Source organism: Lupinus angustifolius, chromosome LG01 (assembly GCF_001865875.1).
Source record: "Lupinus angustifolius cultivar Tanjil chromosome LG01, LupAngTanjil_v1.0, whole genome shotgun sequence".
Lineage (NCBI taxonomy): Eukaryota > Viridiplantae > Streptophyta > Magnoliopsida > Fabales > Fabaceae > Lupinus > Lupinus angustifolius.
Genome location: NC_032009.1, coordinates 24,349,879 through 24,421,967, shown reverse-complemented (window position 1 = coordinate 24,421,967; position 72,089 = coordinate 24,349,879). Strand labels below are relative to the sequence as shown.

General features: G+C 33.2%; 5 protein-coding genes across 5 annotated transcripts; 4 read left to right on the top strand and 1 right to left on the bottom strand.

Moving 5' to 3' along the window:
* LOC109357765 (proline transporter 2-like) lies at positions 18,061-22,572 on the top strand. The gene is made up of 8 exons (XM_019601810.1): positions 18,061-18,265; positions 18,725-18,949; positions 19,106-19,200; positions 20,171-20,357; positions 20,875-20,999; positions 21,250-21,465; positions 21,821-22,051; positions 22,308-22,572. The coding sequence occupies exons 1-8, from the start codon at positions 18,145-18,147 to the stop codon at positions 22,455-22,457; spliced, it is 1,350 nt and encodes a 449-aa protein (XP_019457355.1). The 5' UTR covers positions 18,061-18,144; the 3' UTR covers positions 22,458-22,572.
* LOC109363473 (uncharacterized mitochondrial protein AtMg00810-like) lies at positions 23,330-23,722 on the bottom strand. The gene has a single exon (XM_019609773.1). The coding sequence runs from the start codon at positions 23,720-23,722 to the stop codon at positions 23,330-23,332; it is 393 nt and encodes a 130-aa protein (XP_019465318.1).
* LOC109357755 (serine/threonine-protein kinase AFC2-like) lies at positions 30,986-34,578 on the top strand. The gene is made up of 11 exons (XM_019601799.1): positions 30,986-31,204; positions 31,886-32,078; positions 32,361-32,541; positions 32,623-32,671; positions 32,763-32,877; positions 33,098-33,189; positions 33,316-33,466; positions 33,587-33,651; positions 33,735-33,832; positions 33,920-34,022; positions 34,133-34,578. Exons 1-11 carry the CDS (start codon positions 31,106-31,108, stop codon positions 34,274-34,276), a joined length of 1,290 nt encoding a protein of 429 aa, XP_019457344.1. The 5' UTR covers positions 30,986-31,105; the 3' UTR covers positions 34,277-34,578.
* On the top strand, positions 39,249-39,632 carry LOC109363378 (putative protein FAR1-RELATED SEQUENCE 10). The gene has a single exon (XM_019609665.1). It carries the CDS (start codon positions 39,249-39,251, stop codon positions 39,630-39,632), a length of 384 nt encoding a protein of 127 aa, XP_019465210.1.
* Positions 40,170-41,679, top strand: LOC109342787 (protein FAR1-RELATED SEQUENCE 5-like). Its single transcript, XM_019580785.1, has 2 exons — positions 40,170-40,575; positions 40,680-41,679. The coding sequence occupies exons 1-2, from the start codon at positions 40,203-40,205 to the stop codon at positions 41,633-41,635; spliced, it is 1,329 nt and encodes a 442-aa protein (XP_019436330.1). The 5' UTR covers positions 40,170-40,202; the 3' UTR covers positions 41,636-41,679.

Below are 72,089 nucleotides of genomic sequence, written 5' to 3'. Positions count from 1 at the left end.
TTTTTTATTCACATATTTCATCCATTCACTCATGCATAAAAAAAATCATCCATTCATTCATGTAAAATAATACATACCTTCATTAACCCATTTCATTACTCACTTATGCATTAAAAAAGAAAAAAAATATATTATTTAAACACTCATTAACTCATGCCTTCATATGTTCATTAAAAAGAGTACATTGATCACACATTCATTTACTCATGCAATCGAAAAGAAAAATTCATTCATTCATTCAATCATACATTCAAAAATAAATAAATAAATCGAATGACTTATGCATTCATTCATCACGTTAAAAAATAACAATCTTCATTAATTGACTTATACATTCATTCATTCATCCAATCTATACATATATTATTCATATACTCTTCTACTTATTCATTTATTAATTCATGCATACATGCATTTAAAAATAAATAAATAAATTATACATTTATTCATACATTCATTTAAAAAAAATACAATAATCATACAATCATGTATATTTTATTCATTCACTCAATCATTCTAAAAAATTCATTCATGCATTCAGGAAGAAAAGTATCACTCATTGGCTTATGCCTACATTCTTGCATAAAAAATTATTTAGCATTCATTCACTCATGTATACATGGAATTTAAAAAATAAACACATTACTCACTTATGCATACATCAAAAAAATAAAAAATAAATCATTCAAAATATTCTATTTGAAGCATTACTATATCTTACATTTTAATTTCATTCCATTCATTGTCGCAAACCTTCTCATCTCATCATAAAAAGAAAAACATATTTCGTACATCTTCACATAGTCTTCATTTATTCAAAGTCATATACATCATAAATTATATTTTCTAAGAGTCTCATGCACTAAAAAAAGAAAATTATATGCATTTCATGCATCATTTTGAGTTATAGGTTGCATTTCAATCCATGTAACATGAAAAAAAAAGAGGTTCACTTCATGCATATCATGCATCAATAAGAAATCATTTTTCTGCATACATTTCATGATCCCAATGCTAAGGACACATATCAATTGAAGACTGGTTTTGAGGACAACACTGTTAGACTCGACTGAAAGTAATCAATATTGAAACTAAAAACATTCAAGAAGATAGAGAACTCCTAGTTTGTGGTTGAGTCCATACTCAATAGTACATTATCTTCAACCCAACAAAGTTGGAGACCAATTTGAAAAATTCTCCTCACTTGAGGACCACAGTCAATGTTAAATCATTCAAGCATTCACTCAGAAAGATTTACTTTCAAATGCATATCTTTTTAACAAGTATATATTAATGCATTGATCATGAAATTTTCAACATCTCTTACATCACCCTAATATTCCACACTACACTCTACCAATCATATTTTCCCGAAAAAGAGAACACATAACCCAAATAAAATTAACTTATGCATTAATATGAGATATTTGATTAAAAAATTATTCAAAAATAAAATAGAGGATGATGCAAATGTAAGAAGCAAAAATGATGTTCATCTTCAAGCAAATTTTTCTAATAACACAAGACATTTTTTGCAAATTTTTCAACAATTCCAACATTCTCAAAAAAAGTTTCATCCATACCCAACAATTCCAAAAGATGCCATAAAGAAAGCAATTCCAAAAAAAGTTATACTGTAAATACACCTGAAACACTGCAAACATTGAAACACAATGTGAGAATGACTTTTGTTTGAGGAAACATGTGGGGAGAGAGAAAGTGCAAAGCTTAGAGATCTAGTATGGATGAGAGCATTTTTGGCTCTATGTATTCATTTTGACAGCAACCCAAAACCATGGATTCTGCATACTTTTTCTTGTCATCACATTGACTTCCCTCTGTCCAATCACAAGGTGAAACACGTCCCAGTTACAATGCACCCAACTGCACTAGATCTACCCTCCTTCTTCTGGTGCATTATTCCCTATGGACGCGCCTACAACTTGTTCGGTGCACCCTTTCTTTGAACCAGTCCCATAACAACACATGTCTCGGTCAACACTGCATCATTTTCAAACCATTAAGGACCAAACACATGACTTTTCACATCTACATTTGTTTTTACTCGATCATTGCTCTTAACAGGTTTTATTTTTTCTCTTTTTGCATTATGTTTCTATTTACATGTTATAAAATCAACATCATTTAACAAATAAAAACGTAACTTATTTAATATCAAACAGAGACTCGATCACAAAATAAAAATAAATAAATAATTTCTTTTATGGAATAAATAACTAATAGAACCTCAAATAGAAAAAAAAAAATATAACCAAATAACCATAACTTTTTTACTGTACTTAAAATTATCATTTCTAAAAAAATTATTTTTGTATAAATACATATACTGAAGAATATTAATTATAAATGCTTATGCTATAATTTTGGGAGTTAATCAAAGATGGAGAGAATGTCGCCTCATAGGCCTCTTTCTCATCAAATCATCTTCGAAATGTCGCGCTACGTCGCTTCTTTTCAACCGATTAAATCTCAAAATTGATTAAATTCTATTTTCTTAATTAAATAGATGACAAAATTAATCAAAGAAAAACTTTTTTTCACCAATAAATAAACATGCAAAATAAACATTTTTGACTAAAAAATATATTTTTCTTAATTAAAATACACTCAACCAACAAACCTTTTTCTACCTAAAGAACTATGTAAGCCTTGATTCCCTTAATAGGGATATGTAGGACCAATGTCAATCTTGTCATATACGATAATACAAATAAATAAATTTGTTCCTTTTAATAATTAATTAATTAACCAGATAATGTAATAATAAAAAATAATAATAATAAAGTGATATATTTTAGTGAAGGGATACCGCTTAAGGCAGGCGGGTAGAGTGCTAATACATTCCCTACCTTGTAACCGACTCTCGGACCTGGATATCAAAAGTCCAAAAGCCCAAGGTAATTGGGCTTAAAAAAATTTCTACATTTTTAACTATAAAATGTAGTGGTGACTCTAATAAAGTCGTACAACCGAAAATTGGGGCGCGACAAAAGTAATGACACCTTTTTGATCGAAAATATTAGTGATTCTCTAATTTTTTCATCATATATACATGATTAATAATATAGTTACATATACCATTTATATGTCAAATTATATATTCATAATAGTAAATAATATTGAAAAGACTTTATCTAAAATAAGTATGCATTATATTTAATTGAGTTTAGAGTCGAGTTCATGTTTAAATACTGATTGAATCTATATTTAAGGTTGGGTTAGCTTTGGATCTAGGGTCATGTCCGAGTTCAAAATAATAACTCGACCAACATTTAGAGCCGGATAAGGACAAATCTTAACCCGTCCCAACCTCACCAATGCTTACCCCTATTATCACCTACAAAAAACAAATAAACTAACTATCTTTTCTCCTATTTGTTGACACCCAACCTCCCTAAAAAAAATAAGTTCTTCTTAATTATTGGATATCATTTATAATTCATGATTAATTATCATTTACTTGTAAATATAGATAATATTATGCATATGATTGGTGAATAATGTTTTAATTGTTAATTGTATATAAATTTTCATACTAACACTCTATACACATTTAACTCCTAGCATACTTTTTTTGCTTTATCTCACCAAATGATGCTATTCAAGCTCAAATAAAGCTATTTACTTAAAAATTATCTAAACACCCTGTCACTGAATCATAACTTGCATGAGCAACATTCCCTCTATCACTAGCTTCAAAGGTTAAAGGTTGGAGAGGAGAAAAAAATCAGTTTCTGCCTGGATTTGTACGATGGGTATATTACCACAAGAAAATGGGTTTTAGACAGAAGGGAAAAGGAGTAGGGGAGAAAAAAAATGGCATTTGTAATATACTTTTTTGTAGGGCATTTTTTTACTAAGTTAAGTGTATGAAACATAAGAGTGTGATATAAGGTGGTTCGATGTTGAAGATGAAGGACTTAAAGAATAGAATGAAGTTGTGAGTTTGAGTCTGATCAGCAAAAAAAATGGAGTTATAAGATGATTTGATAGTTATAGGGAATGAGGTTGAGGATTCGAGTCTAACTCACAACAAAAATACTAACATGCTAACAATCGTCGATTAAAAAAAGTGTATGAAAAATAAGAGTGTAAGGTAAATCATGTGATAAGTGTATAATGGCATGAATAAGATAAAATACTAGATATTCTATGAATATAGATGTTATAATTTGAAGGAAATAAAATCTTAATTAAGTCAAAATTAATTCCCACATGGTTGTTTTTGTGACATATTCTTATTCGTAAAACATATATCATTGAGTGCTGTCAATATGAGCTTGAGTCAGACCAGGAAGAAAATCATGTTATATCTAGTGAGAGTACATGACTGACTTGTTGCCATTGATGAACCTGAGATCATCTTTAATACCTGAGAGTCTTGTACTTGATCTAAATTATGATATACAATGCCAAAAAAGTTTAAGCATCCAAGTTTAATATTATTTATAAATTAAATAAATTATAAACTTAAAAACTTTATTATTTCCCTCATATTTCAATATTGATAGCCTTTTATCTTTAACTCCTACAAATAACATTCTCCTTTTGTTAAAAAAATGCAGGTGTTTAATTTGTAGCACCAATTCATGAGGCCTTGGACACTAAATTCCTTGACATTAACAAGGGCATGCATAAAGGGAAAATTTTGAAACGCTTATTTCTCCTACGAGCGATCTTTTTTGCAGGGAACACACTTGTCGCTACAGCATTTCCTTTTATGAGTGATTTTGTAAATTTGCTAGGCTCATTTTCACTTGTTCCTCTCACCTTCACGTTCCCAAGCATCGTCTTCATTAAGGTATTTTTGACAATTACACACTACACAAATCAAAACTTTATCTAACAAACATTATACATGACATGTTTGTTTATTCTTTTCCTTAGGTTAAGGGAAAAACAGTGAGAACAATGAAGAAGGTGTGACACTGGGTCAACATTGTTTTTTCTTCTATGCTTCCGGTAGCAACCACAATTTCTGCAGTTCAATTGATCGTTAACAACATACAAAAGTATCACTTCTTTGCAGATGCATGATTGCTACAAGAATTTCATCCACCACATGCAAGATCACGTGTCATGTAATGCTCTATGTTGTTTCAATAAGGGGGAATGAAAGGATATATAAGAGTGAATATTTTTTAATATCATATATGACACTATACTATTGAGCTGGATATGGTTGGGAATACCAACTTGAAATATGTAATCTTCTTCCCATACTTTTAGGTACATAGTAATAAATTTTTAAAGTCTAATATGTGAAAATCACAAAAATGTTAATGCTTTATTTTTGTCAGTATTCCAAATGTGAATGAAAAAGTCTCACATTGGGCAAAAATGGATGAATTAAAGAGCATACGAGTGGATGGACTCATAGACCTAATGCCTTAAGGTTTTGGGTCAATATGTGATGTCAAATCCACTTATATGCTTATTTCATTTAGCTCATGGAGGAATGTTGTAACTCATGGATGAAAATCTACCAACAAGTGGTATCAGAGCCGATGGTTCGACGACTCAACGGAGTATTGAAGCAACAAGTGGTCGGTAGATCCATGCGGGATCCTTGTGTCGAAAGTCTACTTGACGAGAGGTCAAGACGACGTGTTCCGTTGATGAAAGGATAAGCCAACAGTGGGTATTCTAAGTGTGAATGAAGAAGTCTCACATTGGGCAAAAATGGATGAATAAAAGAGCATATAAGTGGATGAACCCGTAGATCTAATGCTTTAGGATTTTGAGTCAAGATGTGGCCCACTTATATGCTTCTTTTACTTGGCCCATGAATAAAGATCTCCCAACAATTTTTAATATTTTGGATAAGGAATAAATGTTATTTTAGTATTGTGTCATACGTACATGTTAAAAAAACTAACAACCCAGGTTGAATATAAGAATAATTGACTGAAATATTAAAAAAAATTTGCCTGTTCTAATATAAAAATACGTTAGTTACGATTCTATCCATCTACCTAAACCCCACCCTTTTTTAGTCAACCAGTAGAAGCAAGAATTGAATCTTTTCATGGTTATAAGCGATTCCAGTTTAAACCATAAAACCGATAGAATCGAACCGAACCAAACAGCAAAATGTGGTTCAGTTCAGTTTTACGGTCCGGTTCGATTATTTTTTAAGGAATTGTTTATGTTCGGTTCGGTTTATGGTTTTAGAAATTTAGGAACCTTTGGAACCGAACTAAACCTCATATTAAAGAAATATATACTAGGGATTAAGGAATAATGTTTTATTATTGTTTAAATTCTTCAACCAATTTTCTAGCTTAAATTATCAATTTTTGTATGAATTGTAGTGTTATATATGTTACTAAATTGTTATTAAGTTAATATTATATATGTTATTAGTTACTAAACTGTTTCCTAGTGTCTTATGATTTGGAACATATTTTTCAATTTATGTGATAATGAGTTTGAAACTAACATATAACATATATTGTTATACATGTATTGTTACATGTGTTACTAATTATGAAATGTAAAGTTATAAATGTAACTATTATATATTTTACTAATTGATATATATGTTACTAATCATGAATTGTATTGTTATATCTGATTTATAATTTTTTATAATAATAGTAGTAATGTTTATCCTTTTATGGATAAACAATATCTCTTGTAATATATTTTGAATTTGATGCATGATTTTTTATAAAAAAAGTAAATGGAAAAACCGTGGAACCGAACCGAACCATTCAAGAGCGGTTCGGTTCGGTTCTTATAGTTAAATTTGCGATTAATTGAGCAGAACCATATGTTTTTTATCAGTTCGGTCACTAAAATATACCAAAAATCGAACTGAACCGAATTTTTACACCCTATTCATGGTTATTAGTAAGAAAAATATATACACAATATGAGTTTTATATACGATTATTGTATCATCTAATATTTATTTTTAATTATAACAAATTCTTCATAAAAAGTAATACAAATGAATGATAAATGATGTAACAAATATATATAGATCTTTAAACTATATTATATTCTATTCCAAATCTAGATTTGGTCCAACAATTTTTATTATTTTGGATAAGGAATAAATGTTATTTTAGTATTGTGTCATACGTACATGTTAAAAAAACTAACAACCCATGTTGAATATAAGAATAATTGACTGAAATATTAATTTTTTTTTACTGTTCTAATATAAAAATGCGTTAGTTACGATTCTATCCATCTACCTAAACCCCACCCTTTTTTTTAACCGGTAGAAGCAAGAATTGAATCTTTTCATGGTTACTAGTAAGAAAAATATATACGCAATATGAGTTTTATATACGGTTATTGTATTATCTAATATTTATTTTTAATTATCATAAATTTTTCACAAAAAGTAATACAAATAAATGATAAATGATATAACAAATATATATAAATCTTTAAACTATATTATATTCTATTCCAAATCTAGATTTGGTCATATTAAATCTTACAAGCTCAATTGCAGGTAGAAAAATAAGTCAAGCAATCGCATCTCAAGTTGCTTCTTTTTTATCTTTTCTAGATTTTAGTAATGTTGCATACCTCATGCGATAAATTAAAAGAACTCCACGAAATCAACTCTTACGTAATAAAATAAAATATACTAGTATGCAATCAAGCAACTAAAACAACTACCAACGGGCGTTGGTTCAAGTGATACATGCTTGATTCCCCTTAAGCAAGAACCTGGGTTCGAGTCTTGTGGATGAAAAAAATGCCCGTTGGGAAAGTTAGCCCCACTTACCTGTGGATGTTCCCAGCTCGGACAGGATTGCCTGTGGGAAACCAAAAAAAAGCAACTAAAACAACTCGTCGAAATCAACTCTTATGTAATAAATTAAAGTGATCAGTGTTGAATATGAGTCATTCTTGGCAATCTCTTTCAGTCTTTCTCCTATATATGGTACGTGTAATCATTTATTAAGTATATTTTCAAATATATTTTTGTGTATTTCAATTAATATAATTATTTCCCTTTTCATATAAATATTTACAGTTACTCGTATTAATTTTACTATTGTATACCAAGTATTGTTAAAAGTGTAATTCAAAATCTAGTTAAGTAGGTTAAGAGTTTCTATACATAACAAATCCTGACTATCACTTTATAGCCAACACCAATAAAAAATATTGATATTCATTCCTCTCAATTACAATTCCCTCTCTAATCTTCTCTGCATAATTCTAACACATTCTCCATTGTCTTCATTTTCTATTTTCATTCTTGTTCATTCCATTCACAATTCAATTTCTTTGTTCCAACAAAATTGGTATCAGAGCAAGGTTAAAAGATCCAAGAATACACCTTCATTATCATCAATCATCTTAGAAAATAATGGGACAAAACAAAGGTAATTTCTTAGCAAATCTTCCAGTTCTTGATGGCAAGAATTGGAACCGGTGGAGAGTGAAAATGAAGGTACTAATAGGGTATCAAGATGTAGATGAAATTGTTGAACAAGGTTTTTCAACCCTTGCTGAAGGTGCAACGGAAGAACAAAGGAAGGTGCACAATGAGAACAAGAAGAAGGATTGCAAGGCAATGTTCCTCCTACATTAGTGTGTGGGTGAAACACGCTTTGAAAAGATCTCTGGTGTTGCAAATTCGAAGGAGGCATGTCAGATTCTTGAAGTATACAATCAAGGAGCAGAACAATTGAAGAATGTGAGATTACAAACATGGAGAAGACAATATGAATTGATGCAAATGGATACAAATGAGAAGGTGGCTTAATTCTTTAATAGAGTTGTCACTCATGCAAATGCAATGAAAGCTTGTAGAGATAAGATTTTTGATCAATCCATTGTTGAGAATAACCTTCGCACCTTAACTCCAAACTTTGACCACATTGTAGTGGCAATTGAGGAATCCAAAAGACTAGAAGAAATGAAGGTGGAAGATCTTCAAGTTCTCTTGAGGCACATGAGCAAAGGCTCATGGAAAGATCCACATAAAGACCTGTTGAGCAGGCTTTACAAGCTCACACAAGTAGAAGGAGCTTTGGTGGAAGAAATGGATTTCGAGGAAGAGGTAGATGAAGAGATTTCAAAGGTGGAAATTTCAAGAACCTTCAACAAAAAGATCAAGAAAGAATGGACACTGATAGATCATAAGGCTCAATCAAGAGAGGGGGATTCAATCAATGGAGAGGAGGTAGAAGTGCAGTGGATATGAAGAAGATAAAGTGCTTCAATTTTGGCAAAACTGACCACTTCTCAAATGAATGGAAAGCCTCTCCTAGTCAAGGTGATAACAGAAGTAGACAACACAATGAAGCACACATGGCAAAATAAGTAGTTGAGACAGAAAATGATGATCAACCTCTCTTGCTCATGATGGTTACAAGCCAAGTTAACAAGAACAGTGATATATGGTACATAGATTCGGGTTTCTCAAACCATATGACTGGACACAGAGATTGGTTGGTTAATTTTGATGAAAGGAGAAAGATCAGTATTAGATTTGATGACAATAGGGTCATCCAAGCTGAAGGCACTCGTGATGTTCTGATCAAGAGAAAGGATGGCAAGTATGTCATGATCACTGATGTGTTGTATGTGCCAAATATGATAAGCAACTTGATCAGCATGTGGCCTCAAACAGAACATTACAAATCAGTTTGGCAACTGTGGGGTCTCAGTGCATATCTGCTATGATATTATTTGAGGATTCTTGGCTTTGACATCTAAGATTTAGGCACTTGAACTTCAGAAATTTCAGTATGTTGAGAACCCGAGACATGGTTCTAGGATTTCCCTAAATACAACTTCCAAGGAAGGTGTGTGACAATTGCTATAAAACTTCCAAAGTATTTTGTCTTCAGCTCGTACACTACCTCAAGGTGTGTGACAATTGCTATACAACATCCAAAGAAATGTTCCATAAAGACTCAGAGACTTTCACCTCTACTCTGATGGGGCTATCAATACAGATGGAGACTTGGTTCAACACATGGCTCAACTAGCTGATGCTGAGCCAGTAAGCTTTGAAGAAGCAATCTCTAGCAATGTTTAGAGAGATGTTATGCTAAAAGAGATCAAGTAAATAGAGAAGAATGACACGTGAGAATTGGTGACCCTGGCAGATAAGAAAACTCCTATAGATGTCAAATGGATCTTCAAGGTCAAGTTAAAACTTGATGGCTCTATAGCAAAGCACAGAGCAATGCTTGTGGCCAAAGGGTTTATGCAAAATGAAGGACTTGACTACTTTGAGGTTTTTTCACATTAGCTAGATTGGAAACTGTGAGAGTTATGGTGGCCTTGGCTAGTTGGAAGAAATGGAGATTGTGCCAATTAGATGTCAAGTCAGCCTTTCTCAATGGTCCACCAGAGGAAGTGGTGTTTGTGTCTCAACCCCTTGGTTTCATCAGTAAAGGAAATGAGGATAAAGTGGTAAGACTCAAGAAAGCACTCTATAGATTAGAACAAACACCTAGAGCATGAAACAAGAAGATTGACAAGTTTCTACGTGACTCTGGTTTTCAGAAATGCTCAGTTGAGTATGGTGTGTACATCAAGCCTATAGACCGAAATCACGGTGCTTTTTTCATCTGCCTATATGTGGATGATCTTCTAATCACAAGTAGAAACTCTAGAGGAATTGAAGAGTTGAAGGAAAGCCTAAAGGGTGAGTTTGAAATGACAGATTTAAGAAGATTGTCATACTTCCTTGATCTGGAATTTCAACACATCAAAAGAGTGTTATTCATGAACCAAAAGAAGTACCTACTTTATGTGTTGAACAAGTTCAATATGATGAATTGTAATGCCTCAGAAACTCCAGCAGAGATGAATATGAAATTAGATAATTGTGAGGGAGAAGCAGTCGTGGATGCAGCACTGTTTAGACAATTTGTGGGAAGTTTGAGATACAGTTTCCACTCTAGACCAGAAATCTCTTTCAGTGTAGGTGTTATTAGTAGGTTCATGAGTGATCCAAGACACTCTCACATGATTGCATCCAAAATAATTCTGAGATACCTAAGGGGAACACTTGATTTTGGCATTGTTTTTCCTCATCAAAAAAGAAGATTAGTTCACAACTTATGGCCTATTTTGACTCTGATTGGTGTGGAGATATACTAGATAGAAAGAGAACAATGGGGTATGTGTTCATGATTGCATGTGCTCCTGTCTCTTGGTGTTGTGTTCACAGAAGCAAATGATAGTGACATTGTCAACTTGTGAAATTGAGTACATAGCAACTTGTTCAACACCTTGCCAAGCAATTTGGTTATTCTCATTGCTTCTAGAACTTGGTATTGAAAATGGAGAAGTAATTGAATTATTGATAGACAACAAATCAACAATTGATTTAGCCAAGAATCCAGTCTCATATGGCAGAACCAAGCATATTGAAACAAGATTCCATTACTTAAGGCAATAGGTTGCATAAGGAAGAATCAAGCTCATACATTGCAAGAGTGAGCTTCAATTGGCAGAAATAATGACTAAGCCATTGAAGATAGATAGGTTTAAAGACTTGAGAAAGAGGATAGGAATTCAAGGCTTGATGCATGAGTAGATTCAGTTGTTTTGAGTAGTTAAATGTTTAGGACTTTGATGTTGTTTGTAGATTTTGAATCATGTGGGGTGCTGAAAGTGTCATTCGAAATCTAGTAAAGTTGGTTAAGGATTTCTATAAATAGCAAATCCTAACTATCACTTTGTAACCAATACACAATAATAAAAAATCATTGATATTCATTCCTTTCAACTACAATTCTCGGTCTGGATAATCTTCTGTGCGTAATTCTAACACATTCTCCATTGTCTTCATTTTTTACTTTCATTCATTCTTGTTCATTCCTGTTCATTCCATTCCCAATTCAATTTCTTTGTTCCAACAAATATGTAAAGTATTTTCTATCATTTTACCACTATCCATCTACAAATTTTAAATATAATAATACAGATTAAAAATAGCTGTTTAAAGTCTAGAAAGATATGATATACATCCTAGAATTATTACGAAATGTCACATTTGTGAAAGAATAAACTCTTTTGTAAATTATAGTGCTTACTCTTGAATAAAAAAACAGCTCAGTTGATAAATTGATGCAGCTATGAAACATAAAATTTAAGCCTCTAAATTTATCTAATGACAATTTAGAATTTCTCTAGGTCCATTATGCTCCACCTTCACATCAACCATATCTAATAAAAGTAGTATAATCATAGATTCTCAACTCATTGGCAGTTCTAAAGAATATGTTTGTCACAGTGTTTTTAATAATACTATATATATATATATATATGGGAATGAAGTATTTCCTGATATAAGGACCTCCTGCAAGTGAAATCATGACATGTGTCATGTTTCATCATTTTCTATAAAAATATTTTAAAAAATAAATACAATAACACACATGTCACGTTTTTACTGGCTATAGGAGATAAGTTATTTCCTAATATGAGAAGATACATTATTCTATATCTATATATATATATATATCATTTTATTCCCTTTTTATATAACACATAACAATCTCTATAAAAGTGTCATTTATTTTTCCGTGTACTTCTTAAAGGCTTGAACTTTTTAGCTTTAGATAAAATAAAAGTGTCATTTATTTTTCCGTGTACTTCTTAAAGGCTTGAACTTTTTAGCTTTAGATAAAACAGTAGTAGTCGTCCTTAAACAATGAAATTAATTTAATGATTTATTGTCTTAAACACTATCAACTAATTAAAATTGTTTCAATACTTAATGAGGGTGAAATTGTGTTGTAGAATATAATTTTTAAAAAGTACGTTTTATTAATAAACTTAATCCACGTGACTCATAATTGTAAAGACAAAAAAACTTCTATAATTTTTTTTCCTTTAAAATATTTAGTCTATCTACATTAGTATTTTTCATCCAAGTTAATGGCAAGGCTACAAATCAATTTCTACTCGAAAAGGAGAAACTAAATACTAAAATAAAATAAAATACTTGGTTTAAAATCTAAACAATTTAAAAATGTAGTCAAAGTGAAACCAATAATTAAGTGTTCCTTCTTCGATAGCAATAATTTATTTATTCCTATTTTTAGTAGCATCTACTGAAATAACATGAGATCCATCTCCATGTCCATTTTATGTGTGCATATGATATGTTTTTTTAACCTCAAATGTTATATGTAATATTACATCCTTACTTTTTATCAGACTTTATTGAAGTTTTTGTTGAGAATAGGGTAATTTATTTAATTAATTTTGTTAATCAATTAATAGATTATATAATCAAATTAAATAGTCTATTATTTTTGTTATAAAAGACATTGTAGTTGAAATAAAGAATTCAATTTTCTCTCTTCTCACATTTCACTCGATAATCGATTACCTCATATCTTAATCAATTAAATTCTTTCTTTCTTATCTTCCAACAATGGTCAAGTTAAGGTGTAAGAAGCTTCAAGTGGAGAAAGGGGGTGAAAGTGAAGCTGCAAAAAGGATATGGCAACTTCACATGGATTCTTAATGAATCTTCTAAAATTCTTGATGGGAAGAACTATGACCATTGAAGCATTCAAATGAAGGCAATATTTGGGTTTCAAGAATTTCTTGATGTTGTGCAATTTGGGCTGCAAACAATGAAGGAAGACTATGTGGAGTATAGGGAAGCCAAGAAGAGGGATTGCAATGTAATCTTCTTGATTCATCAATGTGTAGACCGTGTCAACTTTGAGAAGATTTCTGCAGCTTCTTGTTCCATGGAAGCATGGGAAAACTTAGAGAAAAGTTACTCAGGTGAGTGAAGGTGAAGAAGGTAAGAGACAATTGTCGCAAATGGATGAGCAAGATACAATTGCATAAAACCTTACAATAATTCGTAGTTTGATCATTCTAATGAAAGGGTGTGGAGAGACACTATCTGAGCAAGGTGTAGTGGAGAAGATACTCAGAACACTCACTCCCAAGTTTGATCATATTGTAGTGACAATAGAGGAGTCAAAAAATCTTGAAAACTTCAAGAATGATTAATTGTAGGACTCTTTGGAAGCACATGAACAAAGATACATTGAAAGGCAATCTGATAGGAAACCTCAGAAGGCCTTGAGTGCTCAATTCAGAAACAAAGGTTCTGCACACAATGTTAAATTAAAAAGGGACAGAGGAAAGTGGCATGGTGACAAGAGAGTTGAGCCTGAAAATTCAAGATCACATGGACCAAGGTTTCAAAGGATTAACTCCATTAATCAAAGTTATGATATTGAGATCAGCAAGGCTAATAAAAGGGGCAATCAATGGAATGGCATGAAGAAAAAGGATAAGAGTAGAATTCAATGCTTCAATTGTAGAAATTGAGGTCATTTTGCCTCAAAATGCAAAGAGAAAAAGGCCACTCATGTTAAAGAAGGAGAGGCTAGACTAGCCAAGGATGAGGACTCAAAAGAAGAGGTGTTGCTACTAGCCAAAAAATATGACTCATATAAAGAGGCTAGTGATTCAGGTGATGCATTTTTTATGGTGATAACTCAGTGTGATCAGAGTTCAAATAGTTGGTATCTTGACATAGGGTGTTCCAATCACATGACAGGGCATAGAGATGGTTTATGAACCTGGACAATTCTATTGAGACAAAGATCAAGTTTGTATATGATAGTGTCATCACTACAAAAGGAGTTGGTAAATAATGATCAAGAAGAATGATGGATCAACCTCCTACATCTCTAATGTGTTGTATGTGCCAAGGATGAATTAGCAATCTGTTAAGCCTAGGCTAATTACTTGAAAATGGATACAACATGAGGTTGGAGGATATGATGCTAAAAGTGTTCAACAAAAGGAGAGTATTGGTCTTGAAGGCTCCTCTCTCCAAAAACAGAACCTTCAAGATTGATATTCAACTTTGAGAACACAAGTGTTTAGACTCCATTGTTGATGACACATGTATTTGGTATCAAAGACTTGGCCACCTCAACTTTAGGAGCTTGGAATTGTTAAGCAAGGATGGAATGGTGACTATACTACCTAGCATTAACACACCAACTGAATTGTGTGAAGATTGTCTCACAAGTAAGAAAACTAGAAACTCATTTAGTTCTCAAGTATCAACCAAGTTCACTAGATCACTTAAAGTGGTGTATACAGATGTGTGTGGAAATTTTGAAGTTCAATCACTTGGAGGGAACAACTACTTTGTGACCTTCAAGGATGACATTGCAAGGAAGCTATAGATCTATTTGATAAAGAAAAAAAGTGAAGTTTTGGGCAAGTTCAAGAGCTATAAGGCACTTGTGGAGAAACAAAGTGGAATGAAACTGAAACTGTTAATGAGTGATGGTGGAGAGGAGTACAATTCTCATGAGTTTCACCACTTTTATAACAAGAGGGCATAACTCATGAGGTAATTACACCATATAGTCCTCAACACAATAGATTAGTTGAAAGGGTTAATAGAACTGTCCTAAATATGACAAGAAGCATGTTGAAGACAAAGAAGCTACCCAAAAGGTTTTCGGCAGAAGCAGTCTCTACACCAGCCTATATCTTGAACTAATGTCCAACTAAAAGGCTAGCAAATACAACCCCAGAAGAAGCTTGGTCAGGGCTTAAGCCAAATGTGAAGCATCTCAAAGTTTTTGCCTCAGTATGCTACAAGCATATACCAGATTCTAGAAGAAAGAAGCTGGACGATAAAGGAAAGAAACTGATCTTCCTGGATTATCACTCAACAAGAGCTTACGAGGTGTTTAATACTGAAACAAACAATAACTCATACAGTAGAGATCTCTAGTTCAATGAGGCCGAATCTTGGGACTTGAATGAACACAATGCAGAATCAAACAGATCAGTCAGGATGGATATTGATAACACATAGAATACATCATAACCTCACACGAACAATGATGTAAATACTGATGTTGGTGAAATACCTCAAAGACAAAGATATATGTCATCAAGGTTTAGAGATTATGAGGTGTTTAATGACTCAATAATCATTCAAGAAGGAGATTTTGCGCATATGGCTCTGCTAGCTGAAATGGAGTCTGCCTCATTTGATTAAGCAATCAAGGATCAGTGTTGGATTGAGGCAATGAAGGAGGAAATCAATTCAATAGAAAAGAATGATACATGGAAACTTACAACACTACCAAAGGGTAAGAAGACAATCTCAGTAAAATGGGTGTACAAGGTGAAATTAAAGCCTCATGGAACAGTTTCAAAGTAGAAGGCCAGATTAGTAGCTAAGGGGTTCTTGTAGAGACTGTGTTTGGATTTTGAGGAAGTCTTGGCTCTAGTGGCAAAGATAGAAACAATAAGACTTGTCATTGCCAATACAAGTTCAAAACGTTGGTCAATTTGTCAAATAGATGTGAAGTCTGCATTCCTGAATGGTCCATTAGACAATGAGGTATTTGTAACACAACCTGCCTTTGAGATTCAAGATCAAGAGAAGAAAGTGTATAGGCTACATACAACACTCTATGGGCTGGAACAAACACCCAGAGCCTGGAACAAAAGAATAGATGGATTCTTGTTGAAACTAGGATTCCTGAGATGTATAAATGAGCATGATATCTATACAAAAGGAGTATCTATTGAAGCATCAATAATTACTTGCTTATATGTAGATGACTTGATAATCACAAGTAGTGACAAAGGTGAGATTGATTGGTTTAAAGCTAAGTTGAAGTTTGAGTTTGAGATCACTGATTTGGGAAGTCCATCATACTTCATAGCGATTGAATTCCTCAGAACATATGCAGAGATTTTGATGCACCAAAAGAAGTACATTTCTAATGTACTTGAGAGGTTCAACATGCTGGAATGCAACCCATCCACAATTCTTGTTGAAACTGGTCAAATTCTAGGCAAGGAAAATCCTAAAGATAAATTAGTTGACTCAACTCTCTATAGGAAAATGATAGGGTCTATAAGATACATTTGCAACTCAAGACCATACTTAGCTTATGGTGTTGGATTGGTTAGTATATATATGGAGCATTCTAGAACTTCACATATGCAGGCAGTAAAGAAGATACTCAGATATCTCAAGGGAAGTATAGACTATGGTGTTATGTTCCCTGTCAACAAAAGTAGAGAACTTAACACAATCTATGGTTATACAAATGCCAATTGGTATGGTGATAAAAATGATAGAAAGAGCACAAGTGAATACTTATTCAAGTTTGGCAATGTATCTGTGAGTTGGTGCTCTAAGAAGCAAAAGGTTGTTGCTCTATCATCATGTGAAACATAATACATTGCAGCCTGTTTGGGAGGACAACAAGCATTATGACTGCAATCATTGCTCATAAAGTTAGGAATGTCAATGGATAAACCAATCTTGTTGCTTGTGGACAACAAATCAGCCATCAATTAGCAAAGAATCTAGTGTCTCATGACAGAAGCAGGCATATAGAAATTAAGTATCATTTCTTAAGGGATCAAGTGGAGAAGAACTGCTTAAAGCTAGAATTTTGCAAAACTAAATAACAACAAGCTGACATACTCACCAAACCACTGAAAAGAGATGATTTTCAAAGGCAGAGAAGAGAACTTGGTGTGATAAGCTTAACTAGTATGAATTAAGGGAGAATGTTGAGAATAATGTTATTCATTTAGCTAATTTTGTTAATCGATTAATAGATTGTATAATTGATTAAATAGTCTGTTATTTCTGTTATAAAAGACACTGTAGCTGAAATAAAAAAGTCGCGGAGTATTTTTTTCAATTTTCTCTCTTCTCACATTTCACTCGATAATTGATTACACATATCTTAATTGATTAAATTCTTTCTTTCTTTTCTTCCAACATTTTTCTGGTTGATTATATTTATAAAACCATTTTAATACTTTGTTTGCTCCAATAATTTCCGGAAAGAGAAATTGATTAATGAAAGACAGATAGTCAATCAAAGATAATTAAAATTGTAAAGTTCTTGTTTTAAAATGCATGTCAATTTCATGTGCAAAATTTTCAATCAAACCGCCATTTCTATTGGTGCCTGATTCAAGACTTGACTGACTTGAATACTTGATAATCTATCTCGGGGTATTGTCTTGTAGTGAACCAGTCAAATACCAAATTATTAGTCCAAGTTCCCTATATAATTTCCAACACACTGAGATATTTGAAGACCATAAAGTTGCTCTTTTCTAGAGACCACTAAGAATTCCACAATGGATGTAGAAGGCAGAGCAACTAATAACAAATCTTCCACTCTTATCTTTGAACAGAATCAACAGAAAGGTGCCCAAAGTGATCATGTTGACCTCCCTTCTGCTCATACTATTGACCATGGTAATACTACATCTACACTCTCATCAGTCCTTTTTTCTTTCAATTTTTTTAGTTCTAATAAACAGTTGAATAGTCAGTCTTGTACATGATTCAAACACTCATATGTTAGTATTTAATAAACACCCTTCTATTATTACTATTTTGTTGGGTGGGGGTTGTGACTACTTGCTACTCAGCTGGAAGGTTTACTTAAAGTGAAGTTGGTTCAGTAGGTATAAAGTTTCACATTGAATATGAAGAGATAACTAAAAGAGTTTATAAGTTGAAAATACCTCTAATGACCTTAAGATTTTGTTTAAAATATCATATTTCATTTATGACTTTCCATTCTTCTTATGCTCACCGATAACAAAACCTTAAGAACTCCCTGGTCATCAAAGTCTTCAATCATCAGATCTCTTTCCACGTACGGGAATTGATATTCTCTTTTTTGTGATGAAATTGGCGACAAATTTGCAGATTCATGGCAACAAGTGGGGTTGTTACTGGTCACAAGCTTCAATTGTGGGTGGGTACTAAGTTTTTCTAATCTGATTATGGTACCACTAGGTTGGAAATGGGGTATCATGTGTCTTATTATTGTGGGACTCTACACCGCCTATGTCAATTGGCTCTTAGCAGCATTTCATGTCATTGGTGACCAGAGATTCATCAGATACAGAGATCTTATGGGATTTGCTTACGGTAAGTTTTTATATTTTTATTGTGTACATGATATATATATGTATATATATGATGTTTGACTTTACTGCAAGATACTTTTAGAATTTCTTTTCTAAGCTTCAATTAGATTCTAACTGAGGGATATTTTTAATTGAACTAATCCTTAATTTCTGAAAGGCAAGAATATGTATCGCATCACATGGACTTTGCAGTTTTTGACCCTTCTTCTCGGAAATATGGGTTTCATCCTAATGGGAGGCAAGGCACTTAAGGTAAGACCAAGAAACTCATCAAAAAGCTTTATATATTTGAGTTTACCGTATCTAAAATTTATTTAGGTTTCTTTATCTTATTAGTTATTATTTGGTCTGATTGAACATTATTTTATTGTTTATGACAACTTTTGCATAAATAATAAATTATTTGGACTAAGTCATATTTAGGGATGGCAAGGGGGCAAAATGGTGCAGGTAGTGCTTTCCCGTACCCAAATCCACAATATTTGCGGGTATCCGTATGAGTAGTGGGTATTTGCGGGTACATAATAAGTTTTTAATTTTAATTATATATTTATATAATTTGTAATAATCATTATGTAAAAATAATTGTTACATGAATAATATGATATTTATATGATAAATTTATGATCATAGTCAAATATGCATAATTTATTATGAACTAATAATAAAGCATATGATGTATAATCTTAAAATAATAAGATATATATATATATATAAAAGTTTAACTAAATATATAAATCTGCGAGTATCCGCATGGCGGGTATCACAAAACTCGCTCTCACCCATAATCTAGTATTGCGGGTACTCGTTGCGGGTATTTTCATGGGTACCAACGGGTCGGATTTTTTTGTCATCCCTACTCATATTTGAGTTTGATCAATCTTTACATCATAAACTTCTACATGGCATTAGAGTATTTCATCCTTAGTGGCCCATTTAGTCACGATTTTGCTGTTGAAAATTCAAAACTTCGATTAGTCATCTCCTTTTACTATGTTATCTTCTAGTTAGTATTTATTCAATTTTTTCAACCTTACAATTCGGTATTACATGCAATATCCACTTTAGTAAGAACACTTTGCTATATATAGAAATAAGAATATATATTTTTAACCATACATGAGTGTAGTCAAAATGAAAAGTTATATATCAATCACACAAACACTAGAAAAAAGTACATGTATTTGAGTTACTTTCAGAATTGAAGTTGTTGCATATGCAGGAAATTAACTCAGAATTTCACGATACTCCCTTAAGGCTGCAATATTACATAGTCATAACAGGAGCTGTTTACTTCTTATTCTCCTTCTCCATCCCAACAATATCTGCTATGAGAAATTGGCTGGGAGCTTCTGCGTTGCTCACTATCTCATACATAATAATGGTGTTGATTGTTTTGGTCAAAGATGGTAAGTAAGTAAGTACATTGTTTATGGTTTTCAAATATAGAGGAATTAATTCTTGCATGAACCTAATATAACCTAAGTTGGGTGTTATAGGATATTCAAATTATTTTAAAAAACTAAATAGTCAATGAATATATAAAATCCGTCAATACCTTCACCATACGTCACACGGTAAAAGGACGTCTGCTATGTGATTGATAACCAATATGATTGATTATATTAATTATTGATGTAATTATTGTTAACCAAGTCAATGTTCGTGAAAGTATATTTTTTAATATAATATTTATGCATTATTAGTTTAAAAATTTATATATCATTAGTGTATCATCTATTATTCATTTGTATTATATTTTTGAAGAGTTGATGCCGATTGAAAATGAATGACAGATTGACAGTATATAAAATTCTTACAGTGCCAATACTTGTATTTTTTCTCTTTTCAGATTCTTATTGATTAACGTAATCATCATAGTCTGTATGATTAAATTATACTCACTGTTTTACTTGTGGTCGGAAGGAAAATCAAATCTGAATAAGGATTTTGATATAAGTGGAAGCCAAGTGAGCAAGGTTTTCAATGCTTTTGGTGCCATCTCTGCAGTCATAGTTAGCAACACTAGTGGCCTACTACCTGAGATACAAGTATGTTACTATCTTCATGCTAGACAAATTAAAATTAACCATTCCATAACTTTCAAAATTTAATGGGTGTGAGTAAAGTTTTTTACATTTCAGTCTGTACATGCTTCACCTATATGATTTTTACTTATAAGTCAATCATGATTAATATATTAGTAATAAAAGATACACGGACAATAGAAAAAACTCCTATATTTTCTTATGATAAATGCTTTGATTTTAATTGATTCTTGTATTTTGTATATGAATGCAGTCCACTCTATGCAAGCCCCCTGTGAAAAACATGAGGAAGGCCCTGTATTCACAATACACACTTGGACTCTTGTTTTACTATGGCGTTACCATAATGGGATATTGGGCTTATGGGTCTATGGTATCTGCATACCTTCCTGAAAACTTAAGTGGGCCCAGATGGATCAACGTTCTCATTAACGCCGTTGTCTTTCTACAGTCCGTAACATCCCAACATGTAAGTGTGACTTTTTTATTAGAAAAATATATATGTTGACAGTATATGAATTTGATGTATTGATACTATATATCTATCATTCATGTTAATTTACACACTTTTTATATAGAATATTTTTATTTTATGAGTAAGTAACTAATCTTTTGAATTATGTAATAGTCTAGTGCAATATAGTGACTTTTTGTGGCATAAGTCTTAAATTTAATAATATTTTTATTAGAAAAAATATGCAGTTTTTTATACGAAAATTTGAATTTGAGTATGACAAAAAAGTGCGTTATATGTCTAACAAATTTGAGGATATTATATCTCTAACAAATTCAAGGATGCCTTTTTTGTCCTTTTAAAATTGCAGATGTTTGTAGCACCAATTCATGAGGCGTTGGACACTAAATTCCTTGACATTAATAAGGGCATGCATTCAGGGGAGAACTTGAAACGCTTATTTCTCTTACGTGCAGTCTTCTTTTCAGGGAACACATTAGTCACTGCAGCATTTCCCTTTATGGGTGACTTTGTAAACTTGTTGGGTTCATTTTCACTCGTTCCTCTAACCTTCATGTTCCCAAGCATGGTCTTCATCAAGGTTATTGTGGCAATAATTTCTCAATACAAAACAAATCTATAATTAACATATCAGAAAAAGATAAGAAGTATATACTAAAGTTTTATACACTATCACTGCATTATTTACCATTTATTTTTAATCAATATTAATTTTTTAATAAAATAATCGAAATGAAGGATGCATGATGCACCAGTTGCATATAAATATTACTTTCACATATTATAGTATAGTTACATTATATGGTTTGTTTTTTGTTGCCTTTGCTTCACTTTAGGTTAAGGGAAAAACAGCTAGACTAGAGAAGAAGGCATGGCACTGGTTCACCATCATATTTTCTTCTCTGCTTACAATTGCAACCACAATTTCAGCATTTCGGTTGATCGTTGACAACATCAAGAAGTATCACATCTTTGCAGATGCATGATTGGTAGCTGCACTCTTCGACCAAATGCTTTTAGGATGTATATTAAAAACAATGTAATACTATTGTACCTCGAAATAAAAAGAGAAAATAATGGATATAGAATTCATATACTATCACCATAACATTTTCTATTTGTGTCTTGACTATTTTTAGTTTACTATATGAATGATGAAATATATTTACTAGTTTTATTAAAAACTTTACCATGACGGTACGTGAATAGTGTGTAAGAAGTTTTGGGTCACACATATAATGTTTAAGTGTAGTTAGGTGTTAAACATGGTATCCCATTTCTATAAAGTGCAAAATTTCAAGGAGAATACTTGAAGATGAAGAAGATATGAATAATATGTTTTTGTTTTCATTGATTAAAAGGAGTGTTATACAATGGCTATTTATAGCAACTTAAGTTAGTTGGGGAAAACAAAATAACAACTAAACCCAACTAACAAGTCAATAATAGAAAGAAAGCAAAGTGGGCCTCTAACAGAAAAACAAAAATTAGGCCCAAACATAAGAGAAGAATTTCAGCTTCTTTGATCTTCATCTCCTTGAGTGTGATTAATTGGATGAATGACTTCTTTTTCTAGTTTTAACAGACCCCCACAAGCTGGGATGTGGATATTAAGCATTACAAGCTTGGAGAGCAAATTATGGAACAAATAGGGAGATAGAGCTTTGGTTAAGATGTTTGCATTTTGAGAGCCAGTAGGAATAGAAAGGAGATGCAGGAAGCCATTCTGAATCTTCTCCCTAACTGTGTGGCAATCAACTTCTATGTGTTTCGTTCTCTCGTGGAATACAGGATTCAAAGCTATGTGGATGGTCGATTGATTATCGCAGTAGAGAGTTATTGGTTGAGGATGATCAATCTACAAATTGTGCATCAAGTAGATTAACCATTGAGCCTCACAAGCACCTAATGCCATTTCCCTATACTCTACTTCTGCTGAGGATCTTGCAACAACTTGTTGTTTCTTGCTTTTCCATGAAATGAGAGAATTGTCTAAGTAAAAACAGTAAGCAAAAACAGACTTTCTAGAGTCAAGACATCCTGCCCAGTCTGAATCTGTATATCCTTTTAGTTTGAAATCAGAAACTGTAGGCATAAAAATACCAACACTGATGGAACCTTTGATATATCGTAAAATCCTTTTGGCTCCCTCAAAGTGTTTATCATTGGGTTTGGATAAAAATTGACTGAGATAGCTAACAGAAAAACTAATATCAGGCCTAGTATGAGTTAAATATAGGAGCTTATCCATGAGTCTCCTATAAATGCTATGATTGGTGAGAGGTGTACCTGATTCAATGCCTATTCCATTGGAGTAGAACTAGGTTTTGATGCAAGCATCCCTATTTCCTCTAAGAGATCAAGAGCATACTTCCTTTGGTAGAATAATATATATGTTGCAGATCTTGCTATCTCGATGCCTAGGAAGTATTTTAACTGTCCTAAATCCTTTATGCTGAACTTTGAGTTGAGGGTTTCCTTGACATTGTTAATTTCAGTCATGCTATTTCCTGTTAGAATGAGGTCATCTACATACACTAATATAGCAGTAAAAGTAGAAGAAGTTGATTTAGTAAATAGAGAATAATTTGCAGAGGATTTGATATAACCTATTTGGAGCAATGTACTGGTTAATTTTTCATGCCACTGTATGCTAGATTCCTTGAGTCCATATAGGGATTTTTGGATCTTACAAACCATTCCAGGGTGATTAACATTAAGACTATGGGGATTTTCATGTAGACATTTTCTTTCAAGTCACCATGTAAGAATGCAGTATTTATATCTAATTGGTGAAGATGTCAATTCTTAGCAGCAACTAGAGCTAAAATGACCCTAATAGTGGTCATCTTGATAACGGGGCTAAAGGTCTCCATGTAGTCAAGGCCTTCTGTTTGGGAAAAGCCTTTGGCAACAAGCCTTGCCTTTTGCCTTTCTATAGACCCATCAGTTTTGTATTTAAGTTTGAAAATTCACTTACATCCTATGGCCTTCTTAGTGTTAGGGAGATTAGTTAAAATCCAAGTGTTGTTGGCTTTAAGAGTATCTAGCTCATCTTGGATAGCTCTTTGCCAACAAACATGCTTGATTGCCTCAACGTAGCTATCTAGTTCAATATTAGAGGATATGCTAAGAGAAAAATGTTTGTGAGTTTTGACAATTGATTATATGATAGACTATTAGATATAGGATACCTTACATTTGAAGATCTTGGTGAGACTAGATGAGAAACAAATGTGGTTAATGCATAGTGATAGTCCTGTAAATATTGAGGTTTATGTTTGGTCCTAAGAGACCTTCTAGGAGTATGATTAGCATTATTATCCTCAGTTTGTATGTCAGTGGCAGTTTCAGGAGAGAAATTAGGTGCAGGATCATGTATATTTTGACTTCCTAATCCTAATCTAATATCAGATGAAGAGGGGATCTCATTGCATATTGGTAAGTTAGGTTGGTTGTTGGTGTCATAGCAGTCCCAGTTTGTGGAGTTCTCAACATGCAAGGTGAAATTAGGCTCTCTTTCAGTGTCGTTGATCTCATTAAAGGGAAAGATATGCTCATAAAAAGTTATGTTTCTGGATATAAAGATCTCATGAGTATTGGTGTCAAATATGACATATCCTTTGACACCCTTTTTCATTCCAAGGAATACACCATTCTTAGCCCTATGATCTAGTTTTCTCCTAAGGGAAGAATTGGTAGTGGCATAGCACTGACATCCAAAAGCCTTTAGGTGAGATATGTTAGGAAAATTTTCATACAAGACCTTATAAGGACTCTCACCAGATAGCTTATTACTAGGTTGCATGTTTATCAAGTATACAGCATGGCCAAGGCAAAATTCCAAAAGGTAAATTGAACTGAAACACTAAGGATCTAGCAACACCTAATAAATGTTGGTGCTTTCTTTCAACCACCCCATTTTGTTGGGGGTGCTTCAACACAAATAGTTTGGTGTTGAATACCATGTTGTGCATAGAATTGATGGAGGGAAAACTCTTTCCCATTATCAGTTCTGATGTTTTTATCCTCAATCCAAATTGAGTGATCACAAGGGAATTGAAACTCTTGATTAAATCAGGAACTTCTGATTTGAGTTTCATGAAATACAACCAAGTGAATCTTGATTTGTCATCCATAATGGTCAAGAAATATTTATGACCAAAAGTACTAGGGATATAGAAGGGGCCACATATGTCCATGTGAATCAAATCAAATATGTTTGCAGATTTAGAGATGCTGACATTATATGGTAATTTCTTTTGTTTAGCAAGGTGGCATATATGACAGGGGTTCATGGTTGTATTGCACTTAATAAAAGGAAATATAGTTTGCATAGCAATCATTTTATCATATGAAGGATGTCCTAATCTAACATGCCATATGTTATCATCATATGCAGTAAAAGCATTAACTTTCTTATTGTAAACTGTTGTGCACAATGTTGGTAAAGTTTTTACAGAATCTTTTATTGCAAACAAACTATTTCTCAATTCAGCTGCACCAATCATCTTCAATGATGGGAGATCCTGAATACAACAACAGTTTTTTGGAGAAAGTTAGTTGACATGGGATAGAAAGAATGAGTTTTGAGATGGAAATCAAATTGAAATTAAAGCATGGTATATACAAGACATCACTTATATATAAGTTGGAAGAAAAATTGATACTCCCTGAGATTGTGGTGGAAATCTGATTGTCATTAGGCAGGGTTACATACATTGGTTTGATCCTTTTGTATGTTTGGAAGTGTGAACGGGTGTGGCACACATGGTCAGTGACCCCTGTATCAAGGTACTAGTCAAGATTCTTTGAACTAAAATTTAATGTATACGTTTTACCTTTGTCATTTGTTTTAGCAGGTTGTGTGTTGAATTGGTTTGTGTTGTGGATAGTTATTAAAGCAGGTTGTTGCAGTATGGATAGTATTGTTTGGTGTTGTTGATGAATGATATTGACTCCATAGACTTGTGTATCACCCTTACTGAAGCTAGGTTGTTCTCTTGCTTTTATCTAATTTTCAGCATTGCACATTTCTTCCTCAAATGTAGTCAAGTTGTTAACGTTGTAGTTCTTGAAATTTCCTGGTGGGGGAAAACCATGTTTCCTGAAACACTTATCAACTATGTGTCCTGATTTGTGGCAGTGTGTGCACATCTTGGTTCCTCTACCTCCTTGATTCCTTCTTGAGCCTCTTCTTGTTGGATTCTGATAATTTCTTCCCTTACCTCTTCCTCTATTATTCTTGAAGTTTGTTCCATACTCATTGTTGCTATGTGAATTCTCAGCAGTATTCATAAGGATCTTGGGATCACTATAATAAGAGTTAATGTGTCTTTCTTGTCTTATTAGAAGAGCAAAGGCCTTATTGATGGAGGGTAAAGGCTCCATTAACATAATTTATGATCTTACCCCCTCATATTGATCATTAAGTCCCATGAGGAAATAAATAACATAGTCACTCTCTCCGTATCCTTTAATAGTCGAAACAAGACTGCATATGCATTTGTGTATACATGTGCAAGAAGGAATTGGCCTAAAGTTATCCAATTCTTCCCATAAACCGTTTATATGATTATAGTAGGCTCCTATATTGAGATTACCTTGTCTATAGGTGTATATTTGTGCAAGAATTTCTGTTATGCGAAAAACATCACCTTGGTAGTATCTCTCAAGAAGATCTTCCCATATCTGAAATGCAGTTTCCATTCACAAGATACTTTGGGCAACAGAAGCATCAATTGATTGAATCAACCAAGAGACCACTAGTGTGTTGCATCTGTCCCAATAGATGAAGCTTGGATCGTCGGTGGAAGGTTTTGGTAGAGAACCATCTATAAATTGGAACTTGTTCTTCAATTTTAAAGACATGACCATGGCACGGGACCAAGAATGGTAATTATCACCATTAAGAGTTTTAGAGACGATGTTAACTCCAGGGTTCTCATTATGGTTCACGAAGAAGGGGGAAGTTGGATCTTGAAGAGGGTTGATGTATTGGATTGCTCGATTCTCCATTTTTAACAATTCTTGACGGTGATTTGGGTGTGATATGAGTGTAAGAAGAAAAGAAGGATAGAATCTCAAAGAAATAATTCAAAGAGGAGGACCTTATTGCAGCGGAAGTGAAGAAGAAAGAGGGACATGATATTATCCAGAGATTTGCTCTGATACCATTTTAAACATGGTATCCCATTTCTATAGTGTGCAGAATTTCAGAGAGAATACTTGAAGATGAAGAAGATGCGAATAATATGTTTTTGTTTTCATTGATTAAAAGGAGTGTTATACAATGGCTATTTATAACATAAGTTAGTTGGGGAAAACATAAATAACAACTAAACCCAACTAACAAGCCAATAATAGAAAGAAAGCAAAGTGGGCTCTAACAGAAAAACAAAAAATTAGGCCCAAACATAAGAGAAGAATTTCAGCTTCTTTGATCTTCATCTCCTTGAGTGTGATTAATTGGATGAAGGATTTCTTCTTCTAGTTTTAACATTAGGGCCATTATTTTATGTAGCCAAATTAAAGTGATCTAATTCATGTAAGGTATATGACTATAAACATAATTGTAATAGAAATTATTGTGTAGATATCTAAAATCTTATTTCTTTTTTATGATAGGCAAAATTGGAATAAGAAATCAAGTAGCATCACTCTTCATGGAAGTGTATGCACTTCTTACAAATAAGTGGTTATGGTCCCCAATTGTAGACTACAAGAAAACACATAACACAACAAGAATCACAACATACATGCAAACATGTCATTCTCTACATCCCATTAGAAGAGAAACTAAGGTTAAGGGTGGTCTACAATTGGAAGACCAAAGTACCTACATGTTCTATATGAACATGCATTTGTATACAAGGACAATGAACATGGAGTTGATGGATACATGACAAATGATGCTAAGATTGATATAAGTTCATTCACCATATTCTCTATGAATATATTAAGGTACGCTTCCGCTTTAGTTTTTATATCTATTCTCAATGATTTGACATGAAAAATCTTGTTATCATCATTAGTATGTATTATATATATTTAAGTATATAAAGTCTCCCAGCATTAAAGTCTATTAAAATATTATTTTTCCTACATACTGATCTCAAATAAAAAAACATATGATGCTTTTTTCTTCAAATTATACTTTTAATGTTGTTGCCCACAAACTCAAAAATGTAATTACTTTGTCTATTTGTAATTTTTATTTTATATTTCTAAAATATTATAGTCATCCATTTTTACATCTTCTTTATTTTTTTTGGTACTCCTGACAGTATTATTTCATCATTTTGGTAAAGAACTAATTCTTTTTGGAGTGTGTGACTGACCTTCTCAACAAATGTCGCTCACATAAATTAAAATTTTGACATTTTGGTGATCCTTGAAATCTAACGAGGTCTTATATCACTAAACCAGCAATTTGCTAGTATCTTTTTTATTAATTAGGCATGAGGAGAGTTATAAAAACAATTATTATTGTTGTGTTAATTTTATAAATAGACATCTGAAATATGATCAAATCTGTTTTCTTAAAAAAGATACCAAATAGTATTTTGGATGGGCAATAAATGTTACTTTACTGCATAAGAACATGAAATCTTCTTTCTTAAAAGTTTAAGGGGTTAGATCTTAAGTTCACGAGTATTAGTAATGTCTCACTACTTTACGAGTGCAAATATAATTGTATATTTCCCACTAACCAGGAGCTCACTTGACCAACCAATTTTGAAGTTACAAACTTATAGACTGTGAATCAAATCTTATCAGCAAGACAAACATGTGTTGAATATGATACTCATATCCATATTAATAATTATAAGTCAGTTATAACTCGAGTAGCCCTTAGCTAAAACATAATTCCTCCGTGATGATATTATAGCCGGAGAGTGATAAGAGTAAGAGTGTTCAAATTTAGACGGGTCAAAAAATTAAACCAAAAACTGATTTAAAGTATGCCAAAATTGCAAAAACTAAATATGTTTGGATTGTTTTGAATTTATTTTTTAAAATTGGTTCGTCTAATTCAATTTTTGATTCAACTCTAAGATCTAGGCTAGGCAGATGTAATTGGACAATGTTTTAGTGTGTAACACTTTCATGGAGAAAATTGTGTATTGCGTGGTTAAAATGGAAACTCCACAAACATACCAGATTTTGAAGAACATTCAAAAGCTTAAAGACGATCATGCTGTACGTAGTACTATAAGTTAGCAGTTGTCGTTGATGTTTTTGTGCTCATATTGTTAAAATTATGTTAATTCTGGCATTGTTCTTATCTTGCTGAACACTAATTTTTGTTATTGTTTTACTGTTGCTCGACAATTTTTTTCCTATTGTTGAACACTATTTCTTGTTGTTTTGGTAGTGTTGAACATTTTTTTGATGCTAGTTTTTATGCTTGTGCTTATATTGGTAGTTTTTTTCCTAGTTGTATGTACATTGTGACCACACGGTTTGAAACCATATATAGTATATGGATATGATTTGATCAAACATTTTAATATAATTAAACCAAACTATATCATAAATTAATTATATGTTTGGATTGGTTGATTTTTTATCTTAAAAATAATCCAAATTAACTGTAATCACCCGTAGATAAAAGATGAAATAATTACTTTCACTTTATTTCCTAATTTCTTATCTAGGGATGGATTGCTTATCACCACATCATTATTCATGTTGTTGGTCACTTAATAATAATCATAAAAATTATAACTACACACATTTGAATATAACAATATACTTTATAGTTTACTTCATTAACTACTCACCCTTAATTTATATTTGTCTTTGTAGGCTTGGTAGACTGAACTTTTTAAATAAATAGTTGTAGAAATTATGAAAATTGCAAATATATTAATGATTCCACGTGGAAAATAAACTTAATCAAAGAATTGAACTAAACCAAATTTCTTGGTTAAATTTTATAATTACCACTTACCTTTTTTGTTAGCCGAATATTAAATAGAAGATGTTATACATAATATTTTATCTGTTAACCTATATATTCAAACTAAAATAACATCATATATAATTAATAATTATATATACACAATCTTATATAAATACACAATTATATATAATAATAATTATATATACAACAAAATTATTTAATTATATATAATTTTCATTTTTTGTATGTTAATGAAGTAACATATTGAATAATTTTTTTAATTATAATGGATTTTTGTGTTTCAACCCAATCAGACCTGAATTTTCAATGTATAAAAACAATCTTAAATTTTGTTCAAATTAAGAACACAAACCGTTTATAAGCCCAATAATTGATTAGACTAGTTAAAGCGTCTGGTTAGGAATTCATATTCCTAATTATTATATTCTACCTCCTCCACCAAACCTAACCATACCATAGTTAAGGTGTTGGCCCATATTTAACCATAGTCCACTTACGATAGTACAATTAATTCATTCAATCAAGATGCTTGATTACATTAACACGTGGACGGTCAGATTTCACCTCAACCGCCTCCTTATTATTCGATAACATCAAAATTAGGGTTCCTCAACCATTATCATCGCGAAAAGCATATTTTTTCCCTTTACCTTTTAATCTTTCTCCTTCAATTGTTCTTTCAAGCTTTCGCAGATCTAGATAATCATGGAGATGGAACGCGTATTTGAATTTCCTCACACTCACATGGATCGACGCCCAAGAAAGAGAGCGAGATTAGGCTGGGACATCCCTGAGGTCCCGAAGGTAATTTCTTTGATCCTAAAATCTCTGATTTCATATATTTTTCTTTTATTTTTAATTTTTTGGATGTAGATCTGGTGGAAATTCTTATTATTAGGTATGTTTAATTCATGTAGTGTTTTTTATCTCCCAGTGTTCATGTTATAATTTATGTGATGATTGTTCTGTTTTTTTATTAGATCTGTTAGTTTTGGCCTTTGATTAATTAATATGTTGGTCAGTTTTTTATCCTTGTTTAGACTTTTTGAGTCATAGATCTGCTGTGCTTTTGTTATAAAGTAATGTTTTGTGATTTATATCTTCGGATCTTCATTGACTTAATATATTAATTTATGATAAATTTTCCCTTCCAAAATTATCTTTTGTACTGAAAATAAACTGTTTTTATGTTATGATTTTTTTAACGTGGTGTGTGCAGAATAAGATATAAATATATAATCTCTGTAGTCTCATCCAAATTTTATTTGATTAATGAATGTACTTTTAAATTGTATATATATTCTGATGTGAATTGTGTTGTATTTGTTTGAATTATCTGCTGATTCTATGTTTTGTTCTATTATCATTATATTTTTTTGTCACAATCTGACATGGTGACAATGGCATATAGACGAGGGTTCATTCAAGTGAGATGAAATCTTAATTTTAACCTTGAGTTGTACGTGAATGGATGGTTATGTGTAGGCTCAGGTAGGATTGTTTTTTGGACAAGAGGTTGAGAATATTTCAAGCTATGCTCCTTCATTGGGTTCCTCAGAATATACCACTAGTTCTCTATTTGTTAAGGGAGTTGCTCGAAATGGTTCTCCCCCTTGGCGAGAAGATGACAAAGATGGGCATTACATGTTTGCGATTGGAGATAATTTAACATCTCGCTGTAATTACACTTAACCATCATTAAGGAGTATAGGTTCATATACGTCAATGGGCAAAACACATTTTTGTTTTCTAAAATCATATCTATGATCTTATTTTGTTCTAAACTCAGGCATCCAGATTCATATGCATCCTCACTTAATTTTAAATGTGGACTCAGTTTAACTAATAAATAAAACCTGTTTCAGTAGTAGGAATCATTTTATATGCCTATTGGTATAGGAACATTTTGGCAATTATATGTTCATATGTCCATACTCATGGTTCTTTATCATGTTTGCAGACAAGATTCATAGCAAAATGGGAGAAGGAACTTTTGGGCAGGTCTTGGAATGTTGGGACAGAGAAAAGAAGGAAATGGTTGCCATAAAAATTGTCCGTGGGATAAAGAAGTATCGTGAGGCAGCCATGATAGAAATTGAGGTATTGCAACAGCTTGGGAAACATGATAAAGGTGGCAATCGGTATGTAATTCTAACTTCATTTTGCGTCTGTTTATGATCTTTGATTCCATTGCCTTGGTTAAATGGGCTTATTCCTTGCAGTTGTGTGCAATTACGGAACTGGTTTGACTATCGTAATCATATATGTATTGTAAGTATTTGATTGATTTGTGATGGATTGATTTCCCCAATATACATATGATGCGGGGTTACAATGTCAGTGAATTCAAATGGTTTAACAGGTGTTTGAGAAACTTGGACCAAGCTTATATGATTTTCTTCGGAAAAACAATTATCGCTCATTTCCCATTGATGTAGTCCGTGAGATTGGCAGACAACTATTGGAATGTGTAGCATGTGTGTAGTATTTACTTAAACTAGTTTCTTCCATTTCGAGTAATTTCTTCTTTATTTTCCACTTTGTGTTTTCAAATTATTTTTTTTTATCATCATTAATAGCTCTGATAATTGGTGTATATATCATGTCCATAGAAGTTGTAGGTGCAGTACATCATCAGACTGTATTGCTTGTGGGCTAGCTTTCTAATTGTATTTTTTTGCTTCTATGAAATTGCAGTCATGCATGATTTGTCTATGATCCATACTGACCTGAAACCTGAAAACATACTTCTGGTATCACCAGAGTATGTCAAAGTTCCTGACTACAAGGTAATTTTCTCTCTTGCACACTTATATGTTTGATGTTATGGATTTCTGATTTTTTCCTGCAAAAATCATATCATAATGGTATAAATATAGATTCATTTGCTGATGTTTATTTTTTTTGTTTAACAGAGTTCATCCAGATCACCAAGTTCCTATTTCAAAAGAGTGCCCCAATCTAGTGCTATAAAGGTTATTGATTTTGGCAGTACCACTTATGAGAGAAAGGATCAGAATTACATTGTATCGACCCGCCATTATAGGGCACCTGAAGTTATTCTTGGTACGGTGTAATACTTGTGGACCGAATTGCTTGTCTATCTGCTAAATGTGTATTTGTATGATGATAAATTACATGATCCTGATGCTTTCTAAATGGTTGATTCTGGCAATGGTTTTGTAGGACTTGGATGGAGTTATCCATGTGATGTATGGAGTGTGGGATGTATACTGGTTGAGTTATGCACGGTATGTTTTCTTTGGCTGTTGAGAACCTGTGTTTAAAGCACGTTGATATAGATTTTTCCTCAACTTGTGAGCATCTGTGGCAGGGTGAAGCTTTGTTTCAGACTCATGAGAATTTAGAGCACCTTGCCATGATGGAGAGGGTGCTTGGTGCATTACCACAGCACATGTTAAAGAGAATTGAGTAAGTGATTTATACCACTGCATATTGCTTTCAGTTATTTGATCTTTGTATGCAATGAATGTTTATTTTTATTGCTCACATTTTCAGCCGACATGCGGAGAAGTATGTTAGAAAGGGTAGATTAGACTGGCCAGAGGGTGCAACCTCAAGGGACAGCATTAAAGCCGTGATGAAGCTTCCTAGGCTACAGGTTTGTTTAGTTATTTTCTTTCTATTTCTATATTATAACATAATATTTTGAAATTTGATTGGTCTATGTTGTTGACTTAACTCCTTGCAATTTTTTTGAAACAATTGCAGAACCTTATAATGCTGCACGTGGATCATTCAGCTGGTGATCTTATACATCTCTTGCAGGGGTTACTTAGGTTTGACCCCTCTGAGAGACTTACTGCTAAGGAAGCTCTCCGACATTCTTTCTTTAGAGACCACCTTAGGAGATAATCTACCCATTACTATTATAGCTGCTGCTGCTTTTGTATCTCGATCGTGCCGAACATGATGGTGTTTTATAGCGATATCTCTGTTGGGGTTGTAATTGTTACAAATGATAAAGTGAAGCCACTCTTGTAAATGTTTGTGTCTTCCTCTCTGGATCAATAGGGGGAGTGATGGCTGGCTTTCTAGCAGTTCTCTCACGCCAACGATTTACTAGTTATTTGTCGTTTACAATTTCTCCGAATTCTTGTGTAGAAGAAAAACTTCTAGTATCGGAATTCTTATGTAGAAGAAAAACTTCTACTGTTTATCGTATGTTTGAAATTGCAAATTTTCCTTTGCTCATCTCTTTCATCCGCCGTTGGTGGTGGATTGCGTTTTAATCGTTCCTAGATTCTCAAAGGCCTCGTCCCTTCTTTCACTCGTCTGAGACTTTTCCTTCCATGGTCCCATTTTTGCTTCCACGGATCCTCATGGGGTTTTCCATGTAATTTTCAAAATTAAAGAAATAATTAATACCTAATAGAATATAAAATATTATCAAGTCATAAATATAAGAGTAAACTAGAATGACATCTCATTAATTTATATACATTGTGCAGACTATCCCTGGAGGGGTGGGTTTTAAACATAAGGAGTGATAGGAGTTGTTAAGTTAAACTCAAAGAGATATTAGTGTAGTTAATCTGAACTAATTAATTATCCATGGAAAAATTGTTTATTTATGAAGTTGTATAAAGAATTTGATAATGAAATCATCTCTTTTGTTGTGTATTGAAGTAATATCTCGTGAGAAATATTGATACATTCTATAACAAACTTGAACAATAAAAAATTCTTAACTTTTATTCTATTTGCACTTAGATATTTTGTATATCCCATATTTTGTGGAGATTAAATAAAGTTTAATTATTTATTTCTATATGACTATTGTAATTAAAGATATTTGTTTGTAAAATAATTGATGCTTTTCATAAGTACTTATAAACAATAATGCATGAATTATCATTTTATTATTATTATACTAGGACTTATTGTAAATATGTTGGATCATTACTAAAATATAAAACATTTGACCTTATCTTATATTCTTAGTATATATTTAGTATTTCGTATGATTAGTTATGCTTTGAAAATGCATGAATTATCATTTTATTATTATTATTAGTGTTGTTAAAACCGTACCCGTTATCAAACCGATCATGGTACTGGTATAGTGGTACAGTGGTTCAACCAGTGGTTCAGTAATTAAACCGCATGCCGGTTAAACCGGACATACATTCTTATATTTATTTATATATAAACCTATAACAAAAAAATTTCAAATAGGTAGATACTCAAATTTATAATCCATATTTATAATATACTCAAAATTCACATAAATAAACAATTTTAAGACTTTAACAAATTCAAAATCTAAATTAAAAAATATATATCAATCCAAAAGTACCACTTAACAACCACAAAATATAAATAAATGACATAACTTCACAACTCACTCTATAAAACAAATAAATTTAGAGTTTTAACATTTAACATCAAGGAGTCAAAGTTATCTTATATGAATATTAAATTTTTCTACCAAATCCTATCTTCAGACAGTACTCCAAGATTACACAAATGTCACTGAGATTACACACGAATGTTACGAAACCAAAAGATGTAATCTAAGTATGTCTTGGAAGTATGTGCCTTGAAAAGGGTTGAAGAAGAGTTGGAAAGATGGGTCACCTTATAATTGATTTTTAAGTTTTTAATTTAAGTTTTTTAAAAAAAAATATATGTGTATAAACCAACGGTTTAGTAAAATACCGGCCGGTTCACCGGTTTTGACCGATTTTGATACTTGACCGGTTCAATACCTGTACCGTACCGGTTAGGGGGCCGGTTCACCGGTTTTCCGGTTGAACCGACCGGTCCGGTCCGGTTTTTATGACTATGATTATTATACCAGGACTTATTGTAAATATGTTGGATCATTACTAACAATAAAGATAGTGTTAAAAGTTATTGATTGATCCAATAAAAGTTGGATATCAATTTTCTCATCAAGATATAAAAAATTACTGGTTGTCAAAACTTATCTCATCATCATAACCTAAATGACGAATAACAAATATACATAAGAAAATAAAAAATATAGAGAATTGTAAAATAATTCATTTTAGTTTGTTACAATAATTATAATGAGTTGTTGCTTAAATACACGAAAGTGAAACTGATTTCATAATCAAATCATTTATGTAAATTTACAAATAATCAATTTATTCTAGCTAATGTATAATTAATTAGCCCTCCTTGAAATTTAACTGAATTAATTCAAGATCTTTCAGAATGAGCCATGTCTCGCCTAGTAAGACGAGCTCTTTTCTAGATTTTTAGTTTGAACTTGAGTGTTTAATCAAAAGAGGGACGTCTGAGTAAAAAAGTTAGCACCTTGAGAAGTCCATTTGTTATTCTATAAAAGCTATTCATCTTCTTCACTCATATGTTATAGGTGCCATAGAAACCGGTATGTAAACCTATTTGTTGTTGGGATTTGATATAAATATTTAACATTAGTATACGTTTTGACTCATATTTATATATACACATTCCATGATTCTTATGAGTTGTTTTCATGCTTAATATTTACTTTAGTTTAATCACCTTGGGTATGTTTCATAAGTTTTGAATGTGTGAATAAAATTATATTTCCTAAAATCTCAACTATATAACATTATAAATTTCAGAAATAGAGTTGTATTGATGAGTAATTTTTATTATCCAAGTTTATTACAAATTAATTTGTTAACCATTCAAGGCATTGATGATTTGGGAAATGAGTTGGTGACATGGTCCACTAATGAGGACATTATTTACGTTAGATAGAAATGGTATCAACATAATCATTATTTAGCTAGGTTTTGTATGTTGAATTACTTGGATATAGATTAGATGCTTTTAAAAAAACATAGCTCACTTTCTCATTTTTATAAAAAGGAAAGTGTTAACTAATATTTGGTGCTTATATATTTATTATTTCACGGGTGATAGATAATATTATTTCACTTGAAAAATTAAATATTAATCTTTAAATATATAAAATAACTCAATTAAATTGATTTTTCTGCTTGGTCTCCCAATTATTATACAGTAAGCCATCCACTCTTCTTTCACCAAGAAAATGAGTCATATTCTTTAATCCAAAATAAGCAACGATAATTTGTAATTATAAAAAGTCGATTACCTTATCTACAACCATGTCTGTGAAATAAAAAATTAATAGATGTTTTTAAGGATATTCCATGAAGTAGCCAATGATGAGTGACGTTCCATGACAGATGAAGCATTATAAAACTAACGGGCCGTACTATTTCTACTTTACTTTTTTAGCCACAAGTATCTTCTCCCACATCAAATTATTCAATACTAGATATACATCTAGCCCACGAGTTCTTATCTACATGTGTTGGAATCTTTTCTAACGAAAGTGATATATGTTTTGTCAGGATTCTCGAAAGTTCTTGGATCAAGAGCTCTATGTAGCACTGATTTTTATGTTTTGTTTTTTAAAATAAAAATTTATCGGTTTAAATTTAACAGAAACGCCGCAGGTTGCCGAGGAGGCTGGATTTTGGTAAAGGGGACTATAAGAGGAAAGGAAATATAACTTACAAATAAAGAAAATTTGAAGTACGTACCCATATATGTTATATTAAACAACGTTATTGTATAATTAACATAACATATTCAATATAAACTAGTACAATATAATCGTAGTAAATATTATTAAATGGAGTAAATTATACTGACACTCCCTTAGTTTTAGTAAAATTACACAGATCATCCTTCACTTTTCTAAACTTACACAAACCTCCCCTAGTTTTGTACTTTCATTACACTGACTACCCCTGTATAAGAAATAAATAAGTGTAATATTTTAAACAAAAAATGTGATAAATACAATTAAGTTAAACAAAATATGATATTGTGTAGACAAGTCTAAATAATATACAAATCAATGTATCTTTATTGTTTTTTTGTTATAAAATGCATCAACAATTATAAAGAAATATTGTTTAAATCATTCTTATAATATAATGTAACGAACCAAAAATAGTAAAGATACATTGACTTGTATATTATTTAGACTTATCTACACAATATATCATGTTTTGTTTAACTTAATTGCATTTATCATATTTTTTGTTTATAAATTACACTTATTTCTTATACAGGGGTGGTCAGTGTAATGAAAGTACAAAACTAGGAGAGGTTTGTGTAAGTTTAGAAAAGTGAAGGGTGGTTTATGTAATTTCATTAAAACTCAGGGGGTGTCAGTGTAATTTACTCTATTAAATGTATAACAATATCAACCACATATCATAGTTTTTGTTGTTTTACAATTGTTTGATATGATTTATCATTAGAGAGTAATGTTTCTCCTGGTGTGAGGAGATAACTCCCCTCCTCATACCAATTGCAAGATGACACGTGTCACACTATTTTAATATTATTTATTTTATTTCCTGTTTTTTAATATTTTATTTTTATGAAAATCATTGTTTTCTCTCACCAGAAACACAAGGGTTTCCATATCACCTCTTCATTTTCACCCTTCCCTCCCTGTCACTCACGTTCTCTTCATTTTCACCCTTCCCTCCCTGTCACTCACGTTCTGCAGTTCTAGTTCTGAACTTCAAAGAAGAAAATTTCTCATTCATTCAAACATTTCACTTATTCATTTTCCTTACTTATTCATTCAAAAATTTCTCATTCATTCAAGCAGTCCTCATCAATCTCACATTCCCTCTTTCATCAAGCTTTTGAAGGTTTCATTTTTTCATCATTATTCATTTTCCTTACTTATTTCCCCAATTATCCACCTCTCATCAACTATTGCCCTCAAAACATTGGAGCATTGAAGAGATTGATTATAACACTATTTCATTTGCTTATAATTATTTGCAGAACTATTATATATAATTTGAATATAATGGAGATAAGGTTTAATGAAGATATTATTTCCCAAGATGATCAAATGCAGATAATGGAAGAGATGGATGAACAAGTGCAATCCCGAGTTCAAGAAATTTTTGAAAAGAGTGAAGCCCCACATGTCGGTATGACATTTACAACTGATAAAGTAGCTTATGATTTTTATAATTCATTTGCATTCAGAGAAGGTTTCTCCATTAGGAAGAATTGGAATTATAAAGCAAGGAATACCGAAATAGTCATAAAGTATCACTTTGTTTGCAATAAAGAAGGATTTAAAAGGCTAGATAAGAGATTGTTAGGAGAAGAAGTAAAACGTCGTCGAGATGAAAGGGAAGGTTGCAAGGCTCATATGCACATTGAAAAGACAAAAGGAGACTGAGTAGTGAATAAGTTTTCCAATACACATAACCATGAATTGATTATAAGCCCAACTAAAAAATGTCGACTACGTTCTCACAACAATGCACATAAGAGCTCTTGTATTAAGAGTCTTGTAGAAAACATTAATGGTTGTGGATTAGGTCCAGCACAAATTTCACGTCTTGTTAATGTCATGAGTGACGAATCAATTATGGTGACACCAAAGCAAGTTGTTGGACAATTGAGAGTAAATAGGAAAAATAATATTGGCAAAGAATGTATGGTTGTTCTTAAAAAATTCTTGGAGAGACAAGTATTAGACTCTCAATTTTTTTATGCCTTTGAGATTGATAAGGATAATGTTTGTCGTAGTATATTCTGGGCTGATGGTAGAGCAAGAAATGCATACCTAAAATTTTGTGATGTTATAGTTTTTGATGTCACATACAAAACCAATAGCTTTTCAATGCCGTTTGCACCATTTATCAGTGTAAATCATCATAAGCAATCTACATTGTTTGGTTGTGCTCTACTAGAGGATGAAAATGAAGAAAAATTTGTTTGGTTATTTAAACAATGGTTGAGATGTATGTGGGATAAAGCCCCAGGGGCAATTATAACTGACCAAGATGTTGCAATTGGTAATGCAATTAAGAGAGTTTTCCCGCATGCTCACCATCGTTATTGTAGTTGGCATTTATCTCTTCATGAGGACGAACACATTCGGCCTCTTCATTCCATACCCGAGTTCGATGAACTTTATACAAGATGGGCTAAAAAAAGTAAATCAATTGAAGAATCAGAACAATGGTGGAATACATTAAAAGGAAAAAAGCCTTCTTTTGTTGGTATTTTGAGTGAGAAACAAAGAAATATAATGAAAGCTTGGAAGTGGTTGGAAGATATGTATGAAAAACGGCATCATTGGGTGAAAGCTTATTTGCGAGGAACTTTCTTTGCAGGTACTTATTTTGAATATATGTTTTATTGTTTATTCAACCTTAACACTATATTATTACAGTTATAATTATGATAGTTATGTGTATTATTATTTTAATTGTCTTAGGGATGAAATCAAGTCAAAGAAGTGAAAGCATGAATGCTTTTTTTGATGGCTTTGTGCATAGTACTACTCCGTTAAATGAATTTGTTGATCAATATGATAAGGCATTGACAGATCGTCGTTCAAAGGAGGAGACCGAGGACTTATTTAATATGAGAACTCACATAGACTTGACATATTTGAGTCCTATTGAGTGTCATGCAGGAAAAGTTTATACTAGGAACATTTTTAATCTTGTTGCTGAAGAGTTTAAGCATGTTTGGAGCTGTGAAAATAAAAAATTAAGGAAGGAAGGGGATCTTACTACTTATGATGTAACATTTACTTCTAGGGAAAAATCACACAATGTTTATGTTAATATGACTAATCTGGATTTCAAATGTAGTTGTGCAAAGTTTGAGACTTGGGGACTACTTTGCAAACACATTTTGTACATCATGAAGCAAAAGTTGTTTATGAAATCGATTCCAGATAAATATATTTTACCTAGGTGGACTCTTGGTATTCGTTATAGTACTGCATGTCTTGGTAATCTAATAGAGACAAATATTGAGTCAATTGGACAACCACTAACTCCTATGGAAATTTGGAGTTTTCGAACTTCATTTAATAATTTCTTTGATAAGATAATAAATAGACGGGAGTACTTTCAAGTTGGTGTAGATCTTTTGCAAAAAGGATTTGAGAGAATTTCTATCATGGAGGCAGAATCAAATGGAATAGCACAAGAAGACAATTATGTTGCTTCAACCAATAATACAATTGAAGTCCTAGAAAATTCAAATATCATGATTCGTGATCCAACAAATATTAGGACCAAAGGAAGACCAAAAGTGGCTACAAGATTTCTTTTTGGAAAGGAAGTGGGTCAAATTCAATCACAAACTCGAGTACGAACTTGTAGTGTGTGTCACGAAAAGGGTCACGATGTAAGGAAATGTCCTAGTAACAAGGTATGAAATTTTGATTAGGCACATATTAAATATTTTAATATGTTTGCTTATATTAAAACTAATAAGTATTTAAATATTTTGATTTCATCAGGGAGGAAGGTCAAACACTTAATAATTGTTGAAGATGTCTACATGTTCCAGCTTTTTCAAGTTCTTATCATTATGTAGTTTATAATTTCACTTTTATGGTTATATTGTATTTGATATGCTCAGATTATAATTATGCAATAGTTTTGTAATTGATGAAGATTGATGCTAAACTGTTATGAAGGTTATACAAAAGTATATTCTAAACTGTTATGCAATAGATTGATGTTAAATTATTATGCAATAGATTGATGCTAAACTGTTAAGAACACTAGTCATACCAAGACCTAAAAAGTATTGCTAGATTGGAGTATTAGATTAGGTGAATTAGTTTAATTAATGTCACGAAACACCAGTACTCTCAAAAGCAATGCTTTTTAAGCTATGAAATTGTTTGTTTCCATTTCATATAGTTAGTGGTGGTCACGTTAACTTGTGCACCAAAACCTTTTTGTTGGAGACTTGGAGTTAAATATCACAAGTTTTTGTTACTTTTCTCACCTATTATTCCTTATAAAATGTACACCATGATATTCACCCTAAGCCACTGGAATAAAGCTATCAGTTGCAGCTAAAGTACTTATAAGAAATCCATTAATCTCAAAAACATTAATGCCACAACTTTAGGAGGACAAATTGGAATGCTACTAGTTGTGTCTGGTCTGGTCTCATGCTACTAATGATCCAATATGTTTGTTCTGCATCTAAAATTGAAGACAAAGTATGTTCTATTTATATAGTACATTTGATTTTGGTGCATATTTGACAATAAGTAATGATTGCAGCCATTGATTAAGAAATGTGTTTGATGTTTTATGTATTACATAATTTAAATCCTACAAATAACATGTATACATCTATTCTGGATATGTGCACAAAAGATATTGTATTTTTAGATCAAATGAAATGCTTTTTATGCCACCCAAAAAAGTTCTCTGTAAAAAAAATGAATCACAGAGCATCCCATGTTTTATTTGCACTTTGTATATAGTTGAGAAGTTTAGAGAATAAAATGGAGGAAAAGTGAAGCAAAATCCTAACTCATTCCATCTTGTTCTCAATCCACTGAGAACCCAAAAATGTTATAATCAATCTCTTCAATGCTCCAATGTTTTGAGGGCAATAGCTCATATGATGATCATCATGTTTTGAGGGCAATAGCTCTTCCAAGATAAGCACTTGACGAAAAGTATCAACTGTTATCAATTCTTCGTATCAATTTCATTCTCAATTGAAACAGACATGACCCTGCTGTGTCTTCACATCCACTAAGTCCAGATATAGATATATTGAAGTCCAGATATATAATAATTTCTGCAAATAATTATAAGCAAATGAAATATAAACATGAAATTGGGATTATGTTTTGAGAAGAATTAAGAAAAAGTTGATGAGAGGTGGATAATTGGGGATCCTTGTGTTTCTGGTGAGAGAAAATTATGATTTTCATAAAAATAAAATATTAAAAAACAGGAAATAAAATAAATAATATTAAAATAGTGTGACACGTGTCATCTTGCAATTGGTATGAGGAGGGGAGTTATCTCCTCACACCCACGAGGAGAAACATTACTCTCTTTATCATTATCAAGATAAGAAATGTGACCAGTTGAATGGCTCCACCCCTGACTATAGAGACGGTTGTTGATAAGAAATGGTTGATAAGTAAGCACAAAGTCACTGGAACCCCATATTCTTCAGGCTATGAAATCCTCTATCTCATGTGGGTAGAATTCTAAGGTTAAAGGGAAATATAATTTGTTACAACTTAGTTAGACATGGAAAATAGATATTTTAAAATTTATTTCAAACATTTTTTTCATGTTAAAAAATAGTCTAGCGTAATGCAAAAGGGAAATGAGCTCAAACAATATAACGGGATTTTCACAAAATTTAAATAGATTGTAATTGTTTATTTTCATAAAACGTAAGATCACTAAATAAACACAAATATATAAAAATATCAATTAAGAATACAAAACATCTCATTATCACAAACAAAATTAGTATCCTCTAAATTAGATCGTATTGTCCAACGGGTATTGGTTCAAATGATACATGCTTGATTCCTATTAAGTAAGGTCTCGAGTTCGAATATTGTGGATGAAAAAATATATGCTAGGAGTGTTAGCCACACATACCTATGGACGTTCTTAGTTCGGACAAGATTGCCTCCGGTATGATAATACATGTGGGAAACAAAAAAAGATTGTACTGTGTCTCATGTATAATATACAAATTTCAATACTTGTTAATGCTCAAAAATTAACAATTGTATGTTTAACACAAAACTATTAAATGATGATTAGGCGACTTAAATTCTAATATAAAAATGTCTATGAAGATTAGAGACTTAAATTCTAATATAAGCATATAAAAATTATAAAAAAATCAAAATCTAAACAGTTTCATATTTTTTGAAGGCCAGAAATCCGGTTATAAGTAGAATTACCATAACATTAAAGGATTGATAAGTAGCCAACCATGTTATTGAGATTAGAAAATGTAAATCTTTAACCTTATGTTTACATTTTGATTCACATTTATATATACATTTCTATTTCATGATTCTTATAAATTATTTTCATGCTTAATACTTACTTTAACTCGATCACATTGGATACATTTTATAGGTTTTGAATGTGTGATTGAAATAAATCATATTTTCTAACTTGATCTAAAATATCTCATTTTTAGTATAACTATGAATAAGTCATTTTTATCATTCAAATTATTATAAATCAGTTTGTTAATCATTCAAGGAAATGATAATTAGGGAAATGAGTTATTAATTTACTCATTAGGACATTAATAACGATAGATACAAATTATGTTGAAATAATCGTTCTTTAACTAGACTCTAATCAGAAAAATTGTAGTCATATTAACTTTCCAATTTATTTATTGAGTTTTAACATGATTGGAAACAACAACAAATTTAATAATACAAATCCCACTTGAGATAATTGTTTGGTTGAATGTCCCAATATCACTAAAGTTATTATGGATTCAATAACATTGTATAATTGTTTACGCCCACTTGATTCAAATGTTTCTCTAACATATTTTTCGTTGAGCAAGGATAGAATGCTAACTTATTTTTGTCATCTTAGCTGGTAAAATAAGTCATTTAATCAATTTATTTTATTCTCTGCTATACATTAGCTTGCTTAGACATTAGTTGCTCTGGTATTCAGAATAATTTTTCAAAATATTATGAGAATGTAATTTCTGATATTGTGATGCGTAAAGAAATAAAACCGTACTCTCATATTTGATTCAGATGTTGACATATATATTCACATGTAGAAAAGGAGACATGAGTTATTTTCGAATAAAAAATATATTCTCGTGTGAATCCAACAATATATTTATTAAAGTTGTTAGTTGATTTCGGTTTGTTAGTTGTAATATTGATTTCGTTAATCAATTAAGAGTTTAATTAATCGATTAACTAGTTAATATATAAATAGTGATTCTCTTATTCCTTGTAATTCAATTCATTCATTTTCAGTAATGAGAAATATCAATTCTTTAAGTTTTCTTTCTTATTCTCTTTTCTCATTCTTGTTTCATCAAAAAGATTTAAACATGTATCCTACCATTTTAACAATATTCTTATCTCCTTAATATTTTAAAATTCCTAATCATTTTTAGACATCACAAACGAGGTTTCAAAAACGAACAAAACATTGGTTTAGTGGTATAAGATCCACTAATTTTAGAACAACTAAAAAATTAAGGATTCGATTTCTATGAACAATACTTGTTGGGAGAGACAACTATGTACTCTAAAATGCATTATTTCCTTATTAAAAGTGAGAGAATATGATTGGTAATAAAAAGAGGTTTCAAAAGTTGTCAAAATATTCTTTTTATGGAATACTACCTATAGTATGTCATTTCTATCAATTTGGGGCATGTGTACGTACTTATTTATTTTGAGAGGAGTCTCATTAAACCTCAAATAATAGCTCCATTGATTAGCTTCTCTAGTGTATAAAGTGAGAGATGCTTTTAAAAAACATGACTCACTTTCTCATTTTTTTAAAAAGAAAAGAAAAGTATTAACTTATATTTCGTGCTTATATATTTATTATCTCACGGGAAAAGATAATAATATATTTACTTGTAAAAATAAATAATAATATTAAAATATATAAAAATAACTCAATCAAATTGATTGTTCTGCTCCGTCTCTAAATTATTATGCATTAAGCCATATACTCTTCTTTCACCAAGAAATGAGTCTTATTCTAGAATCCAAAATAAGCAACAATAATGTCTATTACAGGTAACACGTCCTTATCTACGTCCCATGACTGATAAAGCATTAAAAACTAAGGGACCGTACTATTTCGTTTTTCTCCTTTTAGGCACATGCATTGTTCGCAAACCATAGATATGTTTTTTTATTTTCTTATTAAAAATAGTACTACCCTGTTCTTATTACATGTCTAGGAATCTTTTCTGTCGGTGCATTATTGAACTGATATTTTATGTTTTGTCAGGATTCTCGAAAGTTCCTGGATCAACAACTGTATATAGCACGATTTTTTGTGTTTCGTGGATACAGGATTTGAGTAAAGGGGACTAAGACAATTTTAGTAAAGGGGAACAAGACAAAAGGATACTAACTTACAACTAAAGAAAATTTGAAGAACTCAAACATGTTATATGAAACAATTTTATCGTATAATTAAAATAATATTCAATATCGACTAGTTTAATATAATCATAGAAGTATTATTAAATATACAAAAATATTAACCACATATCTTTACTTTTGTTGTTTTATAATTATTTGATATGATATCATTATCAAGATAAGATAAAGGAGGGTGACCACCTCAGCTGGATTTTGCTCCAGTGAAGGCAGGATTTTGGTAAAGGAGATTAAGACGAAAAGATATATAGGAAGTGACTTCAAAACAATTGTTATTTTGAGAAATAACAATAGTAAATATGAATGATGAGATTTTATTTCAAAACTAAAAGATACATATATATGATTTTTTAAGTTATAATGTGATAAATAATTAATTTTTAATCCTAAATAAAACTCATATTTATTGTTGCTATAGTTATATAAGAACTATCTCACTTAAGTAAATTAATGATATATAACTTATAAATAAAGAGAATTTGAAGTACTCATATATGCTATATGAAATAATTGTATCGTATAATTAACATAATATATTCATTATAAGCTAGTTCAATATAATTATAGTAAATATTATTAAATATATAACAATATCCGCCACATATATTTACATTTTGTTGTTTAACAATTATCTGATAGGATATCATTATCAAGAAAAGAAATGTTACCATGTCAAGATAAGATACAATTATTTGACTGTAGGGATGATTGTTGATAAGAAATGTTTGATAGGAAAGCACAACACTTAGTGGAAGCCTAACTTCACGCTAGGAAGAAATCCTCTATCCTAGTGTTGTAAAAATCAATTCGTATCAGCCGGTTCAACCGATAAATTAGTTTCGATACTGGTACGGTACAATAATTATATTGGTCATACAATCATATCGACCAAAACTGGTCAAAATTGACCGTATCCGTCAATTTTTAATTGAACCGTACAGGTCATACGGCAGGGTTTTATTTAAAATTATTTTTAATGAAAATAAAAAATTATTCGTTTTTCAACATTAATATATATATATATATATATATATATAATTCCGCCAGTATACGGTTTAATTAGTGAACCACTGATTGAACCGCTATACCACCATGTTGAGAATATTTAGCATTTAGTATTGAGAATATTTAGCATTTAGCCATTTCAGCCGTTTTGTCTTAGTCACTAGGAGAATAAAAAAATGTTTTTCGATTTCTTAGTGACCACATTATAGGCATTGAGAATGTGGTAAGCTATGTGTTTTTTTCCTCTGTTTTGAATAAGATTATATATAGCCTCAATTGATCAATACAATTGTAGTAATCTTTCTTCTTTCTACTATCTCTTAATTTTTGAGTTCTAACAATTGGTATTAAAGCTCCACAAGGGGCGTGATATAGAGTGATTGAGTGTGTGTAAAAAGTGTGAGTTAAACACACAGAGAGAGATATACAGTGATTGAGTGTGTGTAAGACGTGTGAGTAAACACAAAAGAGATAAGATGTCGATTTCAGATAAGTTTGTGTAATCATCCATTCCGAGGTTCGATGGTCATTATGATTATTGGTCAATGATGATGGAGAATTTTCTCAAGAGCAAGGAGATGTGGAGCCTGGTGGATGAAGGGATCCCTACTGCGACAAGTGGAACAACATCAACAAGTGAAACACAGATGAATGCCGTGGAGGAGGCCAAGCTTAAAGAAGTGAAGGTTAAGAACTTCTTATTCTAGGCAATTGATAGAGAAATCTTGGAATCAATTCTTGACAAGGGGACATCGAAGGCAATTTGGAATTCAATGAAACAAAAGTATCAATGGTTCACGAAGGTAAAAAGGGCATAACTTCGAGCGTTGAGAATGGAGTTTGAGTTGCTTGCCATGAAAGAAGGAGAGAAGGTGGACAACTTTTTGGGACAAACCTTGACTTTGCACTACGTCATAATTGATATTTAACAATGTCCATTCAACAATGCTTATGTGTTGAACGCTGTTAAATATAAGGCAGAAGAGAATTAACAACGCTTATTTAAGCAAGCGATGTTAAAAGTGTTATCTTTAACAACGCTTATTGAAGAAAGCGTTGTTAAAGACCATACATCATATATTTAACAACACTTTTTCAATAAGCGTTGTTAACATCTTTAACAATGCTTATTGAAGAAAGCGTTGTTAAAAGTGTTATATTTAACAACGCTTATTGAAACAAGTGTTGTTAAAGGTCATACTTCATATATTTAACATCACTTCTTCGATAAGCGTTGTTAAATGTGTTATCTTTAACATCACTTCTTCAATAAGCGTTGTTAAAGCTTCATATATTTAACAACACTTCTTCAATAAGCGCTGTTAAACGCTTGTTTTAGTGAGCGGGAATCTTTTCAAATTCAAAAACAAAATCACACACAATAATACATATCACTCAGTTTATTATTTCTCTTACCTTTCTTCTTCTCCATAAGTTACACCTTTTTCTCTTTTGTTTTTAGTTTCTCTCTTCAAGCAAGTTATCGATTTTTGGTTGTTCTCTTCTTCAAGCATAAGGTAAATTATTATCTTATTTTAACTCATTTATTTTTATCTTTACTAATAGCGTGATCTTTATTTGTTGTGAAGTTATGTAGCTATTATGAAGTTATGGATTTTTGGTTTCTCTCTTCAAGCATAAGGTAAATCTTTATCTTATTTTAGCTTATGTATTTCTCTCTATACTAGTAGTGTGATCTTTATTTGTTGTGAAGTTATGCAGCTATGGTGTTCTAGGTTTTTGGCCATGGTGAGCATTGGAGGAGAAAAAAAATGAACAATTTGCGTAAGATCTCACTACTCATATGCTATTTTATAATATTGGAATCTGTTAAGATTGAATATAGTTGAAGTCGTTGGTGATTTAAAAAATCTATTGTAAATGTGGTGGAGTTGGACATGTTTGTCATGTGTTTGATAGAATGTCTGGGAGATATATTCTCTTATTTAGAAAGTAGACATTTAACAACGTTTGCTTTAGTGAGTACTGTTAAATGTCTACTTTCTACAGCGCTATAAAAAACGCTGTTGAATATAACCTTATGTACTACTGCGCTCACATAGAAAGCGCCACAAAAGCGCTATTAAATGACAATTTTAAGCGCTATTGTTTTGCTATTTTGGGCTAGTGTTGGTGAAGAAGATGAAGTCAAATGGTGAGACAATGGAACAAAGTACAATGGTTAGTAAGATACTTAGATCATTGACGGCTAAGTTCAATTATGTTATTTGCTCAATAAATGAGTCAAATGATCTAAGTACTTTAAGCATTATTGAGTTACATGGTAGTCTACTAGTCCATGAACAAAGAATGCAGGGATATCAAGAGGAAAAATATGTGTTGAAAGTGACTCAAGAAGATAGATCAAGCAAAGGAAGGGGTTGAGATGTGTTTAGAGGAGAACATGGTAGAGGTAGAGGTAGAGGGAAACAACCTCTAAACAGAGCAAATATTGAATGTTTCAAATGTCATAGGTTGGGGTACTTTCAATATGAGTGCCCTAGCTGGAAAAAGAAGGCAAATTAAGTTGAGTTGGATGAAGAAGAAGAGATCTTGCTGATGTCCTATGAAGAACCTTTTCAATCAAAGAGAGAAGAGATATAGTATATTGACTCGGGATGCAGTAACCATATGATAGGGAACAAAGAATGGTTTCTGAATTTGGAAGAAGATTTCAGCAGAATAGTAAAGCTTGGGAATGATATGAGAATGATAGTGACAACAAAAAGAAGTTTAATGATGCAATTGAAAGACATAACCCATGCAATATCTGATGTCTACTATGTCCCTGAGCTCAAAAAAAATTTATTAAGCATATGATAACTTCAAGAGAAGGGGTTAGCCATTTTAATTTAGGAAGGGACTTGCAAAATATTTCATCCTATGAGGGGGTTGATTATGCAAACTAATATGAGTAGGAATAGAATGTTTCATGTGCCAGCCTCTATGCAACTGAAAAATTCATTATGTTTGCAAGCTGAAGTTGAATATAAGGATGAAAATGATGGAGATGATGACCCAGATGAAGAGGAAAATGGTGAAACACGTATTAGATATTTTATGGAATGACAAGCGCACCGTATCGTCCAAGTAGTAAAATCCGGTATCTTACTGAGATATCGTTCTCAGGGAGCAGATTGAATTTACACTAATTCCTACAAGAATTAATTGAGCAACTATTTACACAATTTTTTTTTACTAATGTGATAATGATTTTGTAATAATGTTAAATTAAAATAAAATGTTAACTACGAATTTAAAAGAGTTAGGATCGAAATTCATCATATTTTTCTTTTGACATCCATAGATTCAATTCCAAGCAACTTGCGAAGTTACTGATTTTGATGTACATTTTCGACAATTCATTTACATCAATTCCTTGAGTGTAAAATCCTTAGATAATCACTCAATTGCCAATTCCTTGGCTAATTGACTGGTTAACTAGCATTAAAAACTATGTAAAAGCAATTCATACATCATTATCCATTCCTGAAATAATGATGTATGAAGGAAGATAATCCAAATCAGGTGTCAAATTTAAATTACCAATTAAATTTGAACCCAAGAATAAGAATTCAATAGCTAATTAAACTCATGCATTAAGAACGAGATAAACTTCGCAAAATCAAATAACAATTGCATTAGAATTGAATCCAGGAGTACAAGGTAAAAAGATTGCATTTCAAATCCCAACAACGAAGATCTAGTCATTCCTCCTTGCTATTACAAAATTCTAATCATGAAAGTATATAAGAAAATCCGATTTAGAGTCGTTCCCACGACTTCTATTTGTCTTTCCTTCGTTCTCTCTCTATTTTTCGTACCTCAAAGCTTTTGAAAAGTGAATGGAATGCCCTTTCCGACTTCCGAAACCACCAATATCAGTTCCAACTTCCAAGTCGTCACCCAAGCTAGAGATTCTCACTTGGGCGAGGAATTAAGAGGCTTCAAGACTTGAGCACATCGCTTGGGTGAGACACCCCTTGCTTGGGTAAGGATCCTTCGCTTAGGCGAGGATCAGGCAGGGCACTATGACCTTTTTAGCTCCAATTGTCGCTTGGGCGAAGGACATTATTGATTTCTCCTATTTGTGGCTTGGGCGACCTTCTCCTCGCTTGGGCGAGGCTTGCAGTGCTCAGAAGCACCAATCTTCTCATTTTTATCCTTTTTTTCTTAATTCTTATCCTGAAACAACATAAACACATAAAATTTCCTACACAGAACAAGATTACTAGGTTATCATGAATCTTACGCAGTTATAACATAAATGCGCACTAAGTGCCCCAAAAGCATATAAATTTCCTTAATAATTTGGCACTTAACAAACTCCCCCAACCTAGAATATTGCTTGTCCTCAAGAAAAGTAATAAAGTGCAATTTAGTTCAAAGTATTTGGTTTTTCTAAAACAATCCTTCATCCAATCATGGCATGGCTAGAATCATTCACTTGATGTTCACAAAGACCTATTTCATGATTAATCACAGTGGACCAAGTTCCAACTAATACAGAATGCAAATGCAGTTTAATTTCAAACAGAATAGCAAGAATAACTACTCAGTTCAATCAAAGGAACTCTCTCGATCTCACAGGTTATGTGTTTCACTCATCTCTTTGCTGGTTACCAAACAATTTGACTTTGCCTTTCAGTTCAATCAAACCATGTACAATCAAAGGAACTCTCTCGATCTCACAGGTTATGTGTTTCACTAATCTCTTTGCTGGTTACCAAACAATTTGACTTTGCCTTTCAGTTTAATCAAACCATGTACACATGTTTAATTATAGATCTTAAGTACTTCATCAGGGTTGTAATGAGGTTTGGCTACAAATAATATTGGTTTTTCTAGGATTCAAAAAGGGAGGTAGACCATTAGTGCATACTTACCTTTTCTTCTCATTAAGGGTGGAAACAGGCCAGACCGCCTATCAGGGGCCTATTACCTGGCCTATAACAGGCTAGGCTAGGCCAGGCCAGGCTTTTTTCATTAACAGGCCAGGCTCAGGCTTTCTAAAAAGCCTATTTAGCTTAACAGGCCAGGCTTTAGACCACCTAAAAGGCCTATTAAGCCTAACGGGCCGACCTGTTTAGTTATATTATATATGAATGTTAAATTTATACTATTTTAATATAAATAATATTATTATATATGTAATATTAATATAAAAATGTATACAAAAATATAATTTAATTATTAGAATTAGATGAGCCTAACTAAAAGTAGGCCTATAAGCCCATTTAAATATAGACATAGTAGCCTATTTCATGACCATATAGTATAATAGGCCTTTAAACAGGCTAACAGACCAGACCATGCTTTTAAACAGGCCAGGCTCAGACTTTGAATTTTTTTTAAACAGGCTAACAGGCCAGTCCCAAAATCCTATATGCTATATAGGCTGGGCCTGTTTAAGGCAAAGCCTGGCCTGGCCTAGCCTGTTTCCACCCTTACTTCTCATGTTTCCTTTCCAATTTCTTTGTATCATGTTTTTTTTTTCTATCAACCATTGGATTCTCCTTCTTCAACTAACTCTTTTTATTTTGAGTCACTACTTTCTCGCATGACTTATTTTTCACTTATTTCTTTCTTTCTATTGCTTCATGCTTTACCATTTAACACATGGTTGAAGAAGGAACCTTTTTTTTCACTACCCTCATAAACACAGACTTCATTCACATTGCCTAGCAAGACTCATATGCACTAATGATCTCTCTCTACGGGTATGGGGATTGATACATTTTGATGTGGTTTTGGTGCATAATTTTCACAAAAAAGAAAACTTTTCAGTTCAAAGGGCTAACAAAATCAGGTTCATGATTCATCCAGGTAGGCTTTCTAGCAGTAGTTCAACTATCCTAAACTAAACCTTAATCACTTCCATGCTATTCCCTGCTTAATGATAATAAAAAATCAGATAAACTTCAGTGGTGAAATCCAGCAAAGACACTCATCTGCGTTTGGGTGCACTCTCTTACCCGGTTATAGGCTTTGTCCATTGACTAACTGCTCATTATTCAACCTATTTGGTCTGTGTGTAAATCAACATCCACATCCCTCAATAGTCAAACTTCAGAATCTTAATCATTCAAAATCATAGAGTCTTATCCCAAATTTTCATTCAGATGTTTTTAGCACAACACAATTGGATAATAGTAAACATACAATTAACTAGACTTAGTTTCATTGACTACACATTTTGTCACTAAACTTGAAACAAACAACATATAAAAACAAAACATATAACAATTACTCCTACACCATAAACATACAATCTAAACAGTAGTCCTAAAAATACATCCTAAACAGTAGTCCTACACACACATCCTACAAATTCATCCTAAATTAAAAAACAGAAATAACAAAACAAGTAACAGAGGAACCAATTTCATTCAGCTCAAAAGTGCTCATTAGAGCAGAAATTCAACATCTTCAGCATCACCATCATCATCATCAACATCACCGGCAAAATCAGTTCCATCTGCAGCAGGTCCAACAGCTCCTGACCCCTCCGGAAAGGTAGGCCTGACCCCATGCCAAGAAAATTGTTGAGTAAAAGTGTATGTGGATCCCCAGAATTGGTTCCCCGGACTCAAATGTTGGAAAGCAGCAAACAACCCTTGCTGCTGGAACACCTGCCCTTATCGCAGCATCTCATTTTGGAGCTCCAAATGCTTCATATGTAGTGTTAGCCGATGAAGCTGCTCCTGAGTGGAGAACTCCTGATATGGTGCCGAGTGTGGCATTGGTTGTGGTTGTACTGGCTCAAGTGGAGGTGGTTGTGGTTGAGATGATCCTTGGCCTTAATCTTGGTCGGGCTCCTCTTTGCAGTTTTGAGTGATATACTGGAAGTTAATAGGAGGTTTAATCTTCTCGTTTCTGTTCATCGCAACCCCATGTTGTGTGTACAATTCAGTAATCAGAGAAGGGAATCCACTGCACTCTTCTTTCCAGGCCGCAGTACAGTTTTGTACATCTCCTGTGAAATGATTCCAACCACATTTTCAGGCCATGGAGGATGGCATGGATAAGGTGGAAATCAATCAGTGGCAGAGATTATACGTGACTATTAGGGATCACGTTGTGCAAGAGGAATATCATGCACAGCTGAGCCATCAAAGTCATATGCTTTCGGTAAATCCGCAATGGTTGGCCATCAAAGTTCGTGGTGTAAGATTGTCCAGGAATGCACAACTTTTGAGCGGTGTTGTTCGAGTGGAACCCACCTTGGGCTAGAGTACGAGACTTCTGAATCATACAATTGTACTCGTCCTCGGTCCCCTCGGTTGCTGCATTATACGGGCTACCCAACAGGTCATTTATTGTATCTCTGTCAAATAACACCGTTTTTCCTCTCACCCAGGATTTGTAAGCCAACTCTTCTCCCTCTCCTCCAACGGTTAAGCATTTGCATAAAATTCATGTACAACCTCTGGATCAAATTTCTCATTGGGGGTGGCCAATATCCACCATTTCAGCCGATCCAGAGGCATAGCGAAAACTAGAAGGTCCTCTGTCTGTAAATGCACTCACCTTTCTGGCACAAAAATGCAGTTGAGGAACATGAGATAACGATCCTCATTCCCCTTCTTCTTGAATTTGGTTCTGTCGAATGCTTGCGGGGCCTGGGAGGTTGATACACCCTTCAATTTCTTGGGAGGAGGGGGATCCTTTTTAGCAATAGACTTTCTCCTCCTATAACACAACAAAACCATATACATAGTGAGTGATATTACATAAATTAATTCACAAATGATATCCATTTCCACCATGTCACTACTACAAATGATTAACCAACTCGAACACATGAGTGTCACTTTTATGAATTATATTTGGGTTTCCCACTTAGAAACCTCGGGTTTCTTGATGTGGACGCTCATGGTTACACAACAATAATGTAATGCAATACTAATAATAAAGTAGCATCAAAAGCGACCTAAGGTACCTAAATGTGCCTAAATGAATGAGAGTTATCAAAATGCACAAATACAAAGGTAATAGGTTCAAGATTCTAAAAATGCACTTACATTGGTTCGCTCATGATGCAAAGCTTGTGTGTGTGAACTAACTGATGAAGAAGAAGAAAACTTGGGTTCTTGGAGAAACTCACGAGGTTGCTTTTTGTTTTTGATTGAAATGGGGATGTGAGGGGTTGGACCCCTCACCCCTGTTTTTAAAAGCAATTTCACGGTCTTTCGCTTGAGTGAGGAGCTCTCGCTTGGGTGAGAATCTCAGAAAAATGGACCTGTCAGCCTCGCTTGGGCGAGGATTGTCCAGAACATTCCAAAAATTGGAGTCCTTCCTCGCTTAGGCGAGGCTTCTCTTACTTAAGCGAGGGACCTGGCACTGAAATGTCAAATTCCTCGCCTGAGCGAGGTATGCCTCGCTTGGGCAATAATTGCCCAAAAATTCTTCTTATTTTTTTTAACCTGTGCAAGCAGAAAATAAAGCTGGATTGCCTTCCAGTTAGCACTTGTTTAACGTCATTAGTTCGAAAGCTATTCTGTTACGCATCTGATAAGTTGATGATTATGGTGAGCCGCTCGATGTTGCCACCCAAGTAAGGTTTCACCCTTTGGCCATTGACTACCCAGCTTCTCTAAGATTTTGGGTCTTACAATTTGATCGCACCATGCGATTTAACTTCCTTAATTAGGAAGGGTGCTGCCCATTTAGACCTCGGTTTACCCGGAAATAACTTCATCCAGGAGTTGAATAGTAGCACACTTTGACCGACCCGGAAGTCTTTTTGATGAAGCTTCCGATCAGGATACAACTTGGCCTTCTCTTTGTATAATTTGGAAGATTCATAGGTAGTGAGCCTCATCTCTTCCAAATATTGCAACTGACGTTTCCTTTGGTCACTTACTGCTTCGGGGTCCAGATTGAAAAACTTGAGGGCCCAAAATGCTTTATGCTCAAGCTCTACAGGGAAATGACAAGTCTTCCAATATACCAGCTAAAATGGGGATAATCCAGTGGATGCTTTGAATGTTGTCCTGTAGGCCCATAGTGCATCATCCAATTAAAGAGACCAATCCTTCCTTGTGGTTGACATTGTTTTTTTCCAGAATTCTCTTGATCTCTCGATTGGACACTTTTACTTGTCCATTTTATTGCGAATGATAATGTGATGCTACCTTATGTCAGACCCAGTAGTGTTATAGGACCTTCTCCAATTTTGAATTGTAGAAATGTGATCCGCCATCACTGATAAGTACCCAAGGTGTGCCAAACCGATTGAATACATTCCTTTTCAAAAACTTGATTACGGTCTTAGCATCATCCTTTTGTGCAGCTATGGCCTCTACCCATTTGGACACATAATCCATTGCCACTAGAATGTATACTTGTGAGCACGATGGTGGAAATGGTCCCATGAAGTCAATTCCCCAGCAATCAAACACCTCAATTTCCTAAATATTTGTTAATGGCATTTCATTCCTCTTAGAGATCCCGCCTGATCTCTGGCATTTATCACACTTCTGTGCATATTGATATGCATCCTTGAATACAAAAGGCCACTAGAAGCCAGATTGGAGGACTTTTGCAGCTGTGCTCTCTCATTAAAGTGCCTTTCATATGGCAAACTGTGATAGTGTCATAGGATGCTCTTAGCCTCTTTTGTGGATACACACCTTCTCAATAGTCCATCCGACCCAGTCGTAAAAAGACGAGGGTCGTCCCACACATAATGACGAGACTCTTGCAAGAATCTTCTCTTTTGATGCCACAACAACTCTTTAGGAATGATCCCCACAACTTTAAAGTTAGCCATGCCAACATACCATGGCCTCTCCTGAACCATGAGGAAACTCCTCCACCACCTCTAACTCTCTTACTGTGACCTCTTTATTGACCAGTCTCGACAGATGATCTGCTACACAATTTTTGCTCCCTTTTTATCCTTGATCACCAAGTCGAATTCCTGCAACAACAAAACCCAACACAACAATCTCGGATTGGAGTCCGATTTGGGTAGCAAGTATTTTATAGCAGCATGATAAGAAAAAATTATGACTTTGGAGCCAATCAAATATGATCTAAATTTCTCCAAAGCATACACTATAACTAGTAGTTCTTTTTCTGGGGTGACATAAATTACTTGAGCCTCGTTGAGTACCTTACTAGCATAGTGTATGGCATGGAAAAATTTGGTCTTTCGCTGTCCTAGTACCACACCGACGACATAGTCACTAGCATCACACATAAGTTCAAAATCAAGATGCCAGTCGAGCGCTACTATAGTAGGAGCATAAATCAGTTTTTGTTTTAAGGTTTTAAAATATTTGGCACACTCAACATCAATTTAAAAATAGTATATTTGTTTAGAAGATTGTTGAGTGGCTTTGCTATTTTAGAAAAGTCTTTAATAAACCTTCTATATAAACCGGCATGCCGACAGAAAGTCCGAATTCCCTTGACATTAAGTGGTGGTGGAAGGTCCTTGATGCCCTCAATCTTTGCCTTATCAAATTCGATGCCCCTGGAAGAGATCTTGTGTCCCAAGACCACTCCCTCAGTCACCATGAAGTGACACTTTCCCAGTTCAATACTAGGTTTGTCTCAACACATCATTGTAGAATGATGTCCAGATTTGCCAAGCAACTCTCAAATGACAACCCGAAGACCGAGAAGTCATCCATAAAGACCTCAATGCAATGCTCCACAAGATTAGAAAAATAGCTAACATGCACCTCTGAAATGTTGTCGGTGCATTGCACAGTCCAACTGGCATCTTCCTGTATGCGAAGACACCAAAAGGACAAGTGACAACTGTTTTTCCCAGTCTTGGGGATCCATAATGATCTGATTATAACCAGAATAGCCATCCAGGAAATAATAGAGTTCTTGTCCAGCCAATCTTTCAATCATTTGGTTCATGAATAGCAGATGAAAGTGATCTTTGTGAGTAGCCTGGTTCAGTTTCCAGTAATCAATGCACATTCGCCATCCAGTGACTGTTCTGGTCTGGATTAATTCATCCTTGTCTTTCCTGACCACAGTCACACCCCCTTCTTTGGGACCACCTGAGCAAGACGAACCCACTAACTATCAGATATGGGATAAATCATTCCAACATCTAATAGTTTCATCACTTTCTTCTTCACCACTTCCTTCATAGTGGAATTAAGACGCCTTTGAGGTTGTGCCACCAGTTTGAAATCCTCTTCCATATGGATCTTATGCATGCAATAAGATGGACTGATTCCATGTAAATCAGCCAATGTTCACCCTATTGCCCCTGTATTCTTCCTCAGCACCCCAATTAATAGTTGTTCTTCATCACATGAAATGGCACTGCTGATGATTACCGGTTTTTGCCCTCTTTCTTCTAAGAATACATACTTCACATGTGAAGGAAGTACTTTCAACTCCACCTTTGGAGCCTCAACTATTTGATTAGATACAACCTTGCAGGGTGCATCTAACTCTGTCAAACATGTCTTGATCATCTTATCCTCCTCCATACTGTTTCCCTCTAGGTCTCCTCTCAAAACCTTCTCCAAAGGACTACTCCTACTCAAATGAATGTCATCGAGCATGAATAAGTCCTCAATGACATCCACCCTAAAGCAGTGTTGCTTGTCCCTCAGGTGCTGTATAGCCTCAAAAACATTAAAATTCACCTATTGGTTTTCAACTTTTACCTTTAACTTTCCATCATCAACATCAATAATTACCCGAGCAGTCTTCATGAAAGGTTTGCCCAAAATAGAAGCAACCTCCTTATCCTCTTCAATATCCATGATGACAAAATCCACTGAAAAGACCAACCCATCTACCTTCACCAAAACATCTTCTGCAACTCCATAAGGATACCTGACAGATCTATCAGCAAGTTGCAAAGTCATCCTAGTAGGCTTGATCTCCAAATCCCCAATTCTTTACAATATAGAAAAAGGGCATCAAATTAATGCTTGCACCCAGATCAAAAAGTGCATTTCCCACAGATAATTCAACAATAGTGATCAGAATAGTGAAGCTGCCCGGATCTTTAGTCTTCTTAGGCAAAGACTTTTGAATGATAGCACTGCACCTAGCTTCTAAGGTCAGTGTCTCTTCCAAAACCTTTCTTTTCTTTGTCAACAAGTCCTTCATGAATTTAGCATAAACATTCATTTGTTCCATCGCCTCCATGAATGGAATGTTGATCTGGAGGTTCTTGAATAAATCCAAGAACCTAGCATATTATCGCTCCTTATCTTTCTTGGAAGGTCTCTTTGGATAAGGGAGATCCTTCATCTAAGGTAGGTCACCCTTCCTCTTATCACTATTCTTCATTATATCATCCTTATTAGTGACAACCCCTTTCTCATCTTGTACTGCATCACCCTTCTGTATCTCTCTGATTACTTTCTCTAATCTTCCAGCTTCAGTATTTCTCAGAACTTCTTCCTCAACAACCAAGTTCTCACAAATACCCTTACCAATGACCTTACCACTTCTAGTAGTGATAGATTTGCAGTTTTCTTTTGGATTGGTTTGAGTGTTAGTGAAGAATTGTTGTCGATATGAGTTCTGTTCTGTCATTTGCTTAGCTAATTGACCACCCGAGTCTCCAAATTCCTGATAGAAGCATCAATATTTTTCTGGTTTGAAATAGAGACTTGCATAAACTTCTCCAATGTCTCTTCCAACTATGTTTGCCTATCATGTAATGGTAGATATGGACCTTGCTGATAAGATGGTTGATATAGTAGTTTCCTGTTAGATGGTCCTGCGTCCTACCTCCACCCAAAATTCTGATTCTGGTTCTGGTTTCCCCTCCAACCCTGTGAAAACTAATTGTTGAACAAAGGGTTGTTAGGGAAATTAGCCTGACGAGGTTGATTGTTAACATACTGAAGCTCTTTTGCTTGTGTGTTGGTAGGCATTGAGAAATGACCACTAACATGATCACCCTCACAAAACTCCCAATGTAGCACGTGTTGATGAATAGAAGGAGTCTGTACCATATTCAATTGTTGAGGCAACTTGGACATTTGCTTTTTAAGTGCCTCAATCTGCTGTGTCAGAATTTTGTTCTGAGCCAGAATGACATCAGAAGTATTCAAATCCAACACCCCTCTCTTTTGTACCATCCTTCTATTATGTTGAGCCTGCCGATCTGTAGTAGATAATGTAGTAATAATTCTGGTGGCTTGCTCAACATCCACTGCTATCATGGTGCCACCAGTTGTGGCATCTAATATTATCTTAGTCTCTGGCTTCAACCCATTACAAAAGATGTTTAGTTGGTCAACATCTTCAAATCCATGGTTGGGACATTTCCTCAGCAACATGTGGAAACGATCCCATGCTTCATACAAAGCTTCCTCAACACCTTGTCTGAATGTTGAGATTTCAAACTTTGCATGCACATACCTCATTGGAGGGAAAAATCTTGTCAAGAACTTTGTTTCTAAATCACTCCAATTGGTCAAGCTCTGGGTTGGATGTGATTTAAGCCATTCACTTGCTTAACCAAGGAGGGAAAATGGAAAAAACATCATGTATGCAGCTTCCCTCTCGGTGTCTGAATACCCCATAGTGGCCACCAGCTCATAGAAATTATCCAAATGTGCATATGGATCTTCATAATCCTTTCCTGTGAAATGATGAGCACTGAATAGATTTAGATATGTAGGCTTGATTTCCAGTGCCTTGGCGGTGTGTGAAATCACAATGCTAGAGTAGTGCCGAGGACCTTGATACATAGCATAATCTCCTAATGTCCTCCTTGGAGGATTAGGCCTTGGGTTATTATTAGCAGCATTATTGACATTCTCCATCTTCTCTAACTGAAATTCTGAAACTGTAGGAACTGTAGCCAATTCAGAGCAATACTGTGCTTCCCGAGGACCTTGTTGTCTCTTCTCTTTTGCTTTCTTTCGGTTACTTTTAGCAGACTTCTCAATATCTAGATTGTATTGTAGTTGCTCTTCTTTAGATTTACCTCGCAAAAGCATAAATAAGAAGACTACAACAAATGTTAGCACAAGGGTTAACACTATACTACAAAGAATTAAAGAATAACTATGTACGAAACTTAATAAACTCTATAAAGAACTAATGTAAATCGCTCATTGCTCCCTGGCAGGGGCGCCAAAGACTTTTTAGATATTTTATGGAACGGCAAGCACACCGTATCGTCCAAGTAGTAAAATCCGGTATTTTACCGGGATATTGTTCTCAAGGAGCATAATGGATTTACATTAATTCCTACAAGATTTAATTGAGCAACTATTTACACAAATTTGTTTAATAATGTGATAATGATTTTGTAATAATGTTAAATTAAAATAAAATGTTAACTACAAATTTAAAAGAGTTGGGATCGAAATTCATCATCTTTCCCTTTTGACATCAATAGATTTAATTCCAAGCAACTTACGAAGTTACTGATTTTGATGCAAATTTTCGAAAATTCATTTACATCAATTCCTTGAGTGTAAATTCATTAGATAATTACTCAATTGCCAATTCTTTGGCTAATTGACTGGTTAACTAGCATTAAAAACTATGTAAAATCAATTCATACGTCATTATCCATTCCTGAAATAATGATGTACAAAGGAAGATATTCCAAATCAGGTGTCAAATTTAACTTGCCAATTAAAATTGAACCCAAGAACAAGAATTCAGTAGCTAATTAAACTCATGCATTAAGAATGGGATAATTTTCCCAAAATCAGATAACAATTACATTAGAATTGAATCCAAGAGTACAAGTTAAGAAGATTACATTTCAAACCCCAACAATGAAGATCTAGTCACCCCTCCTCGCTATTATAACATAAAAGTATATAAGAAAATCTGATTTAGAGTCGTTCCCACGACTTCTATCTTTCTTTCCTTCGTCCTCTCTTTGTTTTTCGTGCCTCAAAGCTTTTGAAAAGTAAATGGAATGCTCTTTCTGACTTCTGAAACCGCCAATATCAGTTCCAAGTTCCAAGCCCTCGCCCAAGCTAGAGATTCTTGCTTGGGTGAGGAATTAAGAGGCTTTCAGACCTGAGCATCTCGCTTGGGCGAGACAACCCTCGCTTAAGTGAGGATCCCTCGCTTAGGTGAGGATCAGGCAACACACCAATACCTTTTTAGCTCCAATTGTTACTTAGGCGACAGTCCCTCGCTTGGGCGAAGGACAACAACGATTTTTGGTGATTTTTCCCCCTATTTGTGGCTTGAGCAACCTTCTCCTCGCTTGGGCGTGGCTTGTACTGCCCAGAAGCACCAATCGTCTCATTTTCTCCTTTTTTTCTTAATTCTTATCCTGAAACAACATAAACACATAAAATTTCATACACAGAACAAGATTATTGAGTTATCATGAATCTTACAAAGTTACAACAAAAATGCGCACTAAGTGCCCCAAAAGCAAATAAATTTCCTTAACAATTTGACACTTAACAACAGGTTCAAACAATTTGTATAGTTGTCCGACAGAGGCACATGCATTTTGAAATGCGCCAAATACATATGGAGAATTGACTGAAGGGATGGGTGAACGATGAAGAAGACCACCAGATTATTATGAAACAGGAGAAAGATTATCTGAAGAAAAAAATCTAAATGTAATGATGATGATGATGACTTAGGATGATCCAGTTTCGTTTGAAGAAGCAATGAAGTTAAAAAATTGGAGCCATAGAGATGAATCAAACTTGGGAACTTATTGTACTTCCTAAATGAGTCAAACCTATTGGAGTTAAATGTGTATTCAAAACTAAGCTTAACAAAGATGGGGATATAGAGAAGCTCAAAGAAAGGCTGGTTGCAAAATGGTATGCATCACGCCATAGAGTAGTTTAAACTGAAGTATCTGCTCCAGTGGCAAGACTTGATATCATCCGTGTGATACTCACAATTGCTGCACAACTTAGTTGGGAAGTTTTTCAACTTGATGTGAAGAGTGCTTTTCTTCAGGGGAAGCTCAAGGAGGAAGTGTCTGTGCAACAACCTGAGGGATTCATAAAGAAAGGTGAAGAAGAGAAAGTCTATAGACCGAGAAAGACATTATATGGCCTTAAACAGGAGCCTCGAGCTTGGTACATCAGAATTGAAACTTACTTTGTGCACGAATGTTTTGAGAAGTGTCTTAGTGAACACATAATGTTCACAAACTCGCAAGGAGGTAAGATATTAATAGTAAGTCTTGGCGTTGATGATTTGATCTTATTGGGAATGATAGAGCTATGGGTGATGAATTTAAAAATTTAATGATGCTGGAATTTGATATGTCTGACTTGAGAAGGGTGAGACATTTTCTCAGAATAGAAGTTATACATGATCATATGGAACTTTCATCTACCAAAGAAGGTATGCACGACAAGTATTAGCAAGGATTGACATGGGAGGTCACAATGAAGTAAAGAATCCAATAGTCTCAGGTACGAGGCTGTCCAAGGATGTAGGTGGAGTTAGAGTTGATGAAACTCTATTTAAGCATATAGTTGGAAGTCTTATGTACTTAACTATCACTAGGCCTGACTTGATGTATGGTGTTAGTCTAATAAGCAGGTTCATGTCTAATCCAACTATGCACATTGGTTTGAAGCAAAAAGATTTTTAAGGTACTTGAAAGGTGCAACTTATCTTGAGATTCTTTATAAGAAAGGAGAAAACAACTTGAGATTCACAGCCTTTATAGACAATGACTATGCTGACGACTTAGACGATCAGAAAAGTACTTCTAGATTTGTGTTTATGATGGGGTCGGCTGCTGTTTCTTGGTCCTCAAAGGAAAAATCAGTGGTTTCTCTTTTCACTATAGAAGCAAAGTATATAACAACATTGTTGTGTGCCCGTCAGTGCATCTAGCTCAGAAGGATGTTGAAGAAAAGGCAGGAACTACAATTATGTGTGATAACAACTCCACTATACAATTATCAAAAAATTCAGTGTTTCATGATAAAACAAGTATATTGATGTAAGGTTTCATTTCATAAGAGACTTGGTGAATGATGTAGTTGTTGAGCTGAGCTACTACAACTCTTAGGATCAAATTGCAGATATCATGACAAAACCAATAAAGTTGGAGCAGTTTTAGAAACTTCGTAGCATTCTTGGAATGGTTGAAGTTACTAAAGAGAATGAGAAAGCATCAAGTTTGACTCTCGCCCGAGTGAGAGGTTGTCGCTCAAGCAATAATCCATAAGCTAAGAAGTCAAAATCGTTGCGCGTCTCTCGCCTGAGCGAGAGAGTGCCGCTAAAGCGTGAGACACAATTCTGGAAGTCAAAATTACTATGGGTTTCTTGCCTGAGCGAGAGGGATTCGCTTAAGCGACAATTTGCAACTCTGGAAGCCAAATCACTATTTGTTTCTCGCTTAAGCGAGGGGCATAATCATTCTTCTCGCTCAAGCGAGACTAGAACGCAGATGCATTAGTTTCAGGGGGGGAATGTTGAGAATATTTAGCATTTAGTGTTGGGAATATTTAGCATTTAGTCGTTTCATCCCTTTTGTCTTAGTCATTAAGAGAATAAAAAAACGATTTTCGGTTTCATAGTGGCCACATTATAGGCATTGAAAATGTGGTCAGTTATGTTTCTTTTAACTTCTAAGTTCTAGCATACTATACGAGTACCCTAACCGATTTGATGACCGATATAGTATTAATAACACTACTCTACCCTAAACATGAAACTATTTTTTGGTATATATCTTTTTTGACAAGTAAAAGTATTATAAAAAGGAATAAGAGGTGTCAACCCAATTATAATTTAATAATTAAATATTTTTATGATTAATGATATTTAATATTATATAAAGTGATATAGGATAAAAAGTATGTTCATTTTTTCCCGTCACCTCATCGGGTGGATTTGTAAGGTTAAAGGGAAATATATTTTGTTAAAACTAGGGTTACGCATGGAAAATATATATTTTATAATTTATTTCAAATGTTTTTTCTCGTTAAATAGTCTAATATAATTGTGTGAGAGAGAAATAGCTTAAACAATATAAAGGAAATTTCACAAAGTTTACTAGAGCATCTAAAACTCTCTTCATCTCTCTCACATGACGAAGCACATGAAAGACAAAACAAAAGTTGTAGGTATAAAATTGAAATGTGAGAAATGATTAATAAAATTGTTTGGAGAATTAAAATATTAAACTATTATTAGTTTATTACACTTTTAGTGTAACTTGGTGCAATTTGACCAATTTATGACGTTTTTGGTTTACTTTTTACTTAATGATGAATTTAGCATGCGTTTGATATAGATTAAAATTTTAATTTCACTTTATAAACTATGAGATTATAATCTGTTTATGTTTGAGTACCTTAGCTGAAAATTGAATATAAACTAATTTGTGTTGTTTGGGTAAAGTAAAAATATTGTTTATTACATAATAAATTACTGAAAAGAGTATGAGGTAATTTATTTATGTTATGATTATTTTGGTTGTTGTTTACACTATTTTAAATGTACATTTTTAAATATTTATCATCATATTTATATTTTTACTATAAATTTTTAATATTGCATAACAAAGGCTAATAAATATATTCAAATGAAATACAATATAAAAAATAATATCAATATTAAAAAACATGACACACAAATAAAAGTTCCTAACTTGAATTACACAATTCAAGAAATAAATAATACACAAATTTCAAGTTTCATACAAAAGTTTTAAGAAGTTATGATGATGATATGAAGAGTTATGGTGTTAGGTCGAATAATAAAAATGAGGAGAGATATAAAATTTTATTTGGTAAAATGAGAAGTGAAAAATTGAAAAAAATAAACCATCATATATATATTTACTATAAATTTTTAATATTACATAACAAAGACTACAAAAATATATTAAAATAAAATATAATATAAAATCCAATATCAATATTAAATAGAAAATATGACACATAAATAAATATAAATTATCAAACTTGAATTAACAATTTACAAAATAAATAATACACGAATGTACAATTTAAGTTTTAATAAGTTATAGTGATGATGTGAGAAGTTAAGGTGTTTGGTGGAAGAGTAAAAATAATGAGAGAGATAAAGTTATGTTTCGGTAAAATGAGAAATGGAAAAATTGAAAAAAAAATAAGCTAACAAAAAATAAGTCAGCCTATAATTTTGAAGCTTATACTTTTTGCTTTTTTTTCAACAAAAAAAGAACTAATTTTATAATTTCATTTGGTTGTCAAACATACATAGTTTATATTTTCAGCTTATTTTCAAAAAGTAAACATAAAGTACACAAAATAAGCTAAACCAAACATTCACTTAGTGTTCATAGATCATTATTGTCATTCACGATTTAAAATAACTTTATTCTTTTTCTAGAGATGGTAACTCGTTTTTATATATACGTGTTCTATAATCTTACATCTTTTATTTTTCTTATATAAATCGTTTAACCCACCAATAATTTCTGTGTCTGTTCAATTTCTATTCTTTTTTATTTTTTATTATTGTTTATGTTCTTTAGTCTTGAAAATATGTAATCTTCATATACTATGGTTGATGTAGAGTCTTCCAATATCGCATGAGATTTGCCTTATAGTACTTGAGGAGCTACCTAAAAAAGTTCTCTCAAGCTCAAGTCAATATATGAGAGATATGAGAATGAAAATGTAAGAATAAGAGAATAATAGTAAGTAATCTTCCTTATGGGGGAGTCATCTATTTATAGTGGAGAGGTGAGTAGAATATTCCTTCATAGATGTTATTGTCCTCACCGACTAAGTGGCCTTGTTGGGCCTGCTCTAGACATACAGAAGTTGTTTTTCCCATGTTATATGGTTCTGGCAAGTGCATATTATTTGGCCAATTGGCTTATAGGATGTTTAAGTTGTGTTGTCGTAATATATGCATGTTTTATCATCTGCTAAAAGGTACAATAACATATAGGTAGCATGTGGCTCGTGGCAGATGTTTGCTCTGTCCAAGCGGCATGACAGTCATGTGTTGGTGGCATGGACAGTCCAGTTGCTTGGCCATGACCCGAGAATGATCAGATCATGCTCACTTTTTCTAGTCTTATATTGACCATTATCACTCTTGTACATTGGGATGCATTGTTTTAAATTGTGGTTGCGGTTGTGATTGTGGTAACAGTTGTAGTTACAGTAATTGTCAGTGCGATCGTTATAATGTGGATTGCGACCATTGCGATGTGAATTATTTTGTGATTAAAAAAATAGTTTTCAATTCGAACTGGCCTGATGTGGTTCAATGCAGCCAAATGCGGTCCAAATGCAATTCGATGTGAGCACATCATTATGATTCGAAGTCACACCATAATTTTGGTATGATGTGGTTGCAGCTATCACTATAACCATAATATTATGGCAATATCTGGAGATGCGATTCACAATTTAAATTACTGCGGGATGTAACAGTTTTCATACATGAGATCAAACACTATAGAACTCTAATTCAATTTCTTTGCATTTATGATGTTGTTCTCTAGTTTTGTATTTTATAATTTGGAATGACCATTATTGTTACCGTAATTCGCAACAATTCTGAATGGCACAAAATAATCCTTACTACTTCAGTCACAACAAGGTCGCTATCTTTAAGACACTTCATGGTACTGCTAAAATAGTGCAAGCAGACTATCAATGACATCGTCCCCAGGATAAAACAACATAGTTCTCTATTATACGATGTCTTACTACACTATAAGAGTCGCTCTTGAATACATCCACAATATGGCTATCAGTGTCATTTCTCGAGTTCCCACGGTATGGCTGCCCGTGCCAATTCTTTTCCCACAATATTGACTACTAGTGTCAGTTCTCAAAATTCCCACCTTGGCTGCATGTCTCAATTCTCAAGTGCCACAGAAAGAAATGAGGAGAAGGTTACCGAAAATGCATCTGCGAAATATAAGGGGGGCATATAGCCTTTTGATCTTTTGCACCATCAGATGAGGAGTCGTTGGAGGTCTCGGGCTATAAATAGAGATATCATTCCCACATTACAATTTGCACCAAGTTTAATGTGGGAATGATATCTCTATTTATAGCCCGAGACCTCCAACGACTCCTCATCTGATGGTGCAAAAGATCAAAAGGCTATATGATCCAATAGTGCAAAACATTACCACCCAACAGCTCTATGTTAAATGCTTATGTTAACTTGGTCAATATACTGTCCAAGCCTAAATAGGCCAAAATAAAATAAATGTTTATTTAAAAAGAATGTTGGGTCCAAGCCCGAACTCGAACTCGAGTCGAGTCGAGCTGGAGGTGGTGGTGTGGAGGGGTTTTGTTTATGTGAGACCTCACTCATTCATAAAACCTATTGTACCTCTTGAGGCATACTCCAAGGTTGTAACTTAAGGGTTATAAAATCTTTCAACTTCCCTCATTGAAGCAATGTGAGACTAGTGAGTTTTTTCAATTCACAAACCCAAAAGTCACCATAAACGAACATATTATTATGTATTAAAAACCATTTCAAAACTTCATTCTTTCAACAAATCCCAACAATTCTCCACCTGAAATTAAAAAACGATTTCCGGGAATTTTTGTAGACTCAATAAGATTATGCATAAACAAATGTATCATGTGACTTGAACCTTTGCATAGTGAATAAGATCTAGATTTTGCTAGAGTGACTCATAGTCTTGAACTCTCTCTCCAGCAACAAACCACACACAACGTTTTCAAAGTTGTATTATGTAAAGCTTGTGCGTTAAAAGTCATCCATGTATATCCCCGTATAGTGAATGTTATAGATACTTATGCACCAAAATTTATTAGGAAGCGACCCCCACTTCCACTTTCACATAGGTGAGTCTATCAAGAGTACTCATATAGACTAGGTACTCCATTCCAATTTGAGTATATATCTCATTCAGAGTTTAACTCATTCTTACATTTGCTGCAGGAATAATGCTTCTCATGATTTTATAGCATGTTCATTCTCATATCACTTTATAACTTGTTATTAACCATTGAATCTATTTCTTGGAATCTCCAGTGAGTTAGGTCGGGTTACCATCATGAGTGATCCTCGTACCAAGGGAAATAGTCCCATACTCTTAGAAGTATTATGGACTTTCTTTCTAACTAGCCTTTTCGTCAAAGGATCTGCTAAGTTATTTCCACTCTAACAGCTCCTGTAGAGAGTAACTCTCTAATGATGTTACGCTTATGACGAATTTGTCGTTTCTTACTGTTATAAAATTGGTTCTCAATTTTTGCAATAGCCTCGGTAATATCACAATGGATCAACACAATTGGAATCAATTTTTCCCATATGAGAATCTTTGCAAGCAAGCTTCTCACTCAACTTGCTTCTTCACTAGTTGTTGCTAGTGCTGTCATTTCAAATTCCATAGTGGATTGAGCCAAAATAGTCCATTTCGTTGACTTCCAAGAAACAGCCCCACCAACTATTCTATATATATTGCCACTGGTTGCTTTGGAATCATTTGAAAGAGTTTTCTAATTAGTATCGCTGAATCCTTCTAGGACAGCTGCAAACCTTCGGTAATGTAATCCAAGGTTCATTGTTTTCTTAAGGTATCTCATTACCCTTTCTATAGCATGTCAATGCTCCATACTAGGTCTACTAGTAAACCTGCATAATAATCCCACAACATAGGCAATGTTTGGTCTAGTGCAATCTGTGACATACTGAAGGCTACAAATGATGCTCACATACTCAGTTTTTCTTACACCTTCACCAATGTTCTTAAAAATTTTAGACTTGGATTACATGGTGTGCTAACAAATTTATAGTCAAAATATTTATATTTCTTTAGGATCTTTTCCACATAGTGAGATTGATCCAAAGAAATTCCTTCTTTTAACCTACTAATTTTTATACCAAGGATTACACTTGCCTCTCCAAATATGAGGAGGTCGTTGTTTAGTGCCAAATTGTGAGTGAAATGTATATGATTTTGCAGTACTTAGTGTGTAGTAAGAATATAAATTGTGTCAATTGTAGGAATTTACATATCTTAGTCTAACTTTATCTTGATTAGAAATTTACATATATTTATGTCAATTGTAGAATAAAAAGTATGAAAAAGAGGAGAAAAAGGAGAAGTTTGGAGTTTCTGAACACTGCACCCCTCGCCTGAGGCACAGCCTCGCCCAAGCAAGAAGATATTCCATCGCCCAAGCGAGGGACATTCCCTCAAGCGAGGGATATTCGCTCAAGCGAGTAATGAAGATGGAAAGGGCTGATTCTCTGCATGTCCCTCGCCAAGCGAGGGAGGCTTGCCCAAGCGAGCTGTTCAGGATTGAAATTGGTTACCTCTCTCGCTCAAGCAAGAATTTCTAGATTGAGCGAGTGACTAGAATTTGGAACATATATAGGGAGTTACATACTGAAAAGTGGGGGGGGGTCAACCATCATTCTACCAAGTTCTTGTAGAAAATTAGAGAGAGAAATACTAGGAAGTAAGAGAGAAGTCGTGGGAATGACTTAGATCGATAATTTCTTGTAATTCTCATGAGATGAATGTTGTAGTGAGAAGGATGTTTAGCTAAATCTTTAGTATTGGGATTGAAATGTAATCTTCTAACTTTTGTATTCCTGGATTCAATTCTTAAATGCATTTTAGTTATTTGATTTTGGGAAGTTTATCCTATGTTTACTGCATGAAATTACTTTGCTACTGAATTCATGATCTTGGATCCAAGTTTAACTAGAAAGTTGAACTTGGTATTAAATCTAGATTATCTTCCTTGCTACATCACTGTTCTAGGAATGGATAGGGATGTAAGAATTGCTTTTACATTGAACTTAATGCTAGATAATTGGTTAAATATCCAATGAATTGATATTTCAGTAATTATCTAAGGATTTCGTACTCAAGGAATTGATATAAATTATTTGAATAAAACGTGGATCAAAATTTATAACTTCATAAGTTATACGGAATTAAATCTAAGGATTGCAAAGGGAAAGAAAGATGAATTTCGATCTCAACGCATTTAATTTCATAGTTTAATTTTACAGTTTAACAATTATTTTCAAAAACCAAATCATCATAAACACCAAATCTTTGAAACACATACTCAATCTACTTTATAAAGAATTGATACAAATCTACTCCTCTCTCTTAGGATGATATCCCGATATTTACGGGTTATTACTTGAACGATACGGTTTACTTGCCATACAAAAATATTTAACAGTCGTATACATAGAGACATATGATAGTGCAAATGTCATTTCTGATTTGTAATAAATGCATTTGTCACTTTCATTCACCTTAAACTCATTCGATATCATTAAGTCGTTAAACTTTTCATGTCACTGTTTAGGTGTTTACTTATGACCATACAATGATTTATTTAACTTGTAAATCTTATTTTCTTGCCCATATATTACAAAACCTTCAGGTTGTTCCATAAAGATTTCTTCTTCCAAATCACCATTTAAAAAATGAGTCTTAACATCCATTTGATATACTAATAAATTATGTATAGCATCGAGCGATATTAGTACTCAAATTGATGTTATTCTAGTAATAGGTGAAAATGTGTCAAAGAAATCTACATTCTCACTTTTCCTGAAACCCTTGGCTACAATACAAGCCCATATTTATCCACTATGCCATCAGGTTTCAGTTTCTTTTTTCAATATTCATTTACAACCAATGGGTTTGTTACCAGTAGGTAAGTTAGCTAAATGCTAGGTCTTCTTAGACTTTAGAGAATTCATCTCATCATTTATTGCCTCTTGCCACAAATCAACATCCAAAGAAGTCAAAGCTGCTTGGAG

Coding starts and splice junctions, on each gene's coding strand:
- LOC109357765 (XM_019601810.1), top strand. CDS start 18,145: ATGGATGTAGAAGGCAGAGCAACTAATAACAAATCTTCCACTCTTATC. Junction 20,358..20,874: donor GATTGTTTTGGTCAAAGATG/GTAAGTAAGTAA, acceptor TGTGGTCGGAAG/GAAAATCAAATCTGAATAAG. Junction 21,466..21,820: donor AGTCCGTAACATCCCAACAT/GTAAGTGTGACT, acceptor TTAAAATTGCAG/ATGTTTGTAGCACCAATTCA.
- LOC109363378 (XM_019609665.1), top strand. CDS start 39,249: ATGGAGATAAGGTTTAATGAAGATATTATTTCCCAAGATGATCAAATG.
- LOC109357755 (XM_019601799.1), top strand. CDS start 31,106: ATGGAGATGGAACGCGTATTTGAATTTCCTCACACTCACATGGATCGA. Junction 31,205..31,885: donor ACATCCCTGAGGTCCCGAAG/GTAATTTCTTTG, acceptor GGTTATGTGTAG/GCTCAGGTAGGATTGTTTTT. Junction 32,079..32,360: donor AGATAATTTAACATCTCGCT/GTAATTACACTT, acceptor TCATGTTTGCAG/ACAAGATTCATAGCAAAATG.
- LOC109342787 (XM_019580785.1), top strand. CDS start 40,203: ATGTGGGATAAAGCCCCAGGGGCAATTATAACTGACCAAGATGTTGCA. Junction 40,576..40,679: donor GCGAGGAACTTTCTTTGCAG/GTACTTATTTTG, acceptor TAATTGTCTTAG/GGATGAAATCAAGTCAAAGA.
- LOC109363473 (XM_019609773.1), bottom strand. CDS start 23,722: ATGGATAAGCTCCTATATTTAACTCATACTAGGCCTGATATTAGTTTT.